Source organism: Zootoca vivipara, chromosome 9 (genome assembly GCF_963506605.1).
Source record: "Zootoca vivipara chromosome 9, rZooViv1.1, whole genome shotgun sequence".
In the NCBI taxonomy this organism is placed as follows: Eukaryota; Metazoa; Chordata; class Lepidosauria; order Squamata; family Lacertidae; genus Zootoca; species Zootoca vivipara.
In genome coordinates, this window is record NC_083284.1 from 76,269,790 (window position 1) to 76,330,737 (window position 60,948).

Below are 60,948 nucleotides of genomic sequence, written 5' to 3' on the forward strand. Positions count from 1 at the left end.
TGTTCGCCTCAGACCAGAACCTGTTCCACATGGTGCAGGATGCGCCCCTACGCGTAGAGACTGACGCTTCAGACAGGGCTGTGGGCGCGATCCTGCTGCAACTGGATGCCAACAGAGAGTGGAGACCCTGTGCCTTTTTCTCCAGAAAGCTGACCCAGCCAGAGCGCAACTACACGGTGTTTGATAAGGAACTTCTGGCAATCCATTCTGCGTTTCGGCACTGGAGACACTTTCTGGTGGGCGCCAAGCACCCCATTCAGGTGTGCACGGACCACAAGAACCTGGAGTTCTGGAGAACGGCCAGGGTGCTCAACCAGCGGCAGATACAGTGGGCAGAGTTCTTCTCGCACTTCAACTTCTCCATCCACTACATACCGGGGGAGCAGAATGTCAGGGCGGATGCCCTCTCCCACAAGCCAGAGTACATGGAGGAGGAGTTGCCACCAGCACCCCGACACGTGTTTCCCCCGTCGGCATGGTCCTGCGGAGCAGCAGTGGTGAGCGAGGCAGAACTCACAGCACTGACGGCAGCAGATGAGTTCGCCACCCGCATCTTCAGAGATCTGCGAGGGGGGAGGGAGCAAGCAAAAGACTTTGCAGAACGCAGGGGGCTGCTTTTCTACAAGGGTGCACTGTACCTGCCCACCACCCAGCTCAGAGGTAAGGTCCTCAAGCAGATGCACGACAACCCAACAGCGGGTCATTTTGGAAGGGACAAAACCACTCACTTAGTCATGAGGCACTTTTGGTGGCCAGGGGTGCGGGAGGATGTTCGGGACTATGTAAGGGGCTGCGACACCTGCCAGCGAGCAAAGGTGGTCAGAGCAGCACCAGCAGGATTGCTGGAGCCATTAGCCACACCGCACAGGCCGTGGGAAGTAGTGTCCATGAACTTCATCACAGACCTGCCTTCTTCCAGGGGCAAGACCGCAGTGTTGGTGGTGGTGGACCTCATGTACAAAATGTGCCATTTCATACCGTGTGCCAGGGCGGTCTCGGCAGAAGAGACGGCCAAACTGTTCGTGGACCACGTCTTCAGACTGCATGGATTACCCTTAAGGGTTATTTCGGACCGAGGCCGCCAATTTGTTTCCAGGTTCTGGCGGCGGCTCATGAACCTCCTGCAGGTGGAGGTCAGCTTGTCGACGGTGCGGCACCCGCAGACCAACGGACAGGCGGAGAGGGTCAACGCCATTTTGCAGCAGTACCTGAGATGCTACGTCAGCCAGAGGCAAATGGACTGGGTGGATCGCCTGCCACTGGCAGAATTTGCCTACAACAATGCAGTGCACGTCTCCACAGGGGTGTCGCCCTTTAAGGCCAACTACGGGCGCAACCTCAGATCTTTCCCAGAGAGGGAGAGGGAGGAGGAGGAGGAGGGCCCACAGGCAGAGGATTGGGCAGAGGAATTGGAGACGGTGCACCAGCAACTCAGAGAACACTTGGGGAGGGCCAAGGAAGCGTACAAGAAGGGGGCAGATCACCACAGGCGACAGGGGGAGGACATCAGGGTGGGGGACAAGGTTTGGTTGTCCTCGGAGGGCCTTCCCACCAGAGGGCGGTGCAAAAAGTTGGCGCCCAGAAGGTTGGGCCCCTTCACGGTCACGCAACAGGTCAACCCGGTAGCCTTCAGGCTGGAACTGCCGGAAGACATGAGGGTGCACCCAGTATTTCATAGATTGCTGCTGTCGCCGTACAGGGAAAGCAGCAGGCTCCAAGGCAGCGCACAGCCCCCCGAGGGAGGGGGGAGAGGGGAGGCAGGGAGCAACTCAATGAAGCCACGGCCATCCTTGATTCACGAAGAGGGGCGGGAGGCCTGGAGTACCTCATGGCGTGGGAGGATGCCCCGCCTTCCCAGAATGAATGGGTACCAGCACGGAAATACAGGAGGAATTCTTAGTGGAAGAATTCCACGCCCTCTTCCCCCACAGGCCCAAGCCCTGGCACATGGAAAGGGAGGGAGAGGGGGAGGGGGAAGAGGTCGCAGAGAGCAGTTCTCCATGGAGGTGGGCAGCGGAGTTTGAGGACCCAGAGGAAGAGGTATGGGCTTCTCCGAGGTCCACCATGTCAGAGGAAGGGGAGGACTGGCAGCATATTTTTACTCCCACCAGCTCTGATGCCACGGAATTTTGGGGCTTTCAGTCTTCTCAGGCGGAAGGAGGAAGGTCGCTGGATTGGGGGGAGGTGTTCACACCCACGGGCTCCGACAGCACGGAGTTTTTAGGCTTTCAGTCGTCCCTGGCACCCTCGGGGCCCCTCGGGAGGGGAGAAGGAGGGCTTGGGAGGGGGGTGGATGTGAGGGACAAGGGATATAGAGAAGTCCCTCCCATCTTGAGGTCCAGCCCATCCCCGAGCACTGGGGAAAGCAGGGAGAGTTCCAACTCAAGTGGGGAAGCAGGAAGTGGTGTCCGAGGCTCAGGCAAGGTAGCAGAGCCATCGTCCAAGGTGGGACAGGAAGGGGGAAGCAAGGGGGGTAGATCGATCCCCCCAACTCCGGAATTGCGCAGGAAGCGTCGGGGGAAGAGGCTGGGTCTCCCCAAGCTGTTATGTTGGAGAAAGACGCGCCAAACGCCATTCGGAGGTTCTGACTCAAGCGGATAAGATGTGTCTCTGTAAATAGCACTGCCTTTAGCACTGTAAATATGCAGCACCAAATAAAAGATAAAATGCAGAGCTGTGTGGAGTCGTTACTCTGAAGTAGCCCATCAAGGACCCCTGTGACAGGCACAGTTATCCCATTCAGGACCAGGGAGTCCCCCACACCCGCCCGCCACCTGTCCCCCCAAAACAGTACTTCTGTCTTGTCAGGATTCAACCTCAATCTGTTAGCCCCCATCCACCCTCCAACTGCCTCCAGGCACTCAAACAGGACTTTCACTGCCTTCACTGGTTCTGATGTAAAAGAGAGGTAGAGCTGGGTGTCATCTGCATACTGATGAACACCCAGCTCAAACCCCCTGATAATCTCTCCCAGCGGCTTCATATAGATATTAAAAAGCATGGGGGAGAGAACGGAACCCTGAGGCACCCCACAAGTGAGTGCTCAGGGGTCTGAACACTCATCCCCCAACACCACTTTCTGAATACGGCCCAGGAGAAAGGAGTGGAACCACTGTATGACAGTGCCCCCAGCTCCCAACCCCTCTAGAAGGTCCAGAAGGATGTTATGGTCAAGGGTGTCAAAGGCATAGCTGCCAAGTTTTCGCTTTTCTCGCGAAGAAGCCTATTCAGCATAAGGGGAAATCCCTGTAAAAAAGGGATAACTTGGCAGCTATGGTCAAAGGTCACTGAGAGATCCAGCAGAACTAGGAAACAGCTCTCACCTTTGTCCCTAGCTCGCCGGAGATCATCGACCAGCACGACCAAGGCAGTTTCAGTCCCATGGTGAGGTCTGAATCCCGATTGGAAGGGATCCAAATGGTCCCCTTCTTCCAGGCGTGCTTGGAGTTGTTCAGCAACCACCCGCTCAATCACCTTGCCCAAGAATGGTAAATTTGAGACTGGGCGGTAGTTGGCCATATTGGCAGGGTCTAAAGATGGTCTTTTTAAGAAGCGGTTTAATGACCGCCTCTTTCAGTGAGTCTGGGAAGGCTCCCTCGTAGAGGGAAGCATTCACCACCCCGCGGAGCCCATGCCCATCCCTTCCCGGCTCGCTTATATTAGCCAGGATGGGCAAGGATCAAGGAGACAGGTGGTTGGTTTCACTTGTCCAAGCAGCCTGTCCACATCCTCGGAGGTAACAAATTGGAAATGATCCCATATAACATAACTAGATAGGGCTCTAGCACTCTCCCGCCCTGGCCCTGCCCCCATGGTGGAGTCTACTTCCTTCCGAATCTGAGCGACTTTATCTGCAAAAAACTTTGTTGCATTCTTAGTGTAATTATTCACTGGTGCAATAATTTTAAAAAGAGTTACAAATTTAATTTAAATTTTGGCTGCTGTTTTGTGTTTTTACGTAAATTATTTTATGTAAATTATTTTTTGGATTGGATATAGTAATTGTCCTAGATATTATTTGTACACGCACACTAAGAAACAGAATGGATGGAAGTTGGTCTGAAACTTTACTAAATGCATCAATTGAATATACTAAAGAAATCAAATAGAAGAAGAAGAGTTTGGATTTGATATCCCGCTTTATCACTACCCGAAGGAGTCTCACAGCAGCTAACATTCTCCTTTCCCTTCCTCCCCCACAACAGACACCCTGCGAGGTGGGTGGGGCTGAGAGACTTCAAAGAAGTGTGACTAGCCCAAGGTCACCCAGCAGCTGCATGTGGAGGAGCGGAGACGTGACCCCAGATTACGAGTCTACCGCTCTTAACCACTACACCACACTAGCCTAGAGGTTTTTCTAGGCTAGCAATTTCCTTGATTTGCTGGTTTTCAACGTACAGCGAGTTGTTTTTTAAAAAACCACACACAGTGTGCTTCCTCCCTCTGCCAACAGTTTCAAGTGGCAGCTCCCCAAAGGCATTTGCTTGTAAGTTTTGCCAAAGGTGTAGGTTACTCCTTGGTTTAAGTTCATGGAAGCATGTACAGAGAAATTAAAACTAAACCATACAATTAAAGCACTCTTGTACCATTCTAACAGCCATGGTTCCCCCCAGAGAATCTGAGAATGGTAGTTTATAAAGGGTGCTAGGAATTATAGCTCCCTTCACAAGCCTCAGTTCTCGAAATTCTTTGGGGGAAGCCACAACTGCTTAAATGGTATAATTGAGGGGGGGGTAAATGTATTGTGCGTGTGGATGTGCCATTTGTTTGGACTTTTCATTGTATTGCTGATGTGCAAAGTTTATGGTTCAGCAGATGAGCATGGGAAATTAATCAACTGTGGTTTTTAATTTTGTTTTTAATGGCACAAATGGTGTCAAACTACAATATAATTAAATTTGTTTTGGTTTTTCTAAGCTGAAAGTGCTTATTCTGGAACACTTCAAAACAATTTAAAACAGTGTGCCCAAACCTTTTTGGGCCATCACCCCCTTGGTTCCATGAACTCATCTCCAGTGCCCCCCTGCCCCGCCCTAGGAAAAGCATTATTCAAAAGGACAGTTTGCACAACCCACAAAGGAAGGTAATAGCACAATTAATTTCAAAACAATAAAGTCAATTGCACATTTCTTCAGAAGCCAAATAAACCTATTTAGTTTGGTTCTTTAAACAAAATTGAAGAACTTTTTTCAGACATCTTTATTGAAAGTTCAAAAAGTACATACTTATATGAGCACTAAGCATGATGAGACGTAAATAAAAGAGAGAGAAAGAAACAGCACCTAATAATAATAATAATAATAATAATAATAATAATAATAATAAACCTTTATTGTCACTACACCACCTGTGTGCAGTGAAATTAAATGAGCCCCTTTGTTTGGTTTTTTTAAAATGGAAGTTTTGGAGATCAGTTATAGTACTTTGGGCATAGCATTTAGTTATGCATTATTCTTTGCTCAGCTATCATTCAGTGCATTAGTACCACAGAGACATTTAGCATTAAGATACCCGTCTGAATCCTAAGCATCAACGTGGGACCACTCTGCTTGGGAAGCATACCGAAAGCAAACCGCATGGGCTGTCTTTCAGTTTCCTGCGGGTAATCAAGTGTAGCTCTCTGGGACATTTTCTCCTTCTATTGGAACACACACAGAGGGATGGAGAGAGATGAAGAGGAGGGCTGCAATGCCCCTGTCAAATCCCACTCAATATTACCCATTACGTATTCCTAACCTGTATTTCTCCCATGCAATTTCATTTCCTTGCATATTTTGCAAGTGGAGTCCTTCCACCTACTTTTCCATTCCGCCTCTCGCCCATAGGAACAAGCAAGCTGCCTTATATGGACTCAGACCTTTGGTCTATCTAGTTCAGTATAGGCTACACTGGCTGGCAGCACCCCTCCAGGATATAAGCTAGGAGTCTCTCCCAGCCCTATATGGAGATGCCTGGGATCATCTGCTTGCATGGCAGAAGCTCTCTCATTGAGCTATGGTCCTTCCCCAACAGTCCATGGCCACTGAGCATGCTCAGTCCTCTTTTCTGGTGCCCCATTTCTGCAAACCTTGTGGTCCCCCCTCAAGCATGCTGCTGATGCCTCCTTTTATTTCTCAGTACATTTGGCTACATAACCATTGGCACTCAACTCCTACATTCACCATTGAAAGGAGTAACGTTGCCTTGCAGATCATGAGGACTAGTTCCTCTTTAAACAAAAACAAAAGGCACACACTACCACCTTTCTGATCACTCATATACTCCTCACTTTGCACGTTTCAATAATTCACCATTATAAACACACAGGCATGTCAAAACCAAGAAGAAAACTCTTCCATGAATCCTAACTGGGTTGTTCTTGTTCTCCAAGGAGGTAACTTTGCCGCACGTCACTTGGCATCCAGCCTTTTACCACCACTTGAGGGACAGATCCCTAATGAAATATTTAGAAGAGGGATGTTTGGAGGCACAAAGGGGGAAACGCTTCCTTCGTTGAAATGGGCTGTGCTGAGTTATGAAACATTGAATGGGCTCTAGTCAAATGCAGCTATTTTGAAAGGGAGAGGCTTCACACATGATTGCCACACAGCAGAAGGACAATTTAATACATGGTTTCATGCTCCACGCTTGGGTGGAGAGTTTATTGCTTTTGGAATAAAGTCAGTAAAGGATGCTGGAATGGATCTGTATTTAAAGACTCTGGAGCCCAAGAATGGGGGTTAGAGTCAATCCATCCCTCTGTTACTGACAGGAGCTCAAGCCCTGGACAAAAAGGCAGGTTGCAAGGGAGACTGAAGACCAAAATGATGGTGGTGAAGAGGGAGAATCTGAGTGCTCAAATTATAGGGAATTCAATTATTTTATTTCATAAGATTTATACGTACACTGCATGATTGTAAAAAAAAGAAAGAAAGAAACCTCAAAGCAATTAAAAGATAAAACAATAAAATTATCACTAAGAAAAATGAACAATAATTTAAAACTTTCAAAAAGTTAAAATAACAATAGACTTAAAAACAGATTAAAACTTGCATTGACTTTCCAAGCATCTAAACAAGAATGTTTTTGGCAGGCACCAAAAAGAGTATAGTGGAGGCACCTGACTGATATCAATAGGCAGGGAGTTCCAAATTGTAGACACCCTCACAAAAAAAGATTGATTGCTCTTTCACAGGACAAGTTGCCCATACTGAGGAAAGGTAGCAAATATGGGACCTTTTATATCACAGGGTGCACGTTGGTTCTTTGGTATCACCTGACTTCCCAGGCCAAGAGGATTAAGTGCTGTTGTGCAAATGTCCCAACAAAAACTGCCTGCAGTTCCTTCTCCAACCAACAGAGAATTGGTGAATGATCAGCAGCACTTCTAGTTCCAGCATCCACTGAACACCCACTTGGAAGAAGAGAAATATCTATCTAGTACCTAAAAACTAGAGTCAGTGTCAGGAAAGGGTCACTGGGGTGCCGCCACCAAGAAGGCCCTCACTCCACTTGTCGCCTGCTAGAAGAAGAAGAAGAAGAAGAAGAAGAAGAAGAAGAAGAAGAAGAAGAAGAAGAAGAAGAAGAGGAGGAGGAGGAGTTTGGATTTGATATCCCACTTTATCACTACCCGAAGGAGTCTCAAAGCGGCTCACAATCTCCTTTCCCCCTCCTCCCCCACAACAGACACCCTGTGAGGTGGGTGGGGCTGAGGGGTCACCCAGCAGCTGCATGTGGAGGAGCGGAGACGCGAACCCGGTTCCCCAGATTACGAGTCTACCGCTCTTAACCACTACACCACACTGGCTCTCACAATTTTGAAATGCAAAACTATGTTTTACCAGCATATTCCATAATAGTGCATATATTGCAACATTCAACAGGACAAACATAATGTTGAAAGGTCTAGAGAAGTACACAGGATGCAATGAATGAGTTATCAGTTTTCCAGGAAAGCCACATAGTCAGTTAACCGAGCCCACGACTGTTCATTGGGAATTGGTGGGACTGAAGCAGGTTCTGATAACAGGTGAAGCTTAAGAAAGTGAGGGCACCGGTGAGACCTTTAGAACGGAGGTTGGAAAGCCACCTGCCAGGGATTCTTCAGCTGAGATTCCTGCACTGCAGGGGGTCAGACTAGATGATCCTTGGTCCCTTTCAACTCCACAATTCTATGATTCAGATAGATACCTGGATGAACAGCCATCCTGTGAAAAGATGTGTGAATGAACTTATTTCTATGGTTTATTTCTGTAGATCAGGCATGTCCAACTTGAAGTAGGCTGTGATCTACGATCCAAGATAAAAACTGGCAGTGATCTACCCCCCCAGGGATGGGTGCAGGGTGGGCAGGTGGGTGCTGGCTGCTTCCCCCACCATGGCAGGGGTGGTTGCAAACAGCCTGCTTCCCCTGAGCTCAGGACGAAGTGGTGGCTGCTCAGGCACGTCTCCAGCAGAGGGGGTGTGGGCGGTCGACCATTGACTGGTTGATCGCGATTGATGCCTTGAACATGTCTGCTTTAGATCATACCATAAGTATAAAGACTGACATAACTTAAGAGTCTCCATCATGAATCTTTCTTGGCCTTGGTACAAGCCTGATACCAGTCGCCTCTCAAAAAGGTCCTGAAAACATTCAGGGAGACACCCTGAGTTCCTCACACCTTGTAAAGGTCAACAAATGCAAATTTTGTTGTCAAGTATAGTATATTCAAACTCCTAAATGGGGTAATGATCAGGCAGAAAGCAGATTGAAGATAGCCAGTTCAGTCACAGCCCACAAGAATGACTTGCTTTCAAACTCTCAATTTGCAATATGGACAAGGTGAGAAATGGGCAGGAAACTCTGGGTAGCTCAGTCTGTAGAGCATGAGACTCTTAATTTCAGGGTTGTGGGTTCAAGCCCAATGTTGGGCAAAAGATTCCTGCATTGCAGGGGGTTGGATGAGATGATGCTTGTGGTCCCTTCCTACTCTACGGTTCTATGATTCTATGAAATACAGGAATTGTTCATCTCACAGCCCCTCCTTTCCCCACTAAGATGCCATAGCAAGAAATATTTTTAAAAACCCAGATTGTCAATAGCTGGTTATCATGGCTCTGCTAGCTTTAACAAGGACCTTCATTTGGTACTCACAAGGAATGAACACACACAGTTAAGCACAGGTATACCACAGAGCCTAGGGCTTGCCAATCAGAAGGTCGGCGGTTCGAATCCCAGTGACGGGTGAGCTCCCGTTGCTCTGTCCCAGCTCCTGCCCACCTAGCAGTTTGAAAGCACGTCAAAGTGTAAGTAGATAAATAGGGACCGCTCAGGCGGGAAGGTAAACAGCGTTTCCGTGCGCTGCTCTGGTTCGCCAGAAGCAGCTTTGTCATGCTGGCCACATGACCCGGAAGCTGTCTGCGGACAAACGCTGGCTCCCTCGGACTATAGAGCGAGATGAGCGCCGCAATCCCAGGAGTCGTCCGCGACTGGACCTTTACCTTTACCTACTGTATACTCTTCTTGCCCCCACTTCCATTTCTTAACTTACTATTAGTGTGTCAGCTGCCAAAATTATCACTCTCACAGTGTATAGGCATTGAAAATAGGGATATCCAACCCTCCAAATGCTGTTGGACTCCTCCTAGTCCCATCTACCTCAGCTAGAGGGGCCAATGGTCAGGGATAATGGGAGCTGCAGTCCATTGGTCTCTGCAGGCGGCCACGCTGGCCAAGCTTCTGCTGCTGTAAAGAAAGGCAAGGCTCCTGCTTCTCCAGCCCAGTTGCAGATCTACCACCACATTCTGCGAGTGCTGAATTAAATCTTTAAAATTCAGGTGGCTGAGCAGCTGCCCAAAGTGGATGCCTAAGAAGAACATTGTGGAAGTAGGGCTAGCTGCAAAGGAAGCTCAAGTGAGCATCTCCTATGTGAAATGTACGTGCTCTGATCTGTACATGGCAGCACTGAACTGTAACAAGCTGAATGATTTATGTGGAATGCAGACTAATTCTGAGCGGCATGGAAATCCCAAAGGCCAATAAATAATGAATGCAAGCAATTCTTCAGTTATTAGTTAGTTGACTGCTTGACTTGTTACCAGGAGCTGATGAGGAAATAGAGGTGTGGACAGAAGCGGTTCACTGTCTCCTCATCTCCACTTCCAAAAAAATATGCCTACGAGGTGGGCTGGAGCAGAACCTTGTGGGGTGGTGCCCCTGTGGGTGCCCCACCTGCCCCCAGCACCACCCAGGCTTTGACGGGGGGTTGGGGGGATCTACCTGTCTTTCCTCAGCTCAGGTGGTGCATGGGTGGGTGACTTGGAGGGTTAACCTCTCCTGCCTTTCCAGAATATGCTGGGGCCATGCTGCCACTCCCCCCCCCCCCGTCACAGCTGGCCCTAGACCAGGAATAGTCAAAATGCTGCTCTCCTCATCCTACATGGCCAACCATCAGGAAAGATGGGAGTTGGAGTCCACACTATCTGGAGACCCCCACTGCCCCATGGTGCCCCAAGAGAGGGCTGCTATTGGCACTCCCTCCATCTCATTTAGTGGGGGGATGCTTCCATCTACCCCACTCCCTGCCCTTGGAAGCCTTATAAGCAGCTGCCGCAAAGAAGGTCTGGGAGCAACATCATGAGAAGGCTATTTTTTGTGTTGTTAATGTTATATTTATAGTGCCGAGATACTTTTGGTATTGCTACATGCAACCCCCAATCTCTGCCAAGTGGTAGCAAGATTCCAGTGAGTTCTAGGCTGCTATGCCTAGGACAATTCAAGAAAGCAGAATGATGCATATGCTATGGTAATATATCAATAGAATCATAGAATTGTAGTCGGAAGGGACCACAAGGGTCATCTAGTCCAACCCCCTGCAATGCAGGATTTTTCCCCCAAGGTGGGGCTTGAACCCACGACATGGTTGAAATATTATGCTGATATGCAGCAACGCCTCGGAGCCATTGTGACTGCGGCTGTGCCTTGCCTCGCCCGCCCTGCCACCCCCTCTCGCCTGCCCAACCCTCCTGTCCTCTCCAGCCAAGCAGGGTAGCCGCCGCCAGCCCCAGAAGCACAAGGTGGCCACTGCAGCCGCTGCCACCGTGATGTCGTCGGGCCCGCTGGCCCTGTACCCCCACCCACGTTCCCACTTTGTGGCCCCACCCATCCCATGCCTTGGCCCCGCCCCAGAACGACCATGACTCTCCCCCCCTGTTTTGATCCTGGGTATGCCCCTGTCCACATTTACTAATTTCAGAAATTATGGGGAGGACCAAGCACCCAGGAATTTCCAGGGATCTTTGTCCACTGCAAACTCATAACAGGAACGGCAAACCTGCAGCTGTGTTGCTAGTCCCATGGACCACATTGGCAAGGGTTGATGATGACATACAGAACGCCACTGGTTCCTCATCCCTGGCTGGCTGCCTTCTGCTTTTCCTTATGGGTTGAATTGTTTTCTGGGTGGTGCAATGTCTCAGACCTTTGTGGAGCTGCAGAATGCCAAGCAGACCTGAGGCCCAGTGTCAGGAAGACTCCTCGGCTGGCCCATAGAAAGAGGAGGTGGCACCTGAGCCCAGGAGAACCAGACTCTGCACTCAGCTGTGCCCTCTCTCCAGTCACCCAAGGCTCCTCAAAGCCCTGTAAGCCCTCCGTTGTCTGATTCCCCAGATCAGGCAGGCTGAACCTTAGGCTGTGGTTAGAGCTGCTGCTTCAGCAAGGAGGCAGCTCAGGCTAGGAACTTATATACCGTAGGAGCTGAATTCCACCTTTTCCTGGCTCTCCAGCAGCGCTGGACCTGCACATGTGCTTCCATGTAGCCTTTATGGCTTCATCAAGGCATCTTCTAGCTAGGAAGCTGTAAATAAAAATGTTGCCAGATGCAGCAGGAGCTGCAGTCACCATGACTAGGATGAACATGCAATGGAGACAGCAAAATGAGAGTGAGTGGTAGGAATGCAGATTCCATGAATGCTAATACTAATACTAATTTATTATTTCTATGCTGCCCATCTGACTGGCTTGGCCCAGCCCCTCTTTCCCCATCAAGAGCTCTGCTTCAAGTCCAAAAGCAAGTTCCCCAAAGAACTGCTGGAGCAGCTCCAACTACAACTGGTGGGCTGTGTTCAATTTGGTGAGTTGTGAATTGCATAGAACAGCTATTTATTTTATTGGACCTTTCAGAATTCTGAAAAGAAACAGTCAGATGAAAAAAGAAAACAATTAAGAATCATAAAGGAGCAATGAGGAAGTTCTCCTCTAATGGAAAATGCTTTAAAGCATGTCACAAATTTAATCAGTGGTTTTATTCACTGTGTACTCAAGTCAAAGGAAAGATGAGAAGAAATGCCCAGACCATATCCACCCACGCAAAAATGTAATAGCATTAGAAAATACTGCCAGTTCTTTCCACCCAAGGATCAATTTCCGGTGGATTTGGGCAAAGTATATAACAAAAATGGCACAACTTTCTGTGCAGGGACTAGTGTCTGAACAGACAAGCGATCTCCAAACTACAGATCCCAATGGTAAGAAAAAGGCACTTTGCACATGTTCAGAGACATTTCTTTCTTTCTAATGAGTTCATACATTTCCGGAGCATAGCTGCAGCACTAAAACAAATCACAGGAATAAACCCTGTTTCCAATTAACCTCATTGGACTAGAAGGTATTGGATGATGGAGGAGGGTTTTGACCTGGGGCTCCCTGGGATCAGGCTTCAGCCCCTCGCTTACTGAGCCGCCCCACAGTCTAGCTCCATGAGCAGCCAACTGAGCTCCGTGTTCTAAGGATGCCAGTCTTATAGGGCCTCCTGCCCACCAGGCCCTCTAAACCTTGGTCCTCAGCCTGAGCAACTTGGGTTTAGTATTGTATTGTGGTTTTCGTAACCTGCCCGTTTCCTCTGGATCTGGGAAGGCTGCAGTTAATCACTAAAAACACTTATTTAGTATGATATCTGACAAACACACAAATACATGTGTCTGTGTGTCCATCCAAGGCTCTTCCTGACATATTTATGGTGCTTTCATCCTGATTTGCTTGCACAAAGTTTATACAGAGTTTTGGAATATAAGAAAGCTAATATTTATTATAGAGAACCTTTTTGAAGTTAATTTTAATTATTTTAAAAAGTTGTTGTTTGTTAACTTTTTTCCATCGATAATTTTAATCTTTCAGGTAAACCTCTTAAAGAGATTTTACTACAAGGAGCGATAGGGAGCCTTTGTGAATAAATTAATGAATAAATTACAATGTAGTTTCTTGGGTTCATTGTGCCTTATATATGCATATTGTGTTTGTTATTTTGCAAGCAGTTAGTGACTATTGAGTATCAAGCAATGCATAAATAGATGAAATAAATGAATAAAGATGAAATATAAACAAAAATTTAAAACATGTCAACATCTATGTTGGCCTAGGTAGGCTAAATCTTTTAAGCTAGCATCGGTATTTTGCTTCTTTAATAGAAGACAATGCAACATCAAACAAAACTACAGTGTGATGCATTTAAAAACAATAAAATGGCCACAAAGAAACAAACAAAAACACAGCAGCACATTTTGAAGCATGTTTGCTTTTATTTATGACCCCTTCCACATTCAGCCTCTCTTACCAAGGCCCTGCTCAATTCACAATATGTTTCTCCGAAAATAGGCCATACCCTGAAAATAAGCCACCGTGGTTTTTTTTGAGGAAAAATAAATATAAGACAGTGTCTTGTTTTTGGAGAAACACGGTAATTCCTATACTCCACCCTCAAAGTGCATACCAAAACATCTGGAGAGCAGCAAGCAGAGGGTGGCAGCTTCTGCATTATTTCAGAAATGACTGTGATGCGCTGGGAAAGGCAACCCAAATGATCAAGCAACTGAAGTCATTGGGCTCATTCTACTGAAAACGTTTGTACTGTATTACTGTCACTCTGCTGCCACCTCCTGACCAATTGCTCCACCTGAACCATAGCAGGGTTGCCATATGTCCTCTTTCTCCCGGACACACACTCTTTTTCACTGGGTACAGTATGTAAAATGAGAGTCGTCGTAGCGATACATAGTTAAAAGTAGAAGTCGGAAAATGTGTCCTCTTGTTTTGCTCTTCAAAATATGGCAACCCTAATTACCAGGTTCCAGGGGTACCAGGTGGACCTACCCAGGGTAAAAACAGCAGGAAAAAAAGCCTTAAATACGACCGGGGGGGGGGGCTTAAATGAGCTGTGCAAGGGTAAAAACAGGAGGAATAAAGCCTTAATACTACAGGTGAAACTCGGAAAATTACAATATCATCAAAAAGTGCATTTATTTCAGTAATGCAACTTAAAAGGTGAAACCAATATATGAGATAGATGCATGACATGCAAAGCAAGATATGTCAAGCTTTTATTTGTTGTAATTATAATTATTTGTCCTTAGGCGGGTAAATTATAAATGGAATGTAATTAATGAAATGTAATAGCGATGTTTATTTTTGTTTACTTTTGTATTATTGTAACTACGGTATTTGTTTTATTACTGTGGAATTTCCAAAAGAAAGCATTTGTAAAAATAAAAAAATAAAAAGTTGCATTATGAAATAAATGCACTTTTCAACGATATTCTAATTTCCTGAGTTTCACCTGTATGTGGAGGGGGGATGCGGGTAGCGCTGTGGGTTAAACCACTGAGCCTAGGGCTTGCGGATCAGAAGGTTGGCGGCTCGAATCCCTGCAACGGAGTGATCTCCCTTTGCTCGGTCCCTGCTCCTGCCAACCTAGCAGTTCGAAAGCACGTCAAAGTGCAAGTAGATACAGTGGTGCCTCACAAGACGAATTTAATTCATTCCAGGACTCAATTCGTCCTATGAAAAATTTGTCTTGCGAGTCGCGGTTTCCCATAGGAATGCATTGAAACTTAATCAATGTGTTCCTATGGCCTCTGGGGGATTGGCGGTGGCGGCGCTTGCTCGCTTGGCTTGGGGAAGGCAGGCAGGCAGGCGACAACAGCCCAGGCAAGGGCTCCGGGGCTGCTGCTGCCTGTCTGCCTGCCTTCCCCGAGCCAAGAGAGCAAGCGCTGCTGCCAGTCCCCCGAGCCCAGCGCTGCGGACGCTAGGCTCGGGGAAGGGCGCTTGGCTCGGGGAAGGCAGGCAGGCGCTTGCTCTCTTGCCTGCCTGTCTTCCCCGAGCCAAGAGAGCAAGCGCCGCCGCCGCCAGTCCCCCGAGCCAAGCGTTGCACCCGCTGCGCTTCGGCTCGGGGGACTGTCGGGGAAGGCAGGCAGGCGCTGTTTGCCGCCTGCCTGCCTGCCTTCCCCGACGGAGCTCACGCTGATAGCTGTAGCGCGGCAAGAAGGCAAAGAAGATCAGCTGTCAGACTTCTTGCCGCGCTACAGCTGGTTCCACTTTGCGTTCCGCTTGGCCCACTTCCTCTTTCTATGGCCACGCTTCGCAAGACAAAGCAGCGGTCATAGAAAACCTCATCATCTTGCGAGTCCCTTGTGCAACACAAAACTCTTTCGTCTTGTGAGTTTTTCATTGCGCGAGGCATTCATCTTGCAAGGTACCACTGTAAATAGGTATCGCTCTGGTGGGAAGGTAAATGGCGTTTCCATGCGCTGCTCTGGTTTGCCAGAAACGGCTTAGTCATGCTGGCCACATGACCCGGAAGCTGTACGCCGGCTCCCTCGGCCAATAAAGCGAGATGAGCACTGCACATAGCTGTCAACCCTCCTGTTTTTTGCGGGAAACTCCCTTATTTCAATCCGTTTCCCGCTGCTATCCTAGATCATTAGGTATCCCATAATTTCCCTGGATTTCAAAGGAAGCAGCTCCTCTCCCTCCCTGCTGGCCATGGAGGCTCCACTCGGCCCCCCCCCCCAAGTGAGCAGCCAGCCGCCACCAGATAAAATGCCTCGCTCGGCAGCTGCTGCTCGCTCACTTGCCGAGTGCTGCCGGGCATGCACAGAACCAATTTCCGGTGCCGCTCTGCCCATGTCTGGGCACCGGAAATCACTTCTGCACATGTACAGACATGAGCAGAACCGATTTCCGGTGCCGCGCCGCTGGGTGAGGCTGCTGATCCCTTATTTTCCAATCCAGAAGTTGACAGCTATGGTGCTGCAACCCCAGTCGTCTGCAACTGGACCTAATGGTCAGGGGTCCCTTTACCTTTACTATCCAGAGGACTCAAATGAGCTGCACAACAGTGAAAATGGAAGCTCAGGAGCACATTTGGCATCTGAGGCAAAGTTTGAAAACCGGAACACCTACTTCCGGGTTTGCAGCATTCCAGTTCCGAGTCGTTTGGGAACTAAGCTGTTTGAAAACTGAGGTACCACTGTAGTTGTCAGAACAATTCCTTAAAAATCATTAAGTGGATTGCATCATCAGCAACATTAAATAAAAACAAGTCAATAGCATATTAAACACACACACACACACACACACACATGAAAACAATGGCAAAACTTCCGGGAAGGATCCACACAGTAAATCAATACACTGTCCCCAAAGGCAGAGCCCCCTACCCTCCAGGCCATGCAGTTTCATTCCCCTACAGTTCTTCATGACACCACAGCATCATAGGGGTGGACAGATCCAGGGTGGATGTTCACCATCTTGCCCATGGGGGGGGGAGCGTGCACAGCGCGCGGGACCTGTGGGCAATTGACCTTCGAACCTAGCAGTTTGAAAGCACGTCAAAGTGCAAGTAGATAAATAGGTACCGCTCCAAGTGGGAAGGTAAACGGTGTTTCCGTGCGCTGCTCTGGTTCACCAGAAGTGGCTTAGTCATGCTGGCCACATGACCCGGAAGCTGTATGCCAGCTCCCTTGGCCAGTAAAGCGAGACAAGCGCCGCAACCCCAGAGTCGCCCGCGACTGGACCCTAACGGTCAGGCGTCCCTTTACCTTTACCTTTAATAATAATACCCACTTTTAAAAGTATGCAGTTTAAATGTTATTTTGAGCCAATGCTACCTTATTGCGAGGGGAGGGGCCTTCCTGGATGAGTGTATGTCGTAACATCTTTATCCCTTTGTTTCATTGTTTGTTACTTTGTTTACTTTGCATAAGGTAAAGATAGTTCTGACCGTTAGGTCCAGTCGCAGACGACTCTGGGGGTGCGGCGCTCATCTCACTCTATAGGCCAATGGAGCTGGCATTTGTGTGCCACAATTTAAGAAGGATATTGATGAGCTGGATCAGGCCACACCTGGAGTCCAGTGTCCAGTTTTGGGTGTCACAATTTAAGAAGAATATTGATGAGCTGGAAGATGATCCAGGGTCTGGAAACCAAGCCTTCTGAGGAATGGTTGAGGGAGCTTGGGTATGTTTAGCATGGAAAAAGGAGATTTGAGAAGAGATAGGATGGCCATCTTCAAATGGCTGTCACAGGATGGATGGAGAAAACTTGTTTTCTCCTGCTTGGGGGTGGGGGTGGAGGAGTGTAGGGCGTGAACCCATGGCTTCAAGTTATAAGAAAGGAAATTCCAACTAAACATCACTTAAGAACTTTCTGACAGCAAGAGCTGTTGGACAGTGGAATGGACTCCCTTGGGAGGTTGTGGTGATTTTTAAGCAGAGGTTGGATGGCCAACTCCCATGGATGCTTTGCATTGTTTTCTGTATTTTGGTGATTTCTGTATTTTGGTGTTTTGTTGGAAGCCGCCCAGAGTGGCTGGGGGAACCCGGCCAGATGGGCAGGGTATAAATAATAAATTATTATTATTGTTGTTGTTGTTGTTGGGGCTGGACTACTAGAATCTAGATCAGGCATCCCCAAACTTTGGCCCTCCAGATGTTTTGGACTACAATCCCCATCATCCCTGACCACTGGTCCTCTTAACTAGGGATCATGGGAGTTGTAGGCCAAAACATCTGGAGGGCCGCAGTTTGGGGATGCCTGATCTAAATGACCCAACTCTGCGATTCTGTGATTCTGTAACATTTCCACCCCACTGGAAGAGGCCGGTTTCTTCCTACCCTTCTGTGAACCCCTCATCTGTTTCCTTTCAGCCTGAGAGAGAGAAAACACACCTGACTTCTTCGTGCAGCCCTATCGCCCTCCTCCCCGTCTCCCCCCGAAAAAGCAAAGAAAGCTCGGCCTCCTCCTCCTCCTCCTCCCACCCCCTGAATTGTTAAGATGTGGGGCACCCCCCTCCCTCTCTCAGGGAAGGCGGTGCGCTGCCTGTTCCTCGGGGTCGGCTCAAACCCTGCCCCGTGGGTGGGTCTGACCCCTGCCTCGGAGGAAGGGGCCGGCCCAGCAAGAGGGCGAGCCAGCCAGCCAGCGAGAGAGAGCGAGAGAGAGCGCGGAGCACGGAGACCAGCCGCCCCGGCCTAGTCCTCCAGAGCCACAAGAGAGAGAGCGGCTTCCGTGCGCCGACTTCCCTCAGCGAAGCGGGCCGAGGCGGCGGCGGTGTTTGCGCTGCTGCCAAGCGGGCGGGGGCCTCCAGCGGGGCCGGCCGGCTTGGCCGAGGCGCCCCCGCCGCCCTCGAGGCCGAGCCGCAAGCGCAGGCCGGGCGGAAGCGAGGCGGGCGGGCCTGCGGGCCGGCAAGGCAGGCCGCGGCCGCCGGGCCCCGGAGATGCGGCCAGGATGTCTGTGTCAGGGCTGAAGGCCGAGCTGAAGCTGCTCGAGTCCATCTTCGACAAGGACCACGAGCGCTTCCGCATCGTCTCCTGGAAGCTCGACGAGCTCCACTGCCAGTTCGTGCTGCTCCCCTCCGCCGCCCCGCCGCCGCCGGCCCCGCCGACCATCACCCCCGCCAGCAGCCCCGCCAGCGCCGGGGGAGGCAGCAGTCTCCCCACGCCACGGCCCACGCCGCCGCCGCTCACCATCCACTGCAACATCACGGTGGGTGCCGCCGCGCCTCGGGGTGGGGTGGGGGGTACGGTTGCTGCCTCGGGGCTCACTGCTGGAGGGGCCAAGGAGGCCTGATACCGTGCAGGGGGGGCGAGCGTGGTTTACCCAGCTTTGTTTTGCATTTCTACCTCCCCCCTTTCCCTGGGTCTAGAAGGGGGGGCTGGGCTCCCATTGAGCTTCATGCCCCAGTGGGTATTTGAACCCGGGTCTGGAGGGGTGGGGAAGTTCCTCTGGGGCAGTTAAGGAGGGGCCAGGGGCACCTAGGAGGGAAGAGAGGCTCTGGCTGCCTCCCCACTGCCCCCCAGGAGTGTGAGAAACTGGATACGTGTAAGGGGTGAAAGGCAACTCCGGAGTTGAGGAAAGGGGGCTTGCTTACTTTTTCTGTTCTCTTTCTGATTTTATGTCCCAACCTGTTCCTCCCAAGGAGCACACGGTGGGGCACATGGTTCTCCCCTCCTAATGTGATCCCTGTGCAAGAGAGGCAGTGCTTGGCCCAAGGGTCACCAAGTGAGATTCATGCCAAGTGGGGATTTGAACGCTGGTCTCTCCCACTACACTGCACTGGCTCTCTCACCTGTTTGCCCAATTTTTCAGAAGATAGGTAATTCTCCAGGATGTGGGGTAAGGAGCACCCAGGAGGGCTGGTGGGTGCTGTGTCCTCCCCCCCCCCCCCCCGGCTAGTGAGTAAGCAGGTGAGTAGTCCTTGCTAGAACATGCCAAGAATTGAGAAATGGGGTTGGGAGGTGGCCATACCCACAGGTTTGGGACATACCCTTCAAGGGTCCTGGGAGTAGGGGACAGCCCAGGAGTCAGGGTGGGGTAGAGAGCCATGAGCTCAGATTGTGAGGCTGAGTCACTCCAGAGTTTGGAGAAGGCCTCAATTTCTGGGGATTAGGATTAGACTGGTGATGGCCCAACCCTTTTTTGACATAATTTTTTTATTGATTTTCATACAATTTAACAAATTCAATTCAGTTTCCATACAATATTCCCTTCGCATTTTGATTTCCTATCCTCACTTCCATGATGTTTCTGTTCAAATCCTTTTAGCCTTAGATATAATACATATTTCTATAACATATATTCTACATTACATTCCTTTATTGTTCTTATTCCTTTGCTAATATTTCCAGTTCTGCCTGTGATTTCATTTGGCTATAATATTTTATCAGATAGTCTAAAAATTGCCTCCACTCTTCCACAAACATTTTTTGTCATCTCCATAGAGTCTAAAACTCCTCTTTTGTTGGAACTTCTGTCCATTTCTGGACATAGCCTACAATATTCTGGTTGCCGTGGAAGCATAGATAAAAATTTAACCAACTTTTTTGAGACCTCTGTCCCAATTATTTCCAAAAGAAATGCTTCAGGCTTTGGGGGGATGACTATTTTAAACATCTTTTTAAATTCATTGTGTAAAGGTAAAGGGACCCCTGACCATTAGGTCCAGTCGCGGACAACTCTGGAGTTGCGGTGCTCATCTCGGTTTACTGGTTGAGGGAGCCAGCATATAGCTTCTGGGTCATGTGACCAGCATGACTAAGCCGCTTCTGGCAAACCAGAGCAGCGCACGGAAACGCCGTTTACCTTCCCGCCAGAGTGTTACCTATTTATCTACTTGCACTTCAATGTGCTTTCGAACTGCTAGGTTGGCAGGAGCTGGGACCGAGCAACGGGAGCTCACCGCGTCACGGGGATTTGAACCGCTGACCTTCTGATCGGCAAGCCCTAGACTCCGTGGTTTAACTCACAGTGCCAACCCTGCTCCTGTGTATCATCATTGTGTATCATCTCCCAAATTCATTGTTTATCACCTCCCAAAAGCTTGTTGCTTTTTTACAAGTCTGCCACACATGAAAAAATAACCATTGGGACTGTTTTCATTTCCAACATTTTAGCCAGTTTATTAGGTATTAAATACCATCTGTATATCATTTTCAAATAGTTTTCCCTTAATGTGTAACAAGCAAGCAGTAAACAAGCAAGCAGTAAATTTCATATCTACTTTTCACAACTTTTCCCATACAGCCATATCAATATTATATTATCTCCCAAATCTTTTAGCCCAGTGTATCATTGCAGGCTTAACCAATTTGTCCTTCGTTTCCCATTCTAATAACATTTTGTACATTTTCAAAATCATTTTTCCTTTACCTTTTAACAGTGTTAATTCAGATTCAGATCTTTGGTCTATAAAGCCATATGTCCTATATTTCTTAAATAGTTCTTTTACTTGAGGATATTAGAGCCATCCCATCACTCTTGTTTTTTCAACTCACATCCGTCTCCAGAAAACCTTAATGCAGTACACCTCTATATGTACCCCATTCTGCTTCCACATTCAATTTCTTTTGTGCACATGCCTCTATTGGAGATAACCACAATGGTGTTTTCCTTTCGAATAAATTTTTATATCGGGTTCACACACTACTTACGATTTAAAAATTCTTTGTGAACCTTACCCTTCTCGTACCATAAATATGCATGCCACCCAAACCTTCTAGATCAAATAACCCAGTGGTGTCCAAACATTTTTTAAAGAGGGCCAGATTTGATGAAGTGAAGGGCCATGAGTTGTTGTTTTTTTAGGATTTTACCCCAGGAAATAAACTGCCACAGGGGGCAGATTAAACCAACCAGTGGGCCAGATTAGGCCCCAGAAATGGACTTTGGACATGCCTGAAATAACCTATTATTTTTCAGTACCAGCCATTCCCTCTTCCAACTCATACAGGCTGCTTTATAACATAGTTTTAAGCCTGGCAGTGAAAATCCTCCTCTTTCTGTAGCATCAGTTAATATTTTAAATTTAATCCTGTTTTCCTCCCCATCCCAGACTTTTGAACCTTGCCATTCTAGAGAGAGGGTTGGGGGAGGCACCCTTTCTTGAGGTAGGGAAGATTGATACAGGGTAGATGAGGAGGGGTGATATCTTACTTATGTTACTCTAGGGCTTGCTTAGTTATGGGGTGGCAGGCGGGGAGGCAGAGAGTCATTCCTAATGAAGCAGAGAAGAAAAAACACCCAAGGTTCTTTTCTCTTCCTGTTGCAGTCAGATGAGCTGGTGGCAGAGCCATAGCTATTGGGGGAGAAGTAGCCAGGTATTATGTCCCAGAGGGGTGCCATTGAGCCTCCCAGCCTGTGTGTGTATTCTGGGTGTTCCAAACTGGGTCTTTGACCAGGTGAAATAAAGCCTAGTTTTGCCCCTTGCTGGAGGGAAGAAGCGTGTGTGTGTGCGCACGCACACACAAGATCAATAGTCCTGGGTGGAGCATGCTTGGGGGCTACTCCCAGAAGGTCAGAGGCTCTGTTGAGGCTGTGTTCTTAAATAGGAAGGGAACTACGTTACTACCATCTAGATCTCACATGGCTACACTTGGTTTTGTGTGTGTAAATTCTGAAACTTCATAGTGTAAAAACTTATTACTCAGAACTTCATTTTCTCCTTCAAAGCTGAACAGTCATCCCTTTGTTAATTTATTTTTAAGAACCTTTCTTTGCTCTTCTTCGACTATGCAGTAGGCATATTGCCTCTCTTATTTCCCTCTTTGCTTTTCCCTTTGTTTTCTCTCTGGAAATACGATTTGCATTACAGTACTGAAGTTTTGGGAAGGGCAGTCTTCCCTCCTCTTCCCTCCTCTTCAGCCATTCAACTTCTTTAAGTGTAGGAGCACTTGCAACAGACAGCTTTGACAAAAGAAGCCAGGAGATTTTGTTTATTTGAATTGAAACAAAAGTGTTGTAGGGCAGGTATATGTGTGTGAGAGAGGGAGCAGTGCTCTTCCCTGATTAGTTGGAAGTTAGATTAAGTAATTTCTCTCCACCCATAAAAGATGGAAGCCCAGAGAGAACAAGGAGTGTGCCCATATTGTTGAATGTGTGACCTGCTTTTAAAACAAGGCATGAGCTGAGGAACTTGCCTTTCCACCAGCTGAGGAGGTACTAGCTTGAAAGCAAGTCAGGAATTCTCAGTTTGGAGTAAAAGGTAAGGGATCCCTGGACAGTTAAGTCCAGTCAAAAGTGACTGTGGGGTGGTGCGGTGCTCATCTCGCTTTCAGGCCGAGGGAGCCAGTGTTTGTCCACAGACAACTTTCCGGGTCATGACTAAACCGCTTTTGGTGCAACGGGACACTGTGACGGAAGCCAGAACCACACAAAAATGCTATTTATCTCCCTGCCGCAGCAGTATAGTGATACCTCGGTTTTCTAATGTCTCGGAAGTCGAACGTTTTGGTTTTCGAATGCCGAAAACCCAGAAGTAGCTCAGTCCCAGGATGGCTGAAGAAAGCAGGACTTGAGATCACTTAAGGGAAAAACCCAATTGAAGACAGGTGGGCAAGGTAGAAGGCTAGAGTTGCCCCCTGGTTGGACTTCTCTGCCATTAAACCCACACTCTGCTACTGGCTCTCTCTCCTCTGAGAAACTACAGTACATGTACAGTGGTGCCTCGCTTAACGAATGCCCCGCTTAACGAAAGGATTTTTCGAGCGGAGGTTGCCTCGCTAGACGAATGCATTTTACTAAAAATTCGTCTAGCGAATTGCGGTTTCCCATAGGAATGCATTGAAATTCAATTAATGCGTTCCTATGGGCAAAAAAAAAATCCAAAAAAAATCCAATGCATAGACGAATTTTTTCATTATAATTTCTGCTTCCTATTTAGCATTTAAAGGTGTAGGACAGGCATAGGCAACCTTGGCTCTCCAGATGTTTTGGAACTACAACTCCCATGATCCCTAGCTAACAGGGCCAATGGTCAGGGATCATGGGAGTTGTGTTGCAAAACATCTGGAGAGTCAAGGTTGCCTATGCCTGGTGTAGGAGCCCTACTAGAAAGAAATGGGTAGCAACCCAATGTAGGACCATGAAGGGTTATGAGCTGGGAACATTTTCCTTAATGTTTATGGATTTAGAGCCCACCTTTTTAAGAGACAAGCTTTCTCATAAGGAAAGCACAGAGATATATCACTCAGACTGTTATGTAGTATAACTATATATATACACACACATAAACACATAAAGCAGAGCACTAAAATTAAAAGTTAAAAGGAACATGCAGGCAATGAAACACATTAAAATAAAATCAGACGCAGCAGAACCTTAGAATTATAATGCAAACACAATAAAGCAGCATCACAGAATGCAGGTCAAATTAAAATAGTTACAAAAAAGCCACAGTAAACAAATAAGTTTTCAAGGTTCATTTGAAGCAATGGAGCCTGTCTAATCACACTTGGAAAAAAAGTTATTTAGATACAGCATGCAAATTTATTACTTTTGTGATATGACATAAATTTTAAATGTGATATCTTCCCCCCCTCCCCCCGTTGAATCTCCCTCTTTTCTCAGTTTCAGTTTGTTTGGTCTATATAAAAGGTAAAGGGAACCCTGACCATTAGTAAGCATCAAAGGTGAGTAAGAGCAGAGACATTTTTATTTTTAACTGTTTTCTGCCAATAGCCAATACTGGGTCCATTTTATGCCAGGAGTGGTGTATTATTGCTATCCTACCGTGTTTCCCTCATTTTAGTCATAAAATAAGCCGTAGCAGGCTTTTTAAGCATTTGTGAAATATAAGACACCCCCTGAAAATAAGCCATACCTCCGCGCTGCGTGGAGGGAGACCGCGAGCACCCAGCCAGCAGCAGCAGGAGGAGGTCTGCCGGGTCAGCATCTGGAACCGGCTGCGGCAGGAGGAAGCGGCGGCTGCTGCAGCCCCGACAAAGCGTGCAGTAGCGCCGCTCACCCCGAGGCAGCGGGACCCAGCAGCAGCGCCGTCCTCGTCCTCCTGCTACTGTTCCTGCCGGGCCAGGCGGAGGCGAGGCTGCTGCTTGCCCCTGAGGACCGCAGAGGAGGCTGGGCAGGGACAGTTGGAGCGTAGCTGGGCGGCGGCGGCAGCAGGAGGACGAGGACAGCGCTGCAGCCCCGACAAAGCGCGCAGCAGCGCTGCTCGCCCTGAGGCAGCAGGACCAAGGAGCAGCGCCGTCCTCATCCTCCCGCTGCTGCTGCTGCTGCCGGGCCAGGCGGAGGCGAGGCTGCTGCTCGCCCCTGGGGCAGGGACAGCCAGAGCCCAGCCAGGCAGCAGCAGCGGGAGGACAAGGACGATGCTCCTGGGTCCCGCTGCCTCAGGGCAAGCGGCACTGCTGTGCACTTTGTCAGGGCTGCAGCAGCCGCTGGTTTCGGGTGCCTGCCGCGGCCAGCAGCAGCACCGTTCTTGTCCTCCCGCTGCTGCCCAGCTGGGCTGCGGCTGTCCCCACTTCCCCACCACCACCACCCGCAATGCCGGGGCTATCAATCGCACCCCAAGGGACTGGCTTCAAATGTAGATTGCTTAATTTAAAAAAAAGACACCCCCCGAAAATAAGCCATAGGCTTAATTTCTTGAGTAAAATAAATATAAGACGGTGTCTTAAAATATGGGAAACACGGGTAATCCTAATTGGTGTTAAGGGACAGGTGGGGGGCCCTTAGCCCTTCAGACTCCCATCTGCCTAAGACAGCATGGTCAATGGTCAGGGATGATGGGAGTTGTAGTCCAGAATGTGGAGGCCACAGGTTCCCCACTCCCGCTTTGGATTATCAGTCTTCAACTAATGGATCTACTTGTAGGTTGCACCCCAACTTTCAGTGGGTCACAGCAGTAGTATTTCTACAATCTTATTTAAGGCTTTTTTTAAAAAAGAGATTAAGACGAATGGAGTTGGTGTATCTTTATTCATAATAGTGCTTGGTATGTTGAATGCTTCCAAGTGTTCAGAGTGCTTTGTGTAATCTTTACACGTAAAGTAGGTCTGTATGATTATTGCTGCATGGCAGGTGTGAGGACTGGGAGAGAATAGTTTTCCTAAGGTCACCTAGTCAGTTCATGGCAGGCGTGAATTTTCAGCCAGGGACAACCTGATTCATAGCTCAAGTCTCTTGGTCCATCTTTCAACAGGCACAGCCCATCTTGCCCCCGTACAACAAGCTGCTTGCTACAATTCCGTCTTCTGTAATATTAAAGTGTCATGCTATCCTGATTGCCCAAGGGAGAGAAGCAGAGTAATGAACGTGTTAAAAAAAGAAGAAGTTAAAGTAGGTTCTCTGCTGCAGGTTGTAGTCAAAAGTGTGTCCTGTGTCTGAAATGTTGGGATTTCTGAGGTACAAAAGGTTGAAACCTGTCAGGGGACCTCGGTATAGGGAGCCTCCGCCCATCCTCCACACCAGCACCTTGACCAGTGAGAGCAACAGCAGGAGGTCAGGTGGGGGAAATGAGGACGTTAGCAGGATGGAGCAGTTGAGGCTCAGCGATGTAGGAGAGCCCTTGCACCGCCCTGACCAACAGGTGGAGGGGAGCAGGCAGCCACTTCCGTCGCCTGATTTAAGGCGCACGCCGAAACGCGTAAGGTCAGGGGCGGCGTTTTGGGGTTCCCAAGCTCTTATGCTGGACATATAACAGGAAGCATCCACTCCCGGATTCTGTGAGTGACTGAGAGGTCATGTTCTTTGCCATCTATGCACTGTAAATACTATGCACAATAAAACTTTTAAAGACAGAGCAGACTCGGACGTTATTACTAAAGAGTAGCCACAACAGCACCTTGACAAACCCATCAAAAGGTTTATCAGCCAAAAACTAGTACAGTGCTAGAGTTACAGGATTTGATAAACCCTTATAGGAGTGGTAGGTACCTGTTGATGGGAGCCTCTAGTGCAGCCTATTGAATCCTGAATTGCCACACAACATAGTAGTACTGTATAGTGGTACCTCGGTTTATGGGCGCGTGCATGAAGCGCCGATAGAGCACTTTTGTGTATGCGCGCGTTGCGCAGATCGCTTCTGCGCGTGTCACGGAACCCGGAAGTAAACTGAAAAGGCCCCTGCTTGCTTGCAGTGTGTTAGGACTGTAGTTTTATAGAACTAATGCTCAACTTGGCTCAGTGCTGTTTTAATGTGACATGTGATGAAAGTGAGCTGTTTCAGATAGGAAAAACACAGGATTGTTCTATACAAACATAGAAATTCTAGCCATGCCAAGCTGCTCTGCAGACTAAATATCAACCATCGTTGTTGTAGGAATGCAGAAACTGTGCTTCTCTTTGGATCCTAACTGGTTGAGATCCTTTGTTCCAGCCATGGGAGCAATATTTGCTAGTTACACTTCTCTTAAGTACTCAAACTGAAGTTGTTCTAGCTCCCTGCTGGGAGTTATCTTTGGCCTTGTCATCTTTCTTATGCAATATTAATTTTTAATGGAGGCCTATCCCAATATTTACTCCCGCAAATTCATATTGTGACCAATCCTTGAATTGTAGTCTACTAGTGGACCACAGGATGTGTCTGGTTTGCCCCTAAACATATTGTAGAATTGTTTCTCTCAATTAGTTGCTTGGGGTGGGAGAGTGTGTGATGTCAAAAAATAGACAGAGGACTTGGGGGCCAAATATTAATTGCTGATGAAAACTGGAATGGCAGAGATGAGAGTAGTGGTAGCTCACATCTGAAACATGGATGAGGTAGCCATTATTGTTGACTACCACAAATATAAGTTCAGCTTCCTAATTTAAGCAGCCATAACCATTTATTTGACTTGGATTGTGGTTCTAAATCCATTGAACCAAAGTTGGGTTTATTTATGAGTCAAGGGCCAAGTAAGTGTGCTGACACCATAAACAGGTTTTTTATGCTAAAAAGCTTTCCCTGTCTGGCAGCCACACTTAACAGCATGAAGCCCTGTGAGTCCCATGGGGGTCTCAAGAGCGAAAGGAGAGCCTGCTGTTCCTCCCCTGCTCCCCCAAGGGGTCTGTGCGCTAGAACCTGAGCGCCATGTAAGGCACTTGCCCTACTTTGGGGAAAGCTGGCTTAAACTGTTCTTGGGACTTCCTTAGTAATGTCAACGTGCCTTTGGTACAGAGGTGTCGTACTGTTTACAGCAAACAAGATGTACTTTAGCTCATGCAGCTTCAAGAGGGAATTGTCTGTTCTGCCTGGAACTACTGTCTCTGCTACACAGAATTGTGTTTGTATGTGGTCCTTACGCAATAAACAGATGAAGGCGTTGACACACTGGATAATTGAAAATGGCTGTGCCAGCTTGTCATAGGCAGTTAGACTCATTTTATGCCATGGGGTGTAATTCTAATGCTGTGTTGATTTTTTTCATGGCCAGTAAGGCATTTTGGGGCATAGGACTCCTGGCAGCAGCTGGCCACCTGAGTGTTCACTGGCCCAGGGTGACCTGCAGCATGGTCACGTAGCCAAAAGGTGGGGAATTAATCTTCTTCATAAGAGGAGATTCCTGGAGGTAGTTTGTGTGAACCCAAAGTCTTGATAGTTTGTAGGCCAGCATCAGTAGTACTACTATAGAGCTCGGAGTTGCAGTAATTTCCCTTCAGAGGTGTAAAGAAATCTGTAAAAGCTGCCTTGATTGTTTCTGCCCCTACCCCAAAGCAGTTTACCTATAGCTATATTTACCTAAATGGGACCCAGGTGGCGCTGTGGGTTAAACCACAGAGTCTAGGGCTTGCTGATCAGAAGGTCGGCGGTTCGAATCCCTGCAACGGGGTGAGCTCCCGTTGCTCTGTCCCAGCTCCTGCCCACCTAGCAGTTCGAAAGCACATCAAAGTGCAAGTAGGTAAATAGGGACCGCTCCGGCGGGAAGGTAAACGGCGTTTCCGTGCACTGCTCTGGTTCGCCAGAAGCAGCTTTGTCATGCGGACAAACGCCAGCTCGCTCGACCTATAGAGCGGGATGAGCGCTGCATCCCCAGGGTCGGAGATGACTGGACCTGATGGTCAGGGCCCACCTTTACCTTTATATTTACCTATACTCGTAGGAAGGGGAGATATTTTCTGCATTCTAAATCTCTGTGGACTGGACTAGGTATTATCAATTTGGTTTATTTTTTGGCTGAAGCCTACACAGTGAAGAAATGCAGGTATTAAATGCAGAGCTCTCTCTTCTCTCCCCCCCCCAAAGGAAGGAGTTGGCAATTGCTAGCTGATAACAAATATCCATTCATCCTCCCTCTCTTCCACAAGGGAGGGAAGCTAAAGGAGGCTTATAGTGTTCACAGTCATTTCCCACCCAAGCGCAGACCAGACTCCATATACCTTCTGACCATAGTTCTAAATTGTCAGACAGCCTAAATAGCTCCTGCTTCAACATCCTATATAATAAAGTCCCTGTGTCTCTGTGTCCAGTCCCTGTGTCCGCGCTACTGCGCATGTGCCCCACGGACACAGAGACTGGACACACACAGAGCCCCGTCCCCGCGCACTCACTCAAGCCGGGGGGCGGAATGCGGTTCTCTCTCCCTCAACGGTTTCCCCTCCAAACTGCCGTTCCGCGCCTCGCCTCCCGACTAACGGCACGAGGGGAAGAGGGAAAGGGACCGCGAGGGATTGTGATGCGAGCGCGCGATGGAGCCACCGTTCCCCACCCCACTGCCCCCGGCCTTCCCCACCCCATCGCCGCATCCCAACCCCTCCCCCCACCCGGTGGTTCAGATAGCCGTAAAAAGAATGAGGCAAGGCGGGCTCGGCTCTGGGTGGGTTGGGAAAGGCGGGTGGGCGGGCAGGAGTGCGCACGGCGGGAGACGCAACGACGTTGGGGGAAGCACACAATGGACGCAGGGGCGCAAACAGCCTAGAGCGTCGTGGGAGGGGCCGGAGAGTCCCGAGCCTCTGGGATGCAGCAGTGCTCTGTAGCACTTTGAATCCTCCTCCTCTTGCCGTGGCTCGGCGCCTGGAACTGGCTGCTGAAGCACCGACAAAGCACTCAGCAGCGCCGCGTGGAGCGCCCCGAGCCACGGCAGGAGGAGGAGGAGGATTCAAAGTGCTACAGAGCACTGCTGCATCCCAGAGGCTCAGGACTCACTGATCCGGCAAGCCGCCTCCGCCTCCTGCCGCGACTCGGCACCCTCCCCGCGAACGCGCAACTCTGAGGAGGCTTTACGCACCTCTCCTAAAACCGACAGCCGCTGCCTCACGCTGCGTGGGAAATGCTTTTTGCCCCTGGGTCCCTTCCCACTCTTTTCTGACGCCGAATCAAGGCGGCGCCCCCTTCTTTCTTTCCTTCCTTCCTTCCTTCCTTCCTTCCTTCCTTCCTTCCTTCCTTCCTTCTTTCTCCCTTTCTGTCTTCTCTCCCTTTTTCTTATTCTTTCCTTCTTTATTCCCTTCCTTCTTTCCTACTCTTCTTTCTCTCCCCTCTTTCCTTCCTCTCTCCCTCCTGCTCCCTCTTTTCTTCCTTCCTTCCTTAGCTCACTGTTCTAGCACCCGTTAATTTAACAGGCTTCATGATACTAGTGTTTTAATAAATAGCAAGCATCCTGAATCATGGCAGGAGTCTTGCAAAATAAAAACTGGTGCCAGGCAACATGACCCATCTGCTTCTAATATAAACAGTGGAGCTGGGTGCAACCTATGGCAAAAAACTGCATGAATCTGTTCCCTTTTTGAAAACGGCAGACCCTCTTGACTTTTGCCAAGACCTGTGCTAAGTGTTACATGCTTCCTTTAGAGGGTCAGCATTCAAGTAGCAGAAATCCAGTATTAAGGGAAACCAGGAACTCTTTGATCTAAAGGTGTGTAGAACTGTTGGCCATTAGGGATGTTTGTTTTAGAATATGCTGGTCTTGCAGAATAAAAATGGGCTTTTGTTATGTCTTCAACTGGGGTTTAGTTCTGATAAACAGCAGCCCATTTATGACTGGGCTGTATAGGAACAGTCTCCCGTGATCAAATGTTCCTCTGTATAGACCTGCACATAGGAAAGCAGCTAAAACTCTTCTTTCTGATCCATTTATTCTTCTGTATGGAGGAGTATTTGATAATTTGGGCCCCCTATTTGCAATCTAATATACAGTATTGCAGAAACAGATTTAGCACATCCATCTGCTGTTTGTGACAAACTTGACAGATGTTGATCTGGGAAATCATTTCATACATCTTTGGCGATCACTTGTAGCCGAGTAAGATTGTCTTCCATAAACACGATTTTAACAATGTTCCATAAGTGACTGTTGAGGCCAATTCTGGATCCACACGTTCTTTCACAGTGGGGACATTGGTTTCCAGGTGGGAGTTGATCAAGGTGTGGATTTGCCAAGCGTGCCTTCCTCTTAGCACGTTTCTCCCTTGCATCCTGAGATCGAGTTTCTTCAAAGCCCATGACACCTTTGGTAAAGGCTGTTCTCCAGCTGGAGCGCTCGTAGGTCAGTGTTTCCCAGTTGTCAGTGTTTATACTACATTTTTTAAGATTTGCATTGAGACAGTCTTTAAACCTCTTTTGTTGACCACCAGCATTACGCTTTCCATTTTTAAGTTTGGAATAAAGTAGTCGCTTTGGAAGACGATCATCAGGCACAACATGACCAGTCCAACGATATGGTAGCAAGGGAGTGGGGAAAACCTAACAAAGCAAAGAGACCTTCTTGTGCTTGGTCATAATTCATTTTCAGATAGGAGTTTTTGAGGATACAGAATTAAAATAAAAAAATTGAGGGCCAGAAAGAGACCTATCTAGCTTGTCTGCTGCTGCTCCCCAGAGTGTTAGAGGCTGCCTTTGAAGATTTTGCAGATTACAAGCACTGAAAACAGCCCTGCTGACCTGGGATTCTCTGCTCCAGTTGCCACATCTCCCTGGAGACAACTGCTTTGTGTCCCAAGTGAGCAGCTATTGGTAGATCTTCCACTTCTAGGTGTAAAGATATGTTAGAAGTTTACTAAGGGCCAAATTAGACATTAGATTGTTTGTGTGAATGCGTTTATGATGCATATTTTTTTAAAAAAATAAATTTCAGCTGCCAGGGAGTAGGGCCTAGGCAGCATTGGGGCCAGAGCGAGTGGGGTGGATGAGTTTAATTCTCCCTCCCTGACAAAAAGTGGCAGCTCTGAAGGTGCTGTTTGCATGCAGTTTCAAGGTAGCAACCTTTTGTTGGGACAGTGGAAATGTTGAACTTTGCTTCCTTCTCCTCTGTACATTCATGTCAGTCAGGTCTTGTGTCTGGTGTTCTCCTAAGCCTTCTCACTTGGGGGATGCCAGTGTCCACAGACTAGCAAACAAGCCTCAAGGGTTGCATTATAAATGAGGGTGAGCCTGGATTGTCTCTTGAAGGTGGTACAAAGCCAAGCTGCTTTGCTTTCTTTTAAAAAGCAAACAAATCTTATTTTAGGTTTGCATTGATTCTTTTAGCATTAAGCCTGACATCTCATTTTAAGAAGAGTGTGTGTACGTATGTCTGAGATGATTTGAATTAGGGTTGTTTTTTTTGAGTTCCTTCGAGAAAGGTTAGTCAGTCCCACATCTTTTTAGCCATACTTAACCTGTTCAGTTTTTATATAATTACTTGCTGGAGTAATTATGGCTCAAGTATGGATTCTCCAATGAATTCTGTCTCTCCAGTGCGTGTTTATGTATGGAGAGTATTTTAATTAGCATTGGGGAGGGTGAGGAAAGAACAAGAGGGAGCTAATTATGCCTGAAAGGTTTATATGAAATGGAAAGAAGTGTTATATTAATTATTCCAATAAGAAACTTGCTGCCGTGAAAGTAGCCACGTTCTGTGTTACCTTAGAAAAACCCTGTTAGGCTGAGGGGACAGTATTTGACCCAATGCCCTTTTGGGGAGCTTCATGACTCTCCAGTGATTTTAATCTGTTTCCAGCATCCAAACCTGCCCTGCTCTGGGATTCCTTATGCATTTATTAGTGCCATTTCTGAGCATAGGCTTGTAAATAACCACTCTCTTGGGATGGGATGAGACCTTGGAGGAGGAGCTCCAAATGCATAGTCTCATTTCAAGTTGGAGTCAGTCCCCTTCAAGCTGGATCTGGGATTCACTCCCTACCTCTGCTGCTGCTCTGCTTTCTTTTACAGACCCCTCCCCTCCCCTCCCCTGCTGGAGGGAAAAGGAAGTAGGCAAGAAGCGGTAGAGGACTCACTCACTTTGACCCAGCTCTGAGTAGTGTACCAGCCAGGAGTGAAGCAGGCACAATTTCATTCTTGCTCATTCCCACTAAACCATAGTTTGGCTTAGCTTTATGTGCGAACTGAGCTGGAGGCAAGGCCTGTGTGGTACAGTAGTTAACACTACAGTGGTACCTCTAGTTACGAACTTAATTCGTTCCCGAGGTCCGTTCTTAACCTGAAACTGTCCTTAACTAGAGGCGTGCTTTCACTAATGGAGCCTCTTGCTGCCGCTGCGCTGCCAGCACACAATTTCCGTTCTCATCCTGGGGCAAAGTTCTCAACTTGAGGTACCACTGTATCAAACTAGGTTGAAATCCTCACTCTGTTCTGAAGCTCACTGGGTTACCTCAGGCCAACCTACTTCACAGAATTGTTGTGAGGCTAAAATTGGGAAGGGGAATGTGTTCACAGTTCTTATCTCCTTGGCGGTGCATAATGATGCATGGAGCATCCATTTCCGGCTAGGACAATGGCTCAAAAAGCCAATTGGGGGGGGGGGGTTGTACATCTCAAATTGGCCAGACACAAACTGCTTCCTGCTGACTAGCAGGAACACTTACCTTCTGATTTTGGCCACAAATTACTACGATATGTAGGCAGGCAATTTTCCACACACACCCCTTGGCTAGTGGCTTACATGAGCATAATTTGCGCAGCTGTCTTAGTGACCCTTTCCTAGAAGAAAGTAGTTGTACCCTCAGAAAAAAATAGGAAAAGTTGAGATGGTGGTTGAAGAAGTTGGTGCTTTTTCTCCTCCGGCAATTAGTTAAATCTTCATAGCCAAGTGTGCTCCCTGCTTTGGAAAACAGTTGCCCACTCTACATAATTGACTTTCTGTGTCTGTCTGGAGTTGAGATGGGGAGTTGCAGAAGTCTGCTTTATTGGGGTTTTTTTTAAAAAAAATTCTTTCTCTCACCTTGATAATGGGACATACTTTATATTTTAACAGGTACAGTTCTCCAAAAGCATTGAAATATGAAATATGAATGTGTAGTTCAGGCATAATACATATTTATTTATTTATTTTAAGCAGGAGTCTTATCCCTCTTCATCGCCAATATGGTTTGTGGAATCAGATGACCCCAACTTGACTTCAGTATTGGAGCGTTTAGATGATATTAAAAAGAGCAATACTCTGGTAAGAGATCACCTGTCCTCCTTTGCTTAATCTGGCATTTGGTTATAAACTGGGCATTAGGTCAAAACCCACAGCCATGCCATTGTTTGGTGGTGCCTTTTTTTGTTTTAAGCAAAAATACTGCTTGTGGTTTAACAAGTGGCACTCCTTCACCAGCTGGCCATCTAAAAAGATTTGATCTAGAATGTGTCTTTTTCAGTTTGCAGAAACCATTTAGTCACAGCAAAGGCTCATGCAGGGTAACTTCCACAAATGTTTTATCAATTGCAGAAAGCAGTAAACAAGTGTGCATTGCGTGGAGAGGGGGGCATGTTATAAAGAACAAAATTGTCCATTTGTATGGGAGAAAGCAGAAGGGATTTTTCATGCTTTCCTGTCAAAAACAATTTCTAGATATTGTGACAGTACCTCTTAACACATAGTGCCAGAACTGAAACTAGTGCTGCCCTCTCTTCTTATCACAGTTGGCTGTATTATGACTTGCAAGCAGGAGAAGAGCTTCCGGTTGTGATTATTTCATGCAGCTTTCTCTGACCCAGTTCCCTCCAGTTGTTGTGGGACTGCAGCTCTCAGTGGCGCCAGCTAGCATGACTAATGGTTAGGGATAATATGAATTGCACTCTAAAGCATATGGAGGGTACCAGGTTGGGAAAGGCCTCTTTAAGAAATCATAGTGGTTTCTTGTACAGTATTTACTTTTAAAGCTACCCTGCCTTTACACATGTCCAAAGCAGAGGGCTGAAGTCCTACTGGGCTTTCCAACATATGTATTTCTACCACCTAAACATTAGGAAGAATTTCCTGACAGTAAGAGCTGTTCGACAGTGGAATTTGCTACCAAGGAGTGTGGTGGAGTCTCCTTCTTTGGAGGTCTTTATTGACAGCCATATGTCAAGAATGCTTTGATGGTGTTTCCTGCTTGGCAGGGGGTTGGACTGGATGGCCCTTGTGGTCTCTTCCAACTCTATGATTCTATGAAAAACCTTGAAAGTAAATCATACTGCATACAGTGGGATAGGGGACCCATGGGGTCACAAAGAGTCAGACACGACTAAACAACAACAATCATATCTCCTCTCAGTCTCCTGTGCATATGGAACTCTGATACATCATGGAAAAGGGTTCAAGCGAATCCTTGTCTCTGATGTGCACACTTCAATGCTCAGGGTATGTGCTTTCAATTGAGCAATTCCTTCAGGTGGTACTGGCAGGTCAAGAGGACCGTCCTGCATGCCCTCACAGGATAGCTGGATAGATACAAAATGGAGGCTGTTGCTTTATTAATCTGAGTACCAGAAAATCTAAGACTTAACAACCTATAGCCTTTGTATATTAAAGGGCTTATTATAGTCATTTGTTTAAGAGGTTGGGTATCCTCTTTGTTGGGCACAGGATTCAGGGCACAGCACAGCAAACTTTCATTCAAATAAAACATGAGAACAAACCATTCACAAGCCATTTTACTTGTTTTGTAGCTTCTCCAACAATTGAAACGATTGATATGCGACCTCTGCAGACTATATAATCTTCCTCAGCATCCCGATGTTGAAATGTTAGATCAACCATTGCCGACCGGCCAGGTAAATCCTAATCTTCCTCTGGCTCACAGGTGCTAATAGGTCTGCTTGATGTGGGCACAGATTGTTGAACCCACATTAAGCATGCTGCTGACCAGACATAGGAGAGCAGAGCAAGTGGTGCTCATTGTCGTATTAAGGAAGCCAACATTCCTCATTGTTTGAGATGAGTGTCATGTTGTATCTTTACTAGTGATGGAACAAAGCAGGGTAGGCTTATAAAGAACTTTAAGGTTCTGCTGCTTAGTCGGTTAATGGAGGGCGAAGCTTTCCTTGTTCCTCCCTTACATGCAAGATGCTTACTCTCCTCCAGCTTTAAGAAGCTCACTGTGGCCGTCATAGCGCTGCCTCATTGAGAATTTAATCTCTCACCACCAGACACCTCTCTAGTGCACTCAGTGTGTGCATATGTTTGCATCTCTGTGTGTGCTTCTTTATAGCTCGTTAGCTCAATTCCTATTTTCAGTAATGCTGTTTAGCATTTGTAACATGCTTTGAATGCATATCATGTGCATTATCTTGTAAACCTTACGGGACAAAACCTCCCTGAAAAGTAAGTGAGTGTTATTATTGGGAATGGGATGCTCAAGCTAGCATGTGTTGTGGCCATCTAGTGAGATTATAGCAGAGGTCAAATTTAAACTTATTCAGCCTCTTGGCCGCTAGCATACTTTTCCTTTTCTTTCTTTTTTAAACTAAAAGTGATAGTAACAAAGAATCTGATTTTGTTATGTTCCAGAATGGAACAACGGAAGAGGTTACATCAGAAGAAGAGGAGGAGGAAGATATGGGTGAAGTATGTGTGTGTGCACATCTGTCTGTACATGCACGTGCATGCTTTCTTTGTTATAATAATAATTTATTATTTATATTCTGCCCAATCTGGCTGGGTTTCCCCAGCTACTCTGGGCGGCTCCCAATTGAATGTTAAAAACACAATACAGCATTAAACATTAAAAACTTCCCTAAACATGGCTGCCTTCAGAGGTCTTTTAATAGTAGGATAGTTGCTTATTTCCTTGACATCTGGTGGGAGGGTGTTCCACAGGGCAGGCGCCACTACCGAGAAGGCCCTCTGCCTGGTTCCCTGTAACCTCACTTCTTGCAGTGAGGGACCCGCCAGAAGGCCCTCAGAGCTGGACCTCAGTGTCTTTGTTATTCTTGTTCTGGCTTCTGTCATTCTAGAATCTGTCTGGGGAAAGAGGAGTAGAAACCATGGGGAAATAAATTGAAATGTTGCCAAGATCTGCCCTCCTAAACTTCAATAACCCTTCTGTGTGCAATCCTTATCCCACCTAAACAGCATTGTGCATATCTGTCTGACTGCCAGGGACCCTGCAGTAGAGCTTCCCTTAGCTCTTATGCACTCTGCGACGAACCCTGGCTTGCCACCAATTAAATATGCGACAATCCCGGCGATGTCACTAAACCTTTGATGATCCCACGTAATATGTGCGGATCCCACCCATGCAATGTGCCTCCCTTTCTATAACACTAGCAGAGTGCTGAAGGAAACTGGTTATTTCATAGTTACAGGTAGGTAGCCGTGTTGGTCTGAGTCGAAGCAAAATAAAAAAATTCCTTCAGTAGCACCTTAAAGACCAACTAAGTTTATATTATGGTATGAGCTTTCGTGTGCATGCACACTTCTTCAGATACACTAGAAACAGAAGTGTCAGACCCTATATATATACAGAGGGTGGTGGGGGTGGGTGGGAATGGGTGATGGGCTGATGGGAGTGGTAAACCTGTAGATGGCTGTTAATGGCTGCTGATGGCTGCAATTAGTCCTGGGCTGAGGTGCTAAAGAAAGCTTGATCATGCATAATGAGATAAGAATCCGATGTCTCTATTCATCCCAGGTGCTTCCATGGTTTTAAGCTTGGTAATGATTTCCAATTCAGCAACTTCTCTTTCCAGTCTGTTCCTGAAATTTCTCTGTAATAAAACAGCTGCTTTGAGATCTTGTATAGAATGTCCTGGGGGATTGAAGTGTTCTCCTACTAAATTTGGTTATTTCATAAACAACCCACCTATCCTTCTTGCGCCCCAAATAAACTGCCTGTTTATATTTGGGATCTGCTAGTAATCGAAGTGCAGTTCCAGTTCTCCCAATAACGTGGCTCAGTATACCTTCTAACTCCCGGCAAGTGTATCAGGAACCACCTTGTGCTCACAGTCAGGATTCCCTTTTACCAAAGGTTCACCTCAGCAGCCTGTTGCTACTTTGTGGCACCTTCTTCCTGGCACTTGTCTTCCCTGGGCTTGACCTAGAGGTTTTAAACTATTTTCCTGCTCCTCAGGTTTAGTCTAACCTCCTCTCTAAAGTCACCACCCCTTTGAGTTAGAATACTTCACTGGAATAACTAGGCACATCCGTTTTTTTAATGCAACATTTAAGAAAGCTTTATTAAACTAGAGGACTTGTAAAATGCGTAATGGTTTCATGCGTATCAGCTCTTAGATCATGTTCTTGGTTACAGATAACATTGGCTGAATAATATAGTTCTAATAAACTTCTCCAAAAACACTCGTGATATCTCCTACCCACACGCTCCCGCTCCCAAAACCCCTCTCAACTCTATCGAAATAACTGCTCCCCATTCCTTTTAAACTCATGGCAGTCCCGCCCCTCAGGAATGGAATGCGTCACTCAACAAGGAAGGTTGGGTTTAACACTTTCCACTCTGGGGTTTCTGTCGCAAGCCAGCCGAGTCCGTTACAACTCTCCTCCCGGTGTGCATATTCCTGTTTACAACCTGAGATAATTGGGTTCAAAGCAATGTGGGGCTTGTGCTTCCCTTTCACCTGATCCAATAGTGCACATTTAGGGCAGGGTGAGAGAAACAGGCGTGAAATCTCAATTGCTTTTGTAAACATTTTGCCAATGAGATACACCCTCATTTTTGCCCTTGCTTGTGTTCTCCCCCATCCCTGCCCTGTATGAGAAACCCTGACTGATGCAAAGCACTAAGGCACATGAACTTTGCTTTTGTTGGCCCTGTTCTTCTTAAGTAGTATAGTAATTTTGTCTTGTAGGATATTGATCTGGATCATTATGATATGAAGGAGGAAGAACCTGTTGATGGAAAGAAGACAGAAGATGATGGCATTGAGAAAGAGAACCTGGCAATCCTAGAAAAAATCCGAAAGAGTCAAAGGGAAGACCACCTAAATGTAAGTGGGGATTAAACAAATGAAAGCATGCTGTAGAATGCATAAGGCATTTCATTTTCTGCACCGTTTCTTGCAGGGATGTATGTACTTTTAGCAGACTTCCGTAAATTTCATAGCTATATTGGGAGGATAAGGTTACAGCCTCCCCATGCTTTCTGTGTATGCACTTATACTACTTATACATATACAGTGGTGCCTCACTAGACGAACGCCCTGTAAGACGATTTTTTCGCTTAATGAAAGGATTTTTCGAGCGGAGGGTACCTCGCTAGACGAATTCGTTTTACGAAAAATTCGTCTAGTGAATCGCGGTTTCCCATAGGAATGCATTGAAATTCAATTAATGCGTTCCTATGGGCAAAAAAAGAAAAAAATATCAATGCATTCCTATGGGCTTCGCTAGACGAATTTTTCATTATAAGAATTGACCCGTGGAACAAATTAAATTCGTCTAGTGAGGCACCACTAGAAAGAATTTAAATCACTTTACCAAAAATGGTTTTTCTACAGTGGTGCCTCGCTTAACGAATGCCCTGCTTAACGAAATTTCCGCTTAACAAAAGGATTTTTCGAGCGGAGGTTGCCTCGATAGACGAATTCGTTTTATGAAAAATTCGTCTAGCGAATCGCGGTTTCCCATAGGAATGCATTGAAATTCAATTAATGTGTTCCTATGGGCAAAAAAAAATTTCAATGCATTCCTATGGGATTCGCTAGATGAATTTTTCGTTATTAGAAAAGACCTGTGGAACGAATTAAATTCATCTAGTGAGGCACCACTAGAAAGAATTTAAATCACTTTTACCAAAAATTGTTTTTTCTATCTTCTAACTTGTTAAATGTTTAAAATTAGTGTCCTAAATTATTGTGTGCCAGTTTTGCAATATTGATCATTAGTAGCCTCCTTTTAAACAGCCTTTTAATGGCCCTGGTACTGTTCTTTTAAGAGTTCCCTTATCTTCTTTTTAGGGCGCAGTCTCTGGGTCTGTCCAGGCTTCAGATCGACTTATGAAAGAACTCAGGGATATATATAGGTCACAGAGTTACAAGTCAGGTGAGTATCTGCATCTTTTATGAACAAAATCATAACATACTATTCTGATCGGGGCTACGATGTGCAAAATTAAGGCTGCAATCCTATATAATGTATGGTAGGGGTGCCCATTGTGGTGCCTTCCAGATGTATAGTATACTTGCTTGTGCTGAACTATCTGGGACATAGCCATGAGTAGACATGCATAGATTTCCATTGTAAATGTGCCCAAATCTGAAACATAAAATATCTGCTATTTGCTCTAGTCCAGCTACGTATTCAAAAGTAATCATTTTTTCATTAATCATTTGTTTTGCAAACTCCAAGCGTAACCGTAACGTTCTGGTACGTTGCGTATTGCCTTCTGATGTCAAAATGGCTATTCCACTCTGGGAATCAATGTGCACAGGTATTGGTAATTTTACTTTTATTTTTAGGTCTGCAAACAACTGCAAAAACCATTCAATGTCTCTGATGGCTTCAGAGCATGCACAAAGTTCACTTTCTGTGGTTGACATACAAATTATATGCTGTCTGCGCGTTCTCCATTCAAATGGACATTCATTGTATCTGTAAACAAAACCGGACACACCTTTATATTTGAAATGTTCAGATGCATGAGATGCATCACAAAAAATATCGAACCCCGTAAGATTATGTGCCTTAAAATGTAATCTGTAATGCAGTGTGTGTTTAAGATAAAGCACCACTCTTTTTAACGCTCGAAAACACTGCTTGGTTGGATTCTCCACAAATGTGGAAAGAAAATTAAAACTGAAAGATATGTCTGGTCTGGACACGCGCTGAATAAAGTTCAGCTTTCCTAATATAGACCGGTAAAGTGTTTTGTCATGAAAAGGTGTATCCTCTTTAGTAAAAGTAAATCCACATGTTAATGGGGTTTCTTTTCCTTTTGCGTTCTCCAAATTTAGCACTTCTATTAAATCTCTTATTTTTGCAGTTTGATGTACAGCAAAAGAACCATCTGCATCCCTGTCTATTTGCATGGACAGGTAATTCTTAACTTTTCCCAAATCTTTTACATCAAAACGTTTACCAAGTTGAGAAATAAACAACTGGTATTCCTTTAAATGTTTACATGAAAATAATAAATCATCAACATAAACAGCCAATTTGACAACAGAATTATCGCATTGTTTGGTAAAAATGCAATTATCAGCTTTCCCCTGCACAAACCCAAATTCAATCAAGGTTTGTTTTAAAGTTTCGTGCCAATTCCTGCCACTTTGATGCAGGCCATACAGAGATTTGTTTAATTTACAAACTACCCCAGGTGCAGCATCTACACCATCCGGAACTTTCATGTATATGTCTTCATGCAAATCGGCATTAAGATAAGCTGTGGAAATGTCACAATGGTACAATTCGCACCCATTTTTAACAGCATCTAGCATCATCAACTTTATACTTTCAAACTTCACACTCGGAGAAAACACATTCTCATAATCAATGCCTTCCAATTGTTGGTATCCTCTTGCTACTAACCTAGCTTTATATCTCATTACTTTATTTTTATCATTAAGTTTTACTTTGAACACCCATCTCGAATCTATGACTCGCATATCAGGTGTTTGCTTCACAAAAGTCCACGTGTTATTTTGATTTAGAGATGCAAGCTCAGAGTCTATCGCTTTTTTCCATTGTTGAGCTTGTGACTTTGGCATGGTTTGTATCTCTTTAAAACTTTTTGGTTCAAAATTAACTTGGTTACAGTATACATTGTTTGCAACTTCTTCTATTTCCTCATCAACAGTAGCAATATTTCTACGTTTAAACAACTGCTCCTGTCGTTTCTGCCTTTGTAGCTGTTGTTCATTGATGTAACGCTGCGGCTGTCTAGTTATTCTACTGGAGCGTCTAAGCTCTGGTAAACTTTCACTGTCAGCTTTTAAATTTCCTTCTAAAACTTCAGAAATACAGCTAGTAGAGGGCTTTGGACTTAAAGTATGGTCTGAGTTGTCCATTGCCTCTTGTTCCCCTTTAAATTCACATTCTCCAATCTCTGACTGATTACTGTCAGGATCGGTATCAACTGGCTGCTCGTTAGCATCAGCTGTACTCTTTGGGGATATTTCTTTAAGACCATCACTATCTTGAAACTCAGCTACACCATCCCAGTGTACTGAAGGTATAATGCTACGGGTAAGGTGAAACTTTTTTGTGTCTGGTAAATAAATGCGATAATTCCCTTGTTGATATCCCATAAATTTACCCGGGATACCTCTTTCCTGCAGCTTCCCTTTAGCTGGGTAATGCATCATAACATCACTGCCCCAAACACACAAATACTTTAGATTGGGACGCTTTCCAAAAAGCATTTCATAAGGTGTTACTGTTAATGCAGAATGATAGGATCGATTCTTTATATGCGTGTAACAGCTCAAACATTCAGCCCAGAAGCTATCAGGAAGTTGAGCATCATGGAGCATTGTTTTTATCCCAGATTGTAGGTTTTTGTTAACAACCTCAGCAATCCCATTCTGCCAGGGACTCCTAGGTGATGACACTTGGTGTACTGTCCCCTGCGCATTTAGGAACTCTTCAAAATCCTGGGACATAAATTCACCTCCAAGATCAGAGTACAGATTTTGTATATTTTTACCAAAATGAGTCTTAACCCAATTGCAAAACTTTTTATACATTTCTAATGCTTGAGACTTCTTAGAGATTGCATATGTCCAAACATATCTGGTTTTCTGGTCCACAAGTGTTAGCCAGAATCGGGACCCTCCAAGTGATTCTGGCAATGGTCCTACTAGATCACAGTGAACCCTTTCAAAAGGCTCTGCTACTTCTCTCATAGTGCTTTTGCCCTTTCGTGCCACCTTAATTTTATGTTTGCAGCATGACAGGCAGTTCATGTAAAATTTACACGGTTTAATCTCTAGACCATGCACCATATCCCGTGTTTTCAAAACATCTGCAAAGTTTTTATGGCAAAGTTTGCGGTGAGCTTCATGTAAGCAGTTTTTATGTGGCTGGCAATTTGCGAACCCCTGCCTGCTCCTATTGGCTACACCACAACAGCTATTGCTTCCTCCTGAAGAGGAGTGAAACTTGAGTCTGTAAAGCCCATGAGTCTGTTTTGCATAGAGAACCTGCTTGTTGGCCCGATAAAACTGGCACATTTTTTCAGTAAATTTAGCTCTAACACCTTGACGTGCAAACTGATAAACCGATAATAAGTTCCCACACAATTCAGGGCAATTAACAACATCTGATATAGTAATATTCAAACTATGCAGTTTTATAGTACCCTTTCCAAGTGAGGGCAAAACTATTCCATTCGCTAAATGTACATTTCCAGTCTCTGGTGTGTAAGTTATGAAGAGACTGCGATTGCTGCACAAGTGCTGTGATGCGCCACTATCGATGATGAAAAAGTCCCAATTACCTCTTTTAACCTCATAAGGCTGTGGTTCTGCAAAGAATGCTTTCGGCTCGGGTCGACTACCTCTTTGCGGTCGCTGCGAAGGCTTCCATGCCTGAGTGGCTGTGTGTCCCTTTTGCGACCTAGAGGAAGTCTTTTTACTCTTTGCTCTGCATTCCAAAGCAAAATGTCCCAAAAGGCCACAGGCAAAGCATTTCTTGTTGGCTCTTAAAGCTACAACATCCCTATTGTCATTTGAATGCACATTCTGCTCTTTGGGAACCGGCATAACAGAGGCGTCTCGCCTGCCCAGCTCTGCCATCAGTTTTGCAGTCACGCCTTCAATACTCAGCTGGTCAGGAGGGACCAAAGCGAGCTGGCTTGCGACTGCATCATACTCTTTGTTTAATGAGCAGAGGATTATAAAACAAAATTGATTAACAGGAACCACAACGTTTCTTCTCAAAAGCTCCAACCTGATTTCCTGTAAATGTCTCAGGTGAGCTGCCAAGTCACCGCCAGGTTGCAGCTTTGCCTGATAAAGCTGGCGGTAAAAAGCCAAGGCTGACGCGGACTCTTTTCTCAAATGGACCGCAGCCAAACTCTCCCACATCTCTTTAGCCGACGTTTTATCTCTGATATATACAACTTGCTGGTCGGACACTGCTAAGTTTATAAAAGCTTTGGCTTTGTTATCCCCCCGTATCCATTCAGGGGTAAGTGGCTGAGGAGGGGTGTCTGTGGCGTAGTTAAACAGGTCCTTACATTCGAGTAATCCCCTCATTCTAAAGGACCAAAGACTATAATTACCATCAGTTAGTTGAGGAAAGGTAAGCGCCGTCTTTTCGCCGTCATCCATCCTGGATATACTTCTGGCTCCTTATTGACCGGCAGATAGCTCAGCTTCGCAGCCCTCTTAGCAAGCAGTTCAAACACCCATGCGCAGTTTCTGGGCCCATAACCGGATGTTGGGCAAAATACACACCAACCGAGTAGCAACAACGGCAGGGTCGACGAAATAACAAAGTCGTCTTCAGTATCTTTGCTTTCTTTTATTTACAACTATATACACCACACTCCTCTACTCCATTCCTCTCATTTCACAACACATTCACCACCACCACACCCATGAACCATTTGCTTAAATACAGAATTCAAAATAGTCAATTACCCAATCACATTACAGTAAGCAAACTCTACCTTCAATTATTCAAATTAGCAAAAGCTCACAGGTGTGCTATCATTCAGAACAAGGTTACAAACACACATCTCTGTGTAGCACCATTGACCACATCAGTCTTAAAGGCAAAACCTAACAGTTTTGCCTTCTTTCCTAGTGTCTGCGCTTTCAAATTCTGAGCTATTCCTCTGTTGCACTCAGTTCGGCATTCATACTTTTAAGAATATTTTTAAAAATGAAATTATAAACATTGTGCACTTTATCAAAGTGTTGCAGGTGAAATACTAAACAACCATCAAACAGTTTGAAATCTGTGTTAAGCAAAAAAACACGCACAAATACTCTCAAATTTCACAGTCCTGTCCACCAGTCACAGGACTCCCTCTCTGAATCAAAAGTCAATTGCAAATTCCCACACAGAAAGAAAGTGTGGAAAACCCCAGCTTTTATCTGAAGAGTGTAATATCTAGTCTGTCTCAGTATTTGCTTACAAATGGCCTGGCCTTGAAAATGCTTTTCCTGAGAAAACCATTCTCTCATGCTCTGTCTCTCTCTCGTTAATCAAATCACAGTTGACAGTTTCCTCTCCCAGCTTACCAGAAAGTCCCTGTGTTGCGTTCCTAGTATGTACTCCGCATTCTGTAGGTCTAAACCACCAGTTGATTTCCTCCACCTCTCATGGCTGCTGCATATTTTTAAAGGCAGCTCTCCCTAACTTTGCGTATGAGGGGCAAAGGCTGAAATTTTCTGCCATCGCTCTCTCTCTCTCTCTCTCTCTCTCTCTCTCTCTCTCTCTCTCTCTCTCTCCCCCCTTAACTAAGAGCTAAAACCTTGTTCAAAGACAACAGCAAGATCCTTCCAATATAATACAATAAGTCACACAGAATCCTCCAGTTCTCTATGTTTATTAGCATATGCCCTCCCACTAGAGGTCAAAGAGAACAATTACCAGACCTTTAGAAGGCATCTCAAGGCAGCCCTGTTTAGGGAAGCTTTTAATGTTTGATGGATTTTTGTATTTTAGAATTTCTGTTTTTTTGGAAGCCGCCCAGAGTGGCTGGGGGAACCCGGCCAGATGGGCGGGGTATAAATAATAAATTATTATTATTATTATATATGAAACTGGCATGCTCCAGGGCTTTTGCCCTATGTTCTCTTGAGAAAAATTGTGCATTTACTTGTAGATTTTCTCCTATAGATCAGCACAGCCATCCAATTATCTGACTCTCCTCTTCATTCTGTATGTAGTCCGGTTCCTGAAATAGCACAGTAGAGGAGTAAAGGACATTGTTTGAGCTACCTCCATTTTGAGTTTTAAGGCTTTTTTCAGTAGTGATTTTTCCACAACGTCAGGCTGTGTCTAGGGGCCTCAGTGGCATTCATAGGGTGTTAATGCTGAGCACAAAACTAGGCATTTGGTGGTGGCAAAGATGTATACATCTGAGTGTGTCCTTGCAGCTGCAGAAATAACACAAGGGTTCCCAGAGGATGTCAAAAACTGTCATTGACTTTTTCGCTTCTATGAGAGTTTTAATTGGGTGGCTACCTTAACTTATAAAAAGGTTAGCTAGATTTTTTTTTTTTATCCAGAGATCTTTATTGAAAGTTCAAAAAGTACATACTTATATGTGCTCTAAACATGATGAGACATAAATAAGAGAAAATGAGAAACAGCACCCGTGTAGAAGGGAAAATAAAGGGGGGGAGGGGAGAACCCCAAACTACAGTGGTGCCTCGCAAGACGAATTTAATTCATTCCGCGAGTCAATTCGTTTTGCGAAAAATTCGTCTTGCGAATCGCGGTTTCCCATAGGAATGCATTGAAATTTCGTTTTTTTTGCCCATAGGAACGCATTAATTAAATTTCAGTGCATTCCTATGGGAAACCGCGATTTGCAAGACGAATTTTTCGCAAAACGAATTCATCTTGCGAGTCACTATCAGATCGCAAGACGCATTTGTCTTGCGAAAAATTAGTCTTGCAGGGCATTCGTCTTGCGAGGTACCACTGTATATACTTTACAAAGTTGTTATTGTACTCCTCCAGATCTTAACCTATTACAGTATTTGTAAGAATGGATTCCAAATATCATTGAATTTGTCCATGGCAAGTCTGTGTTTATATGCAAGTTGTTCATCTGTTGCGAGTTTGTATAAGTCTTCAATCCAATCATAGAAGGGAGCCTCATTTTTATTTTTCCAATTCTTCAGTATCTGTCTTTTTGCTGTGGTCAGGACACGTAGAGTCCCCTCATATTGTCCTTTTGTAGGGTTCCATGTGCTTGAAAATATTCAAGAGGATATTTTGCTCTGTAAATGTAAGGTTGTTCCATACAGTTCGGTTGATGGTTACAGTTTCCTTCTGCCAAAAATATGTCAGTATAGGACAATGAAATAACGTATGTTTTAGAGAAGCATTATCCCTATTGCCTTTCCAACTGTTAGATATCTTAGATAGCCAAAAAAGGGTAGCCAGAATAACTGGAAAGTGCAGCCCACTGAAGATACAGAAAGAAGGAGAGGCTTTTGTAGAGTAATACTTGGATTTATTGAATTGAGCTTTGAGTCTTCTTAATGAATATTGACAAAAAGGTAATTTAAATTGATTGCACACATTTGAAAAAAATTACAGTGGTACCCCGACATCCGAATGTCGAGGACCTTGCTCATTCAGAACTCAGCATCTCTTTGCATTCAACCTTTGTGGAGTTCTAGATCGCTATCTTGGGTTTGGGCGTGGGTGTGTTTTCTAGTAACAATGTAAGCAAGCAACCCTTTTCATTTCCATTTTCTGCAGGGATTTATTCAGTGGAACTTGTAAACGACAGCCTATATGATTGGCATGTAAAACTTCTAAGGTAAGTTCACTTCCCCCCACCCCAACACTGTCCTAAATCAGTGGTTTTGCTATTGATGGATAGCTGGGTTGGTGGGTGAAGGTTTATGATGATGATAATAATTTGATGTCTGCACCTAGGAAAGTTGTATACTAGGTTGCAGATTAGCATATTTGCTTAAGTTTAGGGTTGTCACTCTAGACTTTTTTGTAAGTCGCTTGATTAGCCAATGCATCTCTTTTAAAAAACAGACTTTTAAGTGCTTCTAAAACTGCAGAGGGCTGATACTCTTGCAGGAGAGGCATTCCTTCCCGTTGTGACACAGTGTCCAGTGGTACCTTTCATTCTCAAATTTAATCAGTTCTGCAAGTCTGTTCCAAAACCAAAGCATTCCAAAACTTTTTACTATCTAACAAGACCATTGATCCGTAAAATGAAAGCAATATCAATGTTCTGTACTATAAAATAAATAAGACAATATTGTAGATGATAAAAATTAAAATTATTTTTTTTCTTGCCTGCATCAGTGCAGGTAGTCATTGTTTGGATGGGGGGCTTTTATCCATTTCCACAGTCACACAATCAATCAATCAATCAATCAATCATAAAATGAAAAACAAGCCACAGTCACAAAAATGAAAAAGCCACACAAACAAAAAATAGCAAAAACAAAAGCACCAAATATCACCTCAGAACATTGCAATCAGAAACAGAAGGCTTTAATTATGGTGGGTGCGGGCCTTAAATTAGCTGCTCAAGGATACAAATGGGATGAAACAAGCCTTTATTACAATGGGGGGGGACTTCAATTTGCCGCGCAAGAGTAAAACGGGATGAAAAAAGCCTTAACTACTATGCGGAGGACTCAAATGAGCTGCGCAATAGTGAAAATGGAAGCTCAGGAGCACATTCGGCTTCTGGGGCAAAGTTCGAAAACCGGAACTCCTACTTCTGGGTTTGCAGCGTTCTGGGTTCCGAGTTGTTCGGGAACTAAACTGTTCAAAAACTGAGGTACCACTGTATATTGTCTAAACCTTGTTTTTATTCATACAAGAAGTGCTAAACAAGACACAGCAGCCCTGAATGCTGCATCTCATCTATCCTTCTTCTCACCCCAAAACTCCTTCCTCCTCCCCAAGGCTACAAACTGTTCCTTATGCATTTCAATAAATACATAAGGAGTATTTCAAACTGCTTGCTATCTATCTATCTAACAGATTTATAAACTGTTCTCAAGAAAGAATTCTTCCAAAAACAGTTTAAAAAATACGCACCAAAACATAAAGAAAATAAAAAATTTAAACTGTTTAATTAACATCCATCTTTAAGAATGCAAAGTCTAGAGACTTGGTGGGCATTTTTTTATTAAGTCATACATTCTTTGAGATTCCTGTGAAACAGAGAGTCTTAGGATATGGAATCTGTTCCTCAAGACTCCTACCGGTAAGTCTGCAGCTGATGTGCAGGAATAATCCCTATTCCCTGATGACTTCAGCAGTTCCCTCCAGAGAAACACTTGCCTGCAGCCAGCATGTTCATTAGGACCCTTAACTGCAGGTGGGCCACACCCTGTAAACAGCTGACCTTTCATTCTGAAGGAAATGCTTCACTCAACACGCCTCGTTGTTTGCGAAAGGTAGTGATAACCACTCAGAACTGAGTGACTCAATCCTTCTGCTTTTCCTCATTCTCCATTGGTAGGGTTGATCCTGACAGCCCATTGCATAGTGATCTTCAAGTCTTAAAAGAAAAAGAAGGTGTAGAATATATTTTGCTCAACTTCTCTTTTAAGGTAAGAGAAAAACAGTATCCACTGTGTGTAAAAGTTTTCATTGGTATGTAAATCCAAAGCAAATAATTAATGAGAATTATGTTCTTTAATTTTATTGAGTCTACTTTGAGTAGAATTTGGTTGGATACAATCCCATATTGCAACCAAAAAGAATTGAAATATAGGATTTCAGAATGATGTATTTGCAACAGGGCATCAAATTTAGAAAGTTTTTGACTTTTGGATTTACTTTTTTTGTTCTTAGGATAACTTTCCCTTTGATCCTCCATTTGTGAGAGTGGTCTCTCCTGTGCTCACTGGCGGGTAGGTGTTGGTTTTTTAAACACACACACACACACACACACAGTGTTTTCTTAAGAATAAATCACAAAGCTGTTACATTAACATTTGGGAAGTTATGTTTTAGCTCATGGCTCTGTGGCCACCTGATGTTCCACTGGAAGTCTTATGCAGTGCAAACATCTGTCATAGATAACAGTGACCTAGGAGGTTTCCTAACTTGGCTCTACCAGGATAAGTGTTGTAGTTAGAATCATAGAGTTGGAAGGGACCATGAGGGCCATCTAGTCCAACCCCACAACTCTGCACATTCTTGGGCAGGAAGACAAGCATGGCGTAGCTGTTGCAGGTCACGGCAGCAGCTCCCTCGCCATCCACGTCTCTTGGTCCTATGTACTCCATGAGACAGCACTCCCAAACTCCCCCTCAGAACACCCCTGTTTACAAGTCCTGGTCATGAGCTCCCAGAGACTGCAATCAACTAAACAGAACTGTTGTTTTAATGGCATACTGTATTTCCACCCTACAAATGTATCCAAGGCATCTTATGAATATCCTGAAACAGCAATTGTACAACTAAAGCCATGCTACCTTAGAGTAGTTATTCAAGCAGGTGGCACTGGAAGCAACAATAAAAACCATTTGGGAAGGAGTTTCACAGTTGGGAGTGCAACCCTAGGAAAGCCACCTGCCTCTCTTCCAAGGGTGGGGTAAAACATACAGGCCCTCCAGTGACTGACTCTCCTGCCAGGCTGGGTCATGTAGGGAAAAGCCATCCATAAGGTACCAGTTGGGATGCAGGCGAGTCACCTCACTTTGCAGCTTTCCCTCCGCCCGCCCGCCCCACAGCGCTGCCGGAGCCATGGCATTCGCTCCATAACTCGCACAGAGACTTCTCCTTACTCTTGAGGAAAAAACTGTGTGTTATGGAGCGAAAAATACGGTATTTGATCCCCTGCTAAATTTGCCCGTTTGCCCTCTGACGAAGAAATGGCCAGTCCATAATTTTAATGGTAGGTTTATTGTAGCTGTGAGAGACAGAATAACAACAGGAAAAACTCCAAAAACCCAGAAGACAAAAGTCAGAGATTGATGTTAATTATAATGAGTGAAATAAGTATTTGATCCCCTATCAACCAGCCAGATGTCAGGCAACCTGGTACAGTATCTTCACTGTATGTAATGAGCTTCTGTAAGGGAGAGGTCTTACCTGTAATCCCAGCTCATTGCAGTACCTGTACAAAAGACACCTATCAACAGAAGCAATCAATCCAGCAGATTCCAAAGTAGCCACCATGACCAAGACCAAAGAGCTGTCCAAGGATGTCAGGGACAAGATTGTAGACCTGCACAAGGCTGGACTGGGCTACAAGACTATTGTCAAGCAGCTTGGTGAGAAGGTGACAACAGTTGGTGCAATAATTCTCAAATGGAAGAAACACAAAATAACTGTCAACCTCCCTCAGCCTGGGGCTCCATGCGAGAACTCATCTTGTGGAGTTGCAATGATCAGGAGAACAGTGATGAAGCAGCCCAGAACTACACAGGGGGAACTTGTCGATGATCTCAGGGCAGCTGGGACCATAGTCACCATGAAAACAGTTGGTAACACACTACACCGTGAAGGACTAAGATCTTGCAGAGCCCGTAAGGTCCCCTTGCTCAAGACAGCACATGTACAGGCCCATCTGCAGTTTGCCAATGCACATCTGAATGACCCAGAGGAGAAGTGGGTGAAAGTGTTGTGGTCAGATGAGACCAAAATCAAGCTCATTGGCATCAACTCAACTTGCTGTGTTTGGAGGAGGAGGAATGCTGCCTACGGCCCCAAGAACACCACCCCCACAGTCAAACATGGAGGGGGACATGCTATGCTTTGGGGGTGCTTTTCTGCTAAGGGGACAGGACACCTTCACCGCATCAAAGGGACGAGGGACGGGACCATGTATCTTCAATTCTTGGGTGAGCACCTCCTTCCCTCAGCCAGGGCATTGAAAATGGGTGGGTATTCCAGCATGACAATGACCCAAAACACACGGCCAAGGCAACAAAGGAGTGGCTCAAGAAGAAGCACATTAAGGGTCTGGAGTGGCCTAGCCAGTCTCCAGATCTTAATCCCATCGAAAATCTGTGGAGGGAGCTGAAGGTTCGAGTAGCTACACATCAGCCTCAAAATCTTACTGACTTGGAGAGGATCTGCAAAGAGGAGTGGGACAAAATACCTCCTGAGATGTGTGCAAACCTGGTGGCCACCTACAAGAAACATCTGACCTCTGTAATTGCCAACAAAGGTTTTGCCACCGAGTACTAAGCCATCTTTTGCAAAGGGATCAAATACTTATTTCACTCATTATAATGCACATCTGTCTCTGACTTTTGTCTTCTGGGTTTCTGGGGGTTTTCCTATTGTTATTCTGTCTACAATAAATCTACCATTAAATTATGGACTGGTCATTTCTTCGTCAAAGGGCAAACAGGCAAATTTAGCAGGGGATCAAATACTTCCCCCCTCACTGTACTCTGTGTCATAGAGCCTTGGGACTTTCCTTGTCCCACAAGCAATGCATCTTTGCATGATTCCCCATCCCCATGTCAATATCATGGAGCTCTAGGGATCAAAAGGAGCTGCCTTTGGGTCTTCTGCACCTTCCCACAGACTTGTTGGAAATAGCAGAGGGAGGGCAGAGTTCCAGCTGAACTCTGTTGGCTGAGAAACTGTGTGAGGCCAGCCTCTCCAAAGCCACCAGCTGATAGGGGGATGTGTGGGTGTGAGAAGAGCAGCAGTGGTTCCCACGGCTGTGTGAGAAGAGTTGCTTTGAAAGCAAAGCTCTGTTTGTTTGACATTTAAAAGTTTTGGAGAATGGTGGCACCAGACTTTAGTGATGATCCCCCTTTGCTCAAAGAAGGAATCCAGCAATTGGCCTGTTGTGACCTGTCCCCACTCCACCTTGTCTTTCCTCCTACTGGAAACCTTGGATACTGTTCATGACTGTCAGTTGCCTGTAAGGACCACCTGGAGGTGGTTTTTGTCTTGCTTCCTTCCAACTTTCATACATACCTCCCTGCCGGCTGACTCTGAGAGAAGGTTTGCCCCCTTCCCCCACATTCACACATGACACATAAATGAGGCCATATACCGTGTTTCCCCTTTTTTAAGACACCATCTTATAACTTTTTTCCTAAAAAAAACCACAGGGTGGCTTATTTTCGGTGGGTGTCTTAAGTAAGATGCAAAGTGATACACAAAATAAGGAAAATATTTGGTGTGTGCAAGCAGTTTTGCATTTATTTCTATTCTGCTGCTGAGTCTAGTCTTCTTACAACACAAGGAGGCGGCTTGCCGGGTTGTCGCCCAGCAGCGCGCGCAGAGCGCCCTGAGCCTCTGGGAGCCGGAGGAGGAGGCTTGCTGGATCGTCGTTTTCCTTGTGTTTCCTTGATTTCCTAATCACTTCTTATCCCCGCCCTGTCCCACCCTAACCCTTCCCCAGCCCCTCTCCCACCCCCTCATCCTAGTGCCGTACCTTCACTGCGTGTTCCCTGCTGGGGGGTGCGGTTGGGGGGGGGTAATTTTTTCGGTTGCATAGGCTTCGTCGAGCGGCTTTTTAGCTGCTTGAAGGGGGAGCAGTCCAGAACGCTCCGTTTGCTTGCGCTGGGACCGGGAGCGCTTTAGTGGCCGGGCTAATTTTAAGCTTTTGCCGTGTTTTCCGTGCTCTAGGCTAGCGCTCTGAGCGGGAGCGCTCTAACCGCCGCCAGCTACCGGTATTTGGGCGGCAGGGTGCTGTTTTCGCGCGCCTCAGGCCACGTGTCCAGTTTTAGGGCTGGCTTGTGGCGCCTTTGGAGGGGTGCTGTTGCGTGCGGAGGCTCCCACTCCCTCCCCCTCCTTTGTTGAGTCCATTGACAAGCGGCTTGAACCCGCTTGTCAGCGGTTCGCCAGGCTTTTCCTTGTCTGCGCTCTGACAGCCGCCAGTCAGCTGGGCTCGGGGAGGCTTTTGTGACGGCTGCAGGTCGCGCCTTTTTTGCCGAGGGAAGCGCGGAGCGGCTCCTGGCTCGGTGGCAGCGCTTCCTGTTTGGTAGCGTCTCTCAGTCCTCCGCCTTGCGGAAAGCCGCCTCCTCCTCTTCCCCGCCCCAGTTGTCTCCTTTCCTCGCTCCCCGCCTTTTCTCTCTCTCTCTCACACACACACACAGAGGGAGAGACACCGTTCCGTGCGCACGGCCGCTCAGCCATTCTTTCGCGAGCGTGTCACAAACACCGCTCTCCTCCTCCCCCCACCCATCCTTTCTTGCGTGCGTGTGCATGCCTCCTCTGTGCTTCAGGTCAACAGCTCGGCGAGCGCGAGCGCCGAAAGAGGGCCGAGCGCGCGGTGCTTGTGCCTCCTCCTGCTTCTCCCCCCCCCCCCGCCCGTGTGTGAGGGAGAAATTAGCAGTTGAGGGCGAGGACGGATAGAGAGCTGCATGGCGCTTCAGCAGCAGCAACAGCAGCAACCAGTTCCAGGTGCCGAGCCGCGGCAGAAAGAGGAGGCAGTGCGCGGAGCACCCTGAGTCTCCGGGACCCAGCAGTGCTCTATAGCCCTTTGAATCCTCCTCCTCCTGCTGTTGTGGCTTGGGGCGCTCCGTGCTGTGTTGCTGGGCACTTTGTCGGTCCCGCTGCTGGGGCGCTCGGCGGGAAGTGAACAAAGGTTAAAATTGGTGGTTGTTTTTAAATGTTTCCCTTGTTGTATTTTCTAAGCCGCTGACAAAGAGAACAGCAAAGTGTAACAGTAATAAAATGCACTAAAATGAGGACTGGGTTGTTGTCAGAACAGTGATATCAAAACAGTGAGTGCACAGTGATTATGCACAGTTGGCTAACTTTTTCAGTTACATCAGGGCTGATTATAGAGCTGATGCCAAAGGGGTTTAACAGTTATAAAGCCATGGATTGAATAGCTTGGATGCCAGGGCCTGGCCAAGGCATTTTGGCACCTGAGGCAAACCACAAAACGGCACCCTCCTATCTGCCAGGGAATAAGGGGTGAGGGAAGCTCTACACCTGCCTCACCTGGTCTCACAATAGTCTGTTTCTGTTTGATGCTTTGAGTTCACATAGCTTCTCATTTGTACATTCACGAGCTTTTATTGGTTTGTTTCCAGAATAATTCCAATAGACCAAGCCAATGAGGACGGCTTGACTTTGGCTTACCAATATTTAACCTTATTAATACCCCTTGTCTGAGCGTGCTGTCTAAATGGCTGGCTCCAATCTGAATGACACAAGCAGACAAAACAGTGCTGGGAAGATCCAGATTGTACAGCTCCGAATAACCGTTCTGATGAATATGATTCTAGTACACAAATGCTTGTCTCATAATTAATATGTTAGTCTTTCCAAGGTCTTACTGAAAATCATATTCTCAACTTGCTTTTCTGTCCTGCAGGTATGTTCTCGGTGGAGGTGCATTATGCATGGAGCTGCTTACTAAACAGGTACATGCAGAATCAAAAGTCTTGCTCCAGATTTGTCTGCTCCTATGGAAGTCCTCTGCAGCTGGTTGAACAGACCCCCATTTCAAAATTCTTATAACATCCAGCTGACTCAGAATGGCGTCTTACAGGGCGACTAAAGCAGTTTCTGTGCCAAACTGGGCCTAAACCTTGATTGAAATGAATCTAGAAAATCAATTACCTCCAAGAGTGCCTGAATTGGGTCCACGACCACCCGCTCAAGAATGGGAGATAGCAACGGGCCAGTAGTTACTTAGATTTTCTGAATTAAGGGGTGGTTTCTTGAGTGGTTTTACCACTGCCTCCCTCAAGCAGGCAGAGACCACCCTCTCTTACAAAGAGGCATTAATTGCCAGCCAGCTGTCCCCTCCCTGCTAGTTTTTATCAGCCAAGAGGGACAAGAGTCCACAATGCCATGACCAATCCAAGCATTTTGTCCACACTGTCGATGCAATGGAGGCAGCAAAGTATGCTATGCCTTCTTTTCTGCCTTCACTGCCTTCACTGCTACTTAGGTAAGCTTGATGATTCAGCCAGATCTTTCCTCCAGTTGAGTTTGAGCTGGTCTCCCAACTTGTTAATCACTCTAAGCTCTGGAGGTTACCAGGGAGCCAAATGGGCTCCACAAAGTGGGAGAGAGCACTCAAGGTGATCATGTCAATGTCCTGAGTCATTCATATATTCCAGAGATTGTCCAGGGCTTCAACAGGATTGTCAGTCATATCAGCTGCAAAATCCACATGGAAACCCTTTGGATCCATCAGCCTCCGTGGATGGACCATCCTCATAGGCCCCCACATCTGCAGAAGGGGGAAAATGCTGAAAGCCTCAACAGGAAGTGATCGAACCATGACAATGGTCAATACGCCCCCCAACTTTCAGAGCACCCTGTTCCTGCCCAGTGGAAAAAACAAAGTTCAGAGTGTGCCCCCCCCACCTGCTTTTGAGTGGTGACATGTTGACAGTCCCGTGGTTATCATGGCCGCCATGAAGTCCTGAGCCACCGCAGAGCCAGTCACCTTGGCATGGTTCCCACAGAACCAACCATCTGAGAGTCCTCAACATCACCTCCGAGATCAGCTCTGTCAGCTCAGGCAGGGAGACTGCTGGGCAGGAAGGTGGGCAGTAAACCAGCAGAATCCCAATTCTGTCCCAATTGCCCAACTCCTGGAACACACACTCTAGATCTGCCCCCCCCCAAGCAACTGGACAGTGAGAGAATTTCTTTACACCACAGCAGTTCCCCCTCCCTGACCCTTAAGTCTGGCCTGATGCTGTACTGAGTACCCCAATGGGGACAACTCGGTGAGACCACCCTGATCACCCACCCAGGTGTCAGTGATACAGACCAGATGGGCTTCCTTATCCACAACCCGGTTGTGGATGAGGTAGGTCTTGCTCCGAGCTGCATTCATTCATGCTGGCATTCAGCAACAGCAGCTGCAGACCAGGCAGGCTGATATGACAACCACAATTCCTCAGGTTGGAGGAGGGGCTGGCACACGACACAGTCACCTTGTGCCCCTTACCCAGCCTGCTTTACCTCCTGCACCATACCTCCCCCTACCCTGAACCATTGTGATTGGTTCTCCCCCGCTCCCCTTTTCCCAGGCACATCCCAGTAACAGCCCTGAATTTAAACAATTTAAAATTGGTTAAAGACAAATAAAAATAATTAAAACAAAAACAGTTTAAAATACAAAGTAATCAAAACAAAGTAGCTGAAAACAATTAGAAAGATAGACCAGAATGCTAGACTGTGTGTCACAGTAAATCTTTCTTCCCAGCTATAAGTAATGAGATCTGAGTACGTTTTTAATTTATTAAACAAACATTGTAATTGTTATGAATTTTCATGGCATTTGGAGTCTTGTGATGTGCTTATGTTTTTCTTTATTTTTTGCCTTGCCAGGAAACTTTGACTTTTCCTCTTCCTTGCTCCCCTGTAACGTACCCCTATTTTCTCCCCTTGTGGCAAATAATTGCCATTTTCAAAAGTTAGAACATCAACCCAAATTAACCTGGTCTAGTGTAGAGAGGTCTGTTTGGGATTGAATGTTTCCTGCAAGGCAAGCTGACAAAATGCAATCCTATTCTGGAATTTTCTTTTCTTTTTCCCCAGGGTTGGAGTAGTGCCTATTCTACAGAATCTGTCATCATGCAGATCAATGCCACATTAGTGAAAGGAAAAGCCAGAGTACAGTTTGGAGCAAATAAGGTAAATACACGCCAGTATTCTTTTTCTGCTGTTCATGCATTGTGGTGTAACAGCTAGTGTAAGAGCAGTCCTGGTGCCAAATGTATTGCTTTGCTTTGCTTTGGACCACATCAGCAGCAAGTCCAAGAGGGGGTTGTGTCATCTGGGCCCAGGACTTGCGCCCCAGAGAGGTCACTTTCGTGCCTCCAACGCAGCAAGAAGGCTGTGGTTATGAATTATAAGCTCAACCTGGTTGGCACTTTCTTTTCAAAGCTGGAAAAGCACCAACTAGGCTTGGGGAGGGAGGTGAGGGGCCTCAAGGACCTTGTCAGAGCCCTCCTGCCTCCTTCTCAATGCCACTGCCACCCCTGGAGCTGCTTCTTGCTCCCTGCCATGCCTGGGGCAACCAAAAAAGGCTATGAGGGCCACGTGTTAGACTACCCTAGTATGAATGTGTGTGGCCCACAGTAAGTGATCAAAACAGGCACTCGGTTGGCAATATTTTCTTGACTAGTTGACTGCAGTAATGTAATGTGTGCTGAGGAATGGTTGTTGGGCTTTGGGGGGTTTTAGATGGGGCTTATTGCAGCATAAAAACTGTAACCAGAATGCATCCAGGCTGAGTCAGAACTACTCTGTCGTGGTCAGGATATGTACTTCAACCAATCTTCTCTTTCTTACAGAACCAATATAACCTGGCAAGAGCACAGCAATCCTATAAATCTCTAGTGCAGTTACATGAGAAAAATGGTATGTATGGTATGTATGCATGCTATGGTAAAACACATAGTTGTGTAAGTATAACGTCAGAGGAGAGAAGCCACTCCACTACCCATATGCATGTTTTTCACAGGCACCCAAAGCTGCGCATAGTCTGGTTCTGTAAACAGTGTAATAGCGTGTCAGGAAGTTGGTCATAACTTAACTCCTACTTCCCTGATACATAAACATAATCGCAACCCCCACCAAGGTTTAATCTGAAAATTAGAGCAGCTAATTGATCTCAGTAGACTGGTAGGGCAGCAATTTAAGGTCATACTTTTTGGGGAGGTCTGGTGAATTAAAGAAGTGGGGGGAGGAAGTTAAAAATTACCTTTCTAATAATGAATTGTAGTTATGATTTGGTTTCATTGTAGATCCTATCCGGCCTGGTGCTAGTGGTTGACAATTGTCCCAGGGCCCCTCACGCTGGCCCAACCCAGCTGTGCCACCCTACCACTCTCCTTGCCAGGCTCCTGGACAGCCATTTCAGCAGGCTGTGGTACCACTTCTGAAGAGGAACCAAACTCTGTTCCCATCTGTGGCAGCCAGCTGCCATTTAGCTTCTCCAAAGTGCAGTGCCCTGGCCCAGCAGACCCATCAATGGCACCATACTGAGAGCCCCCTTAAGACTGGTAATTAGGTACTGGTATTAGGTCCTGGTTAATATAAAGGTGGGTTGATAATTCTTTGCTTGCATGTTTGATCATTAAGACCATAGCTGCCAAGTCTCCCGTATTCCCCAGGAAACACCCGTTTTTCCAGCCGTTTCCGGCTGGCAGCCCAGATTTTAAAAAACCCCGTAAATCCCCCGGATTCTTACTGGCCCGGGGAGGCTCCTTCTGCGCACGTCTGGAGTCTCTGGACATGCGCAGAAGCGATTTCTGGCACCGTGGCCATTTTAGAAATGGGCAGAGCATGCGTAGAAGTGACTTCTGGTGCTGCTCTGCCCAGTTCCAAAATGGCGTGCCACGCCGCGCCGATCCCGGATTTTTCTATCTGGGAGTTGGCACCAAGGATTAGGACAGTCAGTCAAGTACGGTAATTTGTTTCCAAATGTTGCTGGTTTTTGCATATCTTCCATTTGCAGAACTGGATTCCTAAGCACCGAGTTACTTATATGTAGACTGAAACACATTAAACAACTCCTGCTGTCTTAAGTGGGTGCTCAGAACACCTGCCTGCACTGGTGTCACAGTATATTTCATAGTTATTAAGCACGTCTGCATTTACAAAATGGGTGTTGCCACCACTGCTGCACATTTGTTAATGCCAAATCTTTTATATATATATATACTTCCTGCAGGCTGGTTCACACCTCCTAAAGAAGATGGTTAACATTGTGGACTTTTCATACACTTGGACCAATGTCAGTAAAAAAAAATCCTTCCAACACAGATTCAACTATGAATGCTCCTACAACAGCCATACTGAAGATTCTAGCTCATAGATAACTAGTGGATAATCTGTTGACTGACACATCCAGTATAAGCTACAGCTGTACAATTCTGCTCTTCTGTCAAGTATCTTCAACTGTCAAGTATCTTCAATTGTCCCCATGAATTAAGCATACCAATCCCCACTCCATTTTAGAGTGTTAATCCTTTAAACTGGGCTCTTGGGGTTTACTAAAATATCAGTCATTAAGATCCCCCCCTTTTGTATGCACTTGTTTTTCCAAACTGCAGACAACTGCAATTTATTTTATTTAAAGCCAACCAAGGTGTATAAAGTTAGTTTAATAATATGTTACGATGTTTTCAGGTCTCATTAAATCAGACTCCTTCCTCCTTCCTCCTCCCCTTGGTCTAAAACTGAGAGCATTCATAGTATTGCCAAATTTGATGATGATGGGAGAACTGTAATGTTAAATTGATAAAACTTTTCTTCTTCTTTCATGGCTGTATTGAGGATACGAACTGTTTCTGGGCAGTGATACCCTTGAGGTGTCATGCTGCTTCAGCAGAGCCAGGCTGTGCCAATAGAACTTTGTGACTAGTCCTATCCACTGGGGCATCAGTTTTTTGCTGGGCTACTTTGCTTCTTGTTGGCTCCTTTGAAAGGAGGAGCCATAGTTATAAAGCTTGAAGTTATTTAAAATACTAGAAACCTTCTTAGGCATTCGATTCTATTAACGGGTTGTTGCAATCATTTGTAGAGTAATGAACTTTAAAAAGCAATTGGCAGAAATCAAGAAGACACTCCTTTGAAAATGTTTTTTTAAAAAAACAAAAGCAACAGTAACAAGTCCCAGGGATCACTTGATTCAGAGTGGTTTTTTTTTAAGAAGGTTGCTATAGTTGTGACCATGGTTTCGTTGAAAAACGAATGGGGAACTGCTCTTCCGTTTAGGAAATGAATCTGGATCTGTAACTGCTGTGGGTCGGTAACTGCTATAACATTGCCTTACCTTTTTAAAAAAATCAGGTGTGATTTTTATTTTTTGGTAGCTGAAATTGACTAGACCTTTTTGTTCACAGGAATTAAGGGTATAAGCACTTTTTTTTTAAAGGTCTCCAGAAATGTCTCCGCCCCTCAGCCCTCCTTCTTGACCTTGGAGGGGGGGAAATCCTAAATTTGTGTTTTTTTGTGCCCAGGCATTTGGTCACATATGCTGTTTTTTGGATTTTTTTTTTAGCTTGGAGGATTGGATTAATTAGAAGGATTTGGCCCTGGTCAAAGACTGTTTCATGCAGTCTTTTAGGGAGTGGATGACTTCCAGCTTCCCTGCTTGTTTGATTGTACATATTATTCCAGCAAAATCCTGTTAGCAGCCATAAGTCAGAGGCCGAATTCTGTAAGCATTCTGCAGCTCCTTTTCAAACCTGAGGCTAAAACTTTGAATACATTATTGAATTCTTTAGTATTCTAATGGACAAGCAGAATAACAGGTACACACTTGGCTTGCTTTTTATTGTTTCTGAGTTTCATTTTTCATTGCAGAATTATTTAGCAGTGTATGGTAATCTGTAAACTTGCATCAAGTTTATGAATAAAGAACCATTTTAAGAATTCTGTTTCTCACTGCATTTCTGGCAGGAGTCTGCTTTCAATGACTGAGTGTGGTATCTTGCAGCTGATGTTTTGTAAACATGAGAAATGGCACACAGTGCTAAAAAGGCAATCTACTATGCTGTACACTAATGCAATAGTTTAAAAAGCATAAAACAGATCATTAGTAGTGGTGTTTAAGTCCATAGTGTTGTATTCAACCCATGAGTAGACCCACTGAAGTAAATAGATATGGCTAACATAGGCTCATTAGTTTCAGTGGGCCTGCATAAAAGCTGCATGTTCACACTTGCAAATGAAGAAACTAAGTTATTGTCTTTTTTGTCACTGAATTAGAAACTAGAAACAACCAAAAGCATG

At 45.9% G+C, this 60,948-nt stretch overlaps 1 protein-coding gene across 3 annotated transcripts; it reads left to right on the forward strand.

Moving 5' to 3' along the window:
• The first annotated feature begins 18,184 nt into the window (after window positions 1–18,184).
• On the forward strand, window positions 18,185–60,588 carry UBE2Q2 (ubiquitin conjugating enzyme E2 Q2). Of its 3 annotated transcripts, none has more exons than XM_060279098.1 (13): window positions 18,189–18,775; window positions 33,769–33,873; window positions 35,349–35,453; window positions 36,190–36,246; window positions 38,490–38,627; window positions 39,597–39,681; window positions 47,029–47,089; window positions 48,770–48,860; window positions 49,105–49,163; window positions 54,554–54,602; window positions 56,743–56,838; window positions 57,501–57,576; window positions 58,883–60,588. In XM_060279098.1, exons 1-13 carry the CDS (start codon window positions 18,518–18,520, stop codon window positions 58,912–58,914), a joined length of 1,212 nt encoding a protein of 403 aa, XP_060135081.1. In that variant the 5' UTR covers window positions 18,189–18,517; the 3' UTR covers window positions 58,915–60,588. The 3 variants fall into 3 exon arrangements, with proteins under 3 accessions (XP_060135079.1, XP_060135081.1, XP_060135082.1); XM_060279099.1 differs by having other exon boundaries at window positions 18,190–18,775; window positions 57,501–57,567; XM_060279096.1 differs by lacking the exon at window positions 58,883–60,588 and having other exon boundaries at window positions 18,185–18,775; window positions 57,501–58,876.
• Window positions 60,589–60,948: the final 360 nt, after the last annotated feature.

What these genes read in the sequence shown, in the direction of transcription:
- UBE2Q2 (XM_060279096.1), top strand. Translation starts at nt 18,518, where the DNA reads ATGTCTGTGTCAGGGCTGAAGGCCGAGCTGAAGCTGCTCGAGTCCATC. An exon ending in CCATCCACTGCAACATCACG is followed by an intron (nt 18,776 to 33,768) that starts GTGGGTGCCGCC and finishes TATTTTAAGCAG; the next exon opens with GAGTCTTATCCCTCTTCATC. An exon ending in TACAGTTTGGAGCAAATAAG is followed by an intron (nt 56,839 to 57,500) that starts GTAAATACACGC and finishes TCTTTCTTACAG; the next exon opens with AACCAATATAACCTGGCAAG.